Below are 60,948 nucleotides of genomic sequence, written 5' to 3'. Positions count from 1 at the left end.
CATTTAGAATTGTTTGGAAGCATGAGCAGGCCTGGTGTTGGTTGTCTAGACTGATGACAGCTGGTAAATTTCTGGCTCTCACAACAGTAAAACCTCAGAGTTACAAATAAGACGGTTACTCACCTTTGTAACTGTTGTTCTTGGAGATGTGTTGCTCATATGCATTCCAATTAGGTGTGCGCATGCCACGTGCACGTTCGTCGGAAGATTTTCTACCCTAGCAACACCCGGCGGGTCGGCTAGGCGCCCCCTGGTGTGGCACCGCTATAGCACCGAATATATACCCCTGCCGACCCATCCGCTCCTCAGTTCCTTCTTGCTGGCTACTACGACAGTGGGGAAGGAGGGCAGGTTTTGGAATGGATATGAGCAACACATCTTGAAGAACAACAGTTACAAAGGCGAGTAACCGTTTTTTCTTCTTCGAGTGCTTGCTCATATCCATTCCAGTTAGGTGAATCCCAAGCCTTACCTAGGCGATGGGGTCGGAGTGAGAAACTGCAGAATGCAAAACTGCTAAGCTGAAGGCTGCATCGTCTCTGGATTGTTGCACCAGGGCATAATGGGAAGTAAAGGTGTGTACTGAGGACCACGTAGCTGCTCGACATATCTCCTGAATAGGTACGGAGCTAAGAAGGCGGCCGACGAGGCCTGGGCCCTAGTAGAATGTGCGGTAATATGACCCAGAGAGCTATGAGCTAGCTTGTAGCAAGTGCGGATGCAAGCAGTTACCCAGGACGAAATCCTCTGAGAAGAGACGGGCTGACCTTTCATCTGGTCCACCACTGCAACAAAGAGTTGGGGCGTTTTGCGGAAGGGCCTCATATGGTCAATATAGAAGGGGAGCGCCCTATGGATGTCGAGCGAATGTAACTGCTGCTCCCTACGAGATGTATGCGGTTTGGGAAAGAAGACCGGTAGGAATATGTCCTGGTTGAGATGAAAGGTCGAGACTACTTTAGGGAGGAACACCGGATGTGGGCGTAGCTGCACCTTGTCCTTGTGGAACACCGTGTATGGTGGGTCCACCATCAGAGCCCAAAGCTCAGAGACTCTCCTAGCCAATGTAATGGCTACAAGGAAGGCTGTTTTCCATGATAAATATAGGAGTGAGCAGGTTGCCAATGGCTCGAATGGGGGGAACGTAAGTCTCGTCAGAACTAAATTGAGGTCCCAGGAAGGGGCGGGGCGTCGTACTAGGGGGTATAGACGCTCCAGGCCTTTGAGGAACCTCGAGACCATAGGGTGGGAGAAGACAGCGAAAGTACCTTCTCCGGGGTGGAAAGTAGAAATAGCCACCAAGTGCACTCGCAGAGATGAGATAGCGAGGCCTTGTTGTTTTAGATACCAGAGGTAGTCCAAAATAGTAGGGATAGGAACCTCCGTAGGTGCAACATTCTGCATGTGACACCAGCAAGAAAACCGTTTCCACTTGGCTAAGTAAGTAGACCGCGTAGAAGGTTTCCTGCTACCCAGGAGTATCTCTTGCAGCGGGGCAGAGCAGCATAATTCCAATTGGGTTAACCATGCAGGAGCCACGCTGTTAGATAGAGGGATTGCAGGTCTGGGTGGAGAAGCCTGCCGTGGTCCTGCGTTATCAGATCCTGATGAAGGGGTAGGAGGATTGGGTTGGCTATCGAGTGGTCAAGCAACGTGGTGTACCAGTGTTGTCGGGGCCACGCAGGGGCGATCAGGATCAGTCAAGCCCTGTCCCTGCGTGCTTGGTTACAAAAGTGCACGCGGCCATGTGACCGAGAAGACTGAGGCAGGTGCGGGCCAGGGTCGTCGGAAAAGTTTGGAGGCTTTCTATGACCAAAACTAGTGCCCGAAACCAGGGTAGTGGAAGGCAGGCTGTTGCGAGTATGGAGTCTAGAATGGCCCCGATGAATTCTATTCTTTGAGTGGGCACTAGAGTAGACTTCTCTAGATTGATCATCAGGCCCAACCGCTCGAATAGGTCTGTGATGATAGCAACATGCCTGGTGACTTGAGCCTCGGAGGTCCCGCGAATAAACCAGTCATCTAGGTAAGGAAGGATGTGTATATGCCGATGACGGAGGAAGGCAGCCACTACAACCATGCACTTTGTAAACACGCGCGGGGCGGTAGAGAGGCCAAACGGAAGGACCGCAAATTGAAAATGTTGATTGCGCACCATAAACCGTAGGTACTATCTATGTGGAGGGTAAATAGCGATGTGAAAGTATGCGTCCTTCATGTCGAGAGCAGCGTACCAGTCTCCGGGATCCAAGGATGGGATGATGGTCCCCAGGGACACCATGCGGAACTTCAACTTCTTCAGAAAGACGTTGAGACTGCATAGGTCCAGGATGGGTCGGAGACCCCCTTTCGCCTTGGGGATTAGGAAATATCGGGAGTAAAATCCCTTGCCTCTAAACTCCTCCGGCACCTCCTCTATAGCTCCGATGGAGCGTACGAACCTCTTGCCAGAGGAATTGCTCGTGAGAGGGGTCCCTGAAGAGGGACAAGGAGGGTGGGAGGGAGGGGGTGAAATAAATTGGAGGTGGTATCCAAATTCCACCGTGCGTAGGACCTAACGATCTGAGGGGAGGAAGGAGGTTAAGGCGGTTGGAAAACTGAAGAGGATCCTGGGGAAGGACTGGTGCTCTGCTCTCGGGCGCATCTTCAAAAGTTCGGTTTTGGTCCCGCTGATGGTTTGGCGGGACCGTTATTCTGGCCCACTTGGGAGCCTGATTGTCGTCTGCGGTTCCCGCGACCACGCCTCCTGCTAAAGTCTTGTCGTGGCCTGGGCGGGGGGTGAGGACGTTGAGGCTGGGTACGGAAGGACCTCCATTGGGTTTGCGGAGTATGCATCCCGAGGGAACGCATGATGACGCGATTGTCTTTGAGACTCTGGAGTCTAGGGTCCGTTTTCTGAGAGAAAAGGCCCTGTCCATCAAACAGAAGGTCTTGAATAGTGTGTTGCAGTTCAGGAGGTAGGCCTGATACTTGCAACCATGATATTCTCCGCATTGTAATCCCCGAGGCCATGGTTCTGGCCGCTGAATCAGCAGCGTCAAGTGAGGCCTGCAGAGAAGTCCGTGCCACTTTCTTCCCTTCCTCCAGAAGGGCCTGGAATTCCTGGTGGGAGTCCTGTGGGACCAGTTCAGCGAACTTACCCACTGATTGCCAGGTATTATAATTATACCTGCTGAGCAGGGACTGTTTGTTAGCCACCTGCAGCTGGAGGCCTCCGGCGGAGTAAACTTTACGCCCCAATAGATCCATCCGTCTAGCCTCCCACTATTTCGGGGCTGGGGCTTGCTGGCCATGGCGCTCTCTCTCATTCACAGATTGAATGACCAGAGAGCATGGAGGAGGATGGGTATATAAGTATTTATACCCTTTAGAGGGTACCATGTATTTCCTTTCGACACCTCTGGCCATGGGAGGGATAGATGCCAGCGATTGCCAAATGGTGTCCGATTTGGCCTGGATGGAACGGATGAATGGCAGAGCCACGCGAGTTGGGGCATCCGCCGACAGTATGTCTATGACTGGGTCTTCCACCTCCGGGACATCCTCCACCTGAAGGTTGATATTTAAGGCGACTCGCCGGAGAAGGTTCTGGTGGGCTCGGAGGTCGATCGGAGATGGGCCCGATGTAGAAGTACTGGCTATTGCCTCGTCTGGTGAAGAGGAGGACGACAGACCCGGCACGGTTGGCTCATTTAGTGACTCCTGTTCTGGAGGAGCATCAGGGTCCGGGAACACCTGAGGATCCGGCGCCAGAGCCGTTGTCTGTACCTGCTGGAGGAGGGCGGCTAACAGTGGCCTCTGGTGCCCGATGTTCCGACAGGGCAGAACGAGATGGAACCGTGGGTTTGCCTGAGGCCTGGTGATATGCCCAAGGCATCCAGAAGGACAACTGAGGTGCTTGTTCCGTGCCCTGAGCCTCCTGGAGGACACGGCTCTGTGTTTCTGAATCTCCATATGTGGCGCTATCAGCGTGCGAAGACTCAGATGGGTGCCGTGATGGCCATGGTGGAGCAGAGTGCATGCGAGGAGGAGCCCTGTGTGCAGGGTACCGTACGTCGTGCCTCACCGGAGAGCAGTACCGGGAGTCGTACCGGTGCCGAGAGGTTGACCGGGACCTGCGACTGGCGCAGTGCCGGAAGGTCGACTGGGATCGTGAAGCTCTATGGTGGGAGTGGCTGTGGCATGAACAGTGCCAGGAGCTGGACCACTGTCTGGAGTATCGGTCCGGAGAGCGGGATCTTGAGCGGTGCCGCGAGTACAACCAGTACCGAGAAGGAGATCAGTACCGGGACTGCGATCGGCGTCGAGATCGGGACCGGTGGCGAGATCGGGAGTGCTGGCGAGACCTCGATCTCGAGTGGTGCCTGCCTGCGGCATCGATGGAAGGTGGCCTGACTAAGGCAGGCTTCCCTGTTGATGCAATAACCCGCACCGGCGGTGCTGGGGGTTGGGGCAGGGTGGGCTCCGTTAGGGCAATGAGTTCCCTTGCCATTGAAAAGGTCTCTGGCGTGGTGGGAACAATAAGTTCGACCGCGGCGTGTGCCAGGGAGCTGTCATGCACCGGACTCGATGGCTCTTGCATGGCCGGAATCAACAGTGCCGAGACTGACAGTGCCGTGGCAGTTGTTGGTGCCAGGTGACTCGGTTTTGGCTGCTGCTCAGACTGCGGTGTAGATATTGGAGCCGCAGGAGCTCTGACCTTTTTGGCACGCGGGGAGAAGAAGCAGTGCCGGGCTGGTTTCTGGGCAGGTGACGGCTGGTGCCGGGGCATCTTGGCGATGCCGGCGCTCTCTGGTGCCGACGAGGCACTTCTCCCCAGCGCGGACTGTGCCGCACTCAGTGCCAAAGACGGAAGAGTGAGGGCTGCCTCCATTAGGAGCTGCTTAACACGAAAGTCCTGCTCCTTTTTTGTCCGCAGCTTAAAGGACTTGCAAATCCGGCACTTATCTGTAAGATGGGACTCCCCCAGGCACTTTAGGCAGGAGTCGTGGGGGTCTCCTGTTGGCATCGGCCGCCGGCAGGCCGAGCACAGTTTGAAGCCCGGTGAACCAGGCATGGGCCAGAGCACTGGGAGAGGTGAAGGGGCTAATCCCCAACCCTCTGAACAATATACACTAACTAGGTTTACAAAAGGTTATTAAAAGCGTTAACTACAACTATAAAACTATATACACAATAGTACTAGAATGAGTGAATAGCTAGGGAAGTGGAGATCAGCTAAGACACGCTCCACTTTTCCAACGACCGACACGGGTGGTCAGAAGAAACTGAGGAGCAGATGGGTTGGCAGGGGTATATATTCGGTGCCATAGCGGCGCCACGCCAGGGGGCACCCAGCTGATCCACTGGGTGTTGCTAGGGTAGAAAATCTTCCGACAAACGTGCACGCGGCGCGCGCACACCTAAATGGAATGGATATGAACAAGCACTCGAAGAAGAAACCACAGTTACAAAATGACCGGTCAACCACACACCTCATCTGGGACTGGAAATATACAATCAGGCAGCAGTAGAGATGAAAAAAAAAAAAAAGCAACTACGGTACAGTACTGTGTTAAACAAACTACTGAAAAAAGGGGATAGTTAAAAAAAAGATTTGACAAGGTAAGGAAACCGTTTCTGTGCTTATTTCATTTACATTAAGATGGTTAAAAGCAGCGTTTTTATTCTGCGTTGTAAAGTTTCAAAAGTGTATTAAGTCAATGTACATTTGTAAACTTTTGAAAGAACATGTTTTGTTCAGAGTTACGAGCATTTCAGAGGTGTTCGTAAGTCTCAGGTTCTACTGTGCTTTCTATATGTACACATCTATGTTTTCATTCTAGTAATGTGTTGTTTCCCACCACCACCATGTTCTGGGCTGCTTTTTATCAAGCCTCCAACTAGTACCAGAGCCAACTGTGGAAAGTCTGACCTGAAGCTATAAAACTAGCCCAAACGAAAAGTAAAGAAAACGGAATCTGCGGTGACCTGTGCTGCCTGGAGTCCTAAATGCCTACAGTTTGCAATTTGATGTTTGTAGGATTATTTTGATCTAGACAACTATTTGGCTTTACGTACTTACATGGTACTTATATTATTTTCATCTAGACAACTTATTTGGCTTTAGGTGCTTATATCGCGGCAGTATCTGAGCTCTTGAAAAACGGAGAACTTTCTATACAAGCACCATAAATTAAACTTTTTTTTTTAAATAAACCTCTTCCAAAGCTTGGTTGCCACTGCCCTCTTCTCACTATCTAATGAAATCCTTATTCATCTGTTCATCACACTTCTTACCCACTGCAACCATCTTCTCTATGATCCTTCCTGACTCCTAGCTTTCCATATCCCAGCAAGTGCAGACTGCTGCTGCCTCTTTCTCACATTTATTACACATCATAGCCTTATCACCCCATCTTCAGACAACTCCTTTAGCTCCCTATTGATTTCAGGGTTAATCTCAAGATCATCTCCCTCTAGGCTTTCCCCTCCTGCCTACCTCAGTCTGTTTTTCATCTGTTTGGTAATGACTGCTAGCGTTTTCCTTCCTCCAGGAGCTTTCTTAGGAGCCCGGCTAGGTCTCTTGCAGTTCACTTGTGTACTAGCAATGCCATCACTTTATTAAATAGAAATCAGGGTGCTTCGGGTGGGTTTCTCACGTACAAATTGATTTTTGAAGAGTATTAACATTCAGGCATGAGTTCAACCTGCTAGAATGCATCACTTTGCACATGCCAGAAGCTCTTTTATGACTAGCGTTTGCCTGTCTTCTTTCTACCATGACCACTACACACGTCACTGGAGGTTCGTCCCCCTTTTTTCTTGCTGGTTCTAACGCATGCAGTGCAAAGTGTGGATTTGTCCCCTCCTATGGCTTGGCTTTCTCTCTCTGGTATGACACATCATCCTCAGTCCAAGGCTCTAAATTAACTGGCCACTAGCTCTTCTCTCTGGGTTTTCTCATGCTCTTCCAGGCATAGCCTACAGCAGTGTTTCTCAAAGCCGGTCCGCCGCTTGTTCAGGGAAAGCCCCTGGCTGGCTAGGCCGGTTTGTTTACCTGCTGTATCCGCAGGTAAACTGGCCGCAGTTCGCTGCTCCAGGCCGATGGGGGCTGCGGGAAGCGGTGCAGGCTGAGGGATGTGCTGGCTGCCCTTCCTGCAGCCCCCATTGGCTCTGGAGCGGCGAACCGCGGCAGTGGGAGCCACGATTGGCTGAATCTGCTGATGCGGCAGGTAAACAAACCAGCCCGGCCCGCCAGGGACTTTCCCTGGACAAGCGGCGGACCGGCTTTGAGAACCCCCGGCCTAAAGCGATGTAAATTGAAATTCTGATGAGAACCTTGGCTTGCAGTGCTCTTGTGTTACTGGGGAGGAGACATGGGAAAACTGTATGAAACAAAATGGATTTCATTAAAACAAGGCTCCACTGGAATTTTTTTTCCAGTATACAGTACCTCTATTCTCTCCCTTGACATGCTTAAGTCTATAACTATAGGACAGTTTTTAGACATTACTGAGTACAGTAAACAGTTGAATGTGATGAAGCAAGATGATACTAACAAAACGGTATCCTGAATTATTTGCAGATACTAACAGCTTTTTCTGATAAAAGCAAAGATTTCCCCATTTTTTCCAGGAATGAAGAGATCTTTGAAAAGTGAGGCAACAGAACTGACTGGATGCTTAATATCTGTGGTATCAAATGACTTCTTAGGTCCAGCCACAAGACTTTTGCCACCTAGAAATGAATTATTAATCTGAATTGGGTTTTTGACGGTAGTTGCAGTTCTTAATTTTCTATGAGAATATGGGCTTCTGGAATTTTTAATCTGCCTTTACTTTGAAAAATGCTTCACAGCTGGCCTTAAATAGAACACTTTCAAATGGAAAAGAGTGGTTTATTTTTAAGGACAGTCGTTTTTCATCACTCCTTGGCACAATGTCTGACCTGGACAGGCAAAGGGGGTAATGAGCCATTACTGACACTACAGTTTCAGTATTTAGGCCACTGTCCAACACCTCTATTATAATATTTGGCTGTTGTGCAAAGCGAAGGAATTTGCATGTTGTACATAAGCCATTTTACCCATTTTAAGAGAATATTTTCCAGGTTTTGCAAGCTTACTTGTTCCTTTTTACTGATTTTAATCTAAATTATGGACAACCTGATTACAGGAAAACACTAATTATTTTGTGATAGGAGGTTGCCGAGCGGGGGAAGGTGGGATGGGTGGCTTGACCAACATGCGCAGAAGAGAGGGGTACCACGGTTGTCTGGGCCACGCTGGGGTTATGAGAATGGTGTTGGCTCTGTCTGTTTTTATCTTCTGAATTACTCTGTTCAATAGAGGCATTGGTGAGAATGCATACGTGAGAGTTTCGGTCCATGGGAGCATAAACACATCTCCTCGTAAGTGTTTCCCCAGTCCTGCTCTGGAGCAGAATGTCGGACATTTCTTCTTCGAGTGATTGCTCATGTGTATTCCACAACAGGTGTGCATGCTTGCCACGTGCACCGGTGCCAGAAGTTTTTCCCCCAGCAGTACCCATAGAGGAGCGCCCATAGCGACTCCTGGAGTGGTGCCTCCACGGTGCGGTATAAGGGGCGCTGCGCTCTCCCCTCGACCCTCAGTTCCTTCTTGCCACCAGCAGAGGTTCGTCAGAATTGCTCTGCTCCAGCTTTGCTGTAGCTCATCCCCAGAACTGCTTGTTTGTTCAGTGTTGGTACCTGTAGTTAGTTAGTTAGTTAGTTAGTTAGTTTAGTTTAGCTAGAGCACTAAGGCCGGGACATGCCCTGTGCCCTGGGTTTTAAGTCGTGCAACACTTGTAGGCAATCTATGCCGGGGAGTGATCCGCACGCACACTATTTACGCTGTTTGGGAGAAACCCATCTCAGCAATCACTGCAAGATTTGCAAGTTGTTTAAGCCTCGGACCAAGAGAGAAAGGGACATCAGGCTCCTGGCTATTCTGATGGAGTCAGCGCTGACCCTGTCTCCAGCGCCCACTCTGAGTTGGCCCTGGGCACCATGGCATCGGTGCACGGCGACCCTTCAGTGCCATCAACTAGTTGGCACAGCTCCCCATCCCTGGGGCACACCATGCAGGCTAGGAAGGGGCCTTCTTCGTTGTGGTACTGGAGTAAACCCAGGACAGAAGCTAGACCCATGTTGGGCAGTCCTCAATTCCCACTGGCCTCTAAGCCTCTGACTCAAGTTGAGCGGAGTAGCCCAGTCCATTTGGAGCAGGCCTCCCTGGATGTCCAGATGCCCTCCACACCAGAGGCCCTGCAGGCGGCCCGAGATGTTATGTCCATGTCGGTACCAGGAGCACCGCCAAAGTGGGCCCCACGCTCCAGAGGCAAGCCATCGCTGGGATCTCCAGTCGCTCCCGGCTCGGTACTGGTCTTGGTTGAGGGAATGTTCCCAATGCCATTCGCCGCCGATTGATCGTTCAGGGCACAGTCCACGTGGATCGCTCTCAACGATTGTATTTCAAAATCAAAATTCTGGAGAGCTAACCTCCACCGAAGAAATTTTTTGTTATTTTCCTTGACAGTATAAAGCCACTTCAGCGCATCATGGTCAGTTTGCAGGTGGAAACGCTGTCCCCAAAAGTATGGGAGTAGCTTCTCCAGAGCATACACAATGGTGTAACATTCCTTTTCGGTGATTGACCAGTTGCTTTCCCTGTCAGATCTTTTGCTGAGAAATACGACAGGATGGAATTATTGATCCAGTCCTTCCTGCATTAAAATTGTTCCCACACCACGCTTGGACGCATCTGTGGTTACTAGCAAAGGTTTGTCAAAGTCTGGGGCCCCTAGCACAGGGTCAGACATGAGTGTTGCTTTAAGCTGGTTAAAGGTCTTTTGACACTCTTCAGTCCACTGACCTGCATTTGGTTGTTTCTTTTTGGTCAGGTCTGTCAGTGGGGCCGCGATTTGGCTGTAGTGCAGTACAAATTGCCTGTAATGTCTGGCCAAACCTAAGAAAGATTGGACCTCTTTCTTTGACTTTGGGACAGGGCACTTTTGGATAGCATCCACCTTGGCCTGTAGAGGGTTGATAGTTCCTTGACCCATCTCGTGTCTAAGGTAAGTCACTCTGTTTAGGCCTGTTTGACACTTTTTAGCCTTAACAGTTAGTCCTGCCTCCCTTATGCACTCAAAGTCTTTCTGTAAATGCTCCGGGTGTTCTACCCATAAATCAGAAAATATGCCCATATCTTTAAGATAGGCGACTGCAGATTCTCCCAATCCTGCTAGAATACAATCTACAAGTTCCTGGAAGGTGGCAGATGCACTTTGCAGCCTGAAAGGGAGCACGTTAAATTCATACAGCCCTATATGGGTGATGAAGGCTGAACTTTCCTTGGTGGATTTATCTAGCGGTACTTGCCAGTACCCCTTGGTTAAGTCTAAGGTAGAGATGAACTGGGCACGTCCTAGTTTCTCCAATAGCTCATCTGTGCATGGCATTGGATAGTTGTCTGGGTGAGTCTCAGCAGTTAGCTTACGGTAGTCCACATAAAAGTGTATTTCCCCATCCAGTTTGGGAACTAGAACCACTGGAGATGCCCATGCACTGTTAAAAGGGGTGGATTATACCCACATGTAGCATGTCCTGGATCTCCTGTTCTATAGCAGTTTTGGCTTGAGGAGCCACCCAGTAAGGTTGGGCTCTAATTGTATGAGCATTACCTGTGTCAATGGAGTGGTATGCCCGTTCAGTCCATTCTGCGATGGCTGAGAACATTGGCACAAAGCTAGTGCACAGCTCCTTGATCTGCTGTTGCTGCATACGTTCAAAGGTCATTGAGAGGTTTACCTCTTCCACACCACCATCACTTTTTCCTTCATAGTAGACACCTTCAGGCCACTCAGCGTCATCTCCTCCCTGGGCTGTAAACTGACAACCTTTAATTTGCTGGAATAAAAGGGCTTTACAGAATTAACATGGTACACTTTAGGCTTTAGGTTTGAGGTGGGGGATGCTATGAGATAGTTAAGTGCTCCTAGGCGCTCTTTGACCGTAAACGGCCCTTCCCATGATGCTTCCATCTTATGGGCCTGGAGCGCCTTCAAGACCATAACCTGGTCCCCTACTTTGAAGGAACGCTCTCTGGTATGTTTATCATACCAGGCCTTTTGCTCTTCCTGAGCATCTTTTAGGTTTTCTCTAGCAAGGGCTAAAGAGTTTAAGAGCATGTTTTGTAGGTTGTTTACAAAGTCTAGACTGTTAGTTCCTGTAGAAGTCATAAACCCCTCCCATTGCTGCTTCACCAACTGTAATGGGCCCCTTAACCTCGCAGCCATACACAAGTTCAAATGGTGAAAACCCTAAACTGAGATGTGGTACAGCCCTGTAGGGAAAAAGCATCTGCTGCAACACTAGGTTCCAATCATTGGAGTGCTCATTTACGAATTTACGTATCATAGCCCCCAAAGTTCCATTAAACTTCTCCACCAGGCCATTTGTTTGATGGTGGTAAGGGGTGGCAACCAAGTGGTTCACCCCATGAGCTTCCCAAAGGCTTTCCATGGTCTCTGCCAGGAAATTAGTTCCTGAATCTGTAAGGATGTTGGCGGACCAACCTACCCTGGCAAAAATGTCTGTTAATTCCTGGCATACACTTTTAGCCCTGGTGTTGCTTAGAGCTACTGCTTCCAGCCATCGGGTGGCAAAATCCATCAAAGTCCATATGTACTTGTAGCACAGTGCTGCTGCAAGGGCACCTAATTAGCCCCTGCTCAGCCAGCCCCAATCAGGGGAAATAGATTGGGGCTGGGGAGAAGTCTGGTGCCTGGCCTCTGAAACTGGCTGCACCTGTGGGCCTGCAGGTTGAAGGGCCATAAAGGCAGGTTAACAGCCAGAGAAAGGGGGGAATGGCCAGAGAAAGAGCAGTCTCCAGGCTGGGGTAGACTCCCTGTAAAAGAGGAGACAGTAAGACCTGTAAAGCTCTGTAAATAGTATCACTGATGGTGGGAACTTTGTGTGAATAAAAGCCACGGGTGCTGCATCAAGAAGAGGCTCGTAGTGCTTTATTGGAACAGCGAAGAGCTTCAGCAAAGGGGGGCTGAAGGGAGGACCCAGTTACAGTACTGTTCTCCTCTGGGGGTCTTTTTCAGAAAATGACCCAGAATATCCACAGCTGCTCGCTGAAATAGGACCTCAATTATGGGGAGTGGCTGGAGAGGGGCTTTGACCTGGTCTCGGGGTTTTCCCACTCTTTGTCACACCTCACAAGACCGGACACAAGTAGAACATCCTTGCCCATTCCCTCTCGGTGGAAGGACTTCCCCAAATGGTCTCTGATCCTGTTCACCTCAGCATGGCCACCAGGATGATCATGGGCTAAGCTCAAGAGCTTTACCCAGTCTTAGTTGAAACTACCAACTGTCTTTGAGGATGCCAGTCTTCCCGGTGCTCATCAGAAAGAGTTTGCTTGTATAAAAGTCCTCTTTCTACAGCAAACCAGAATAGATTAGAAGAGCTGAGAGGTGGTGGGCTGCTCCGTGCCACTGTCCAAACTCCCTGGAGGCTTTCATCTGTTTCCTGCTCAGCTTGGGACTGTTCCCTTGATGCTGGAGATATCAGTTTCTCACTGGATTGTGGACTTGGGCTTGGTCCCTCTGGAAGCGATGCAGGTGATGGGGATGTTTCCGTTCACTGTGAACTGCTCTCCGCTGGTGCACTATGTGTATGTCAGGCTCCAGCTGAGCCTCTTGTGTAGGTTTATCTGCTGCTGCCAGGGAAGGCTCGGTGGTGCCCTCTGGCATTGGAGTTGTAGACGGAGTTGCAAGAGCTGGATTCGGTGCTGGCAATGGTTTTGGTTGCTCTGCCAGTTCCGGTTCCGGGACTGGTTCTGGCTGGGTCTCTGCAAACGGATCCCCTACTGCTGTTGCAGAGGTTGGCATGGGGTCCGGTTCCACCACCTCAGTCTGAGTCTCTGATAATGCAGATGGGGCCCTTGTAGAAAGCTCAGGAACAGGGATGGGTGTGAAGGCTTGCTTAGCCTGGCTGTGGGTAATCATTCCCACCCTCTTGGCTATCTTCACATCAGGGTTTTGGAGCTGTGCTCCGGCTCTGCTGCAGCACCAGGCAAAAACCTTCTGCTCCACTGCTCCAGAGCTGCTCCGCACACCGGCTCCAGGTTCCGCTCCAAAGCCCTGCTTCACATGTTTGGCCAAGTCTTCCCCCAGCAGCATGGGAATGGGATAATAATCATAGACTGGGAAAGTCCACATTCTGATCAGCCCTTGTACTGGACAGGAAACTTGGCTGTAGGCAAGTCAAAAGAGTTTGACTTGAAGGGTTGAATTGTCACTTGGGCCTCTGGGTTGATGAATTTGGGGTCCACTAAGGATTGGTGGATAGCTGACACCTGTGCTCCAGTGTCTCTCCATGCTGTAACCTTCTTCCCACCCACACTCACAGTTTCCCTTCGCTCTGAGGGTATCTGGGAGGCATCTGGGCCTGAGGACCTTTGATATGACCCCGTGCAAAGAACTGTAATCAGTTGGGGTTCTTGGGGCAGTTAGCCTTTACATGCCCAGCTCATTACGTTTAAAACATCACTCAGCTTGGTCATTGGAGAGAGGTGGGTTGCTGGACAATGATGTGGTGGGATGATAAGGTGTCTGGGGTTTTCCTTGGGGTGTAGGTGGGGCCTTGGGCTACCCCCGGTGGTATGGTGTGGCCTCGGGGTGTTCCTTCTGGTATCCACCCAAACTGCGACCAGGGTTGTTCCTTTCTGCTACCTCCACCCGCTTTGTTTCAATTTGCCCTGCCTCTCTGATGGTCTGGGACTGCTCATATTGATCAGCATAAGAAGCAAGACTTTCTGCTGAGTCCATTTTCTTATCCCATAAACACTGTTTTACATCATCATTGGTCATAGTCAGGAACTGCTCCTGTACAATCAAATCACATATTCCTTCAAAGCTAGTTACACCCCTTCCTTTGACCCATTTGTCTAACAGATCCTTCATCTGGTTTACATAAGCCAAATTACTTAGTCCAGCCCCTCTTAAGGGCTCTAAATTTTACTCTGTAAATTTCAGGTGTAATTTGAAATTGTTTCAAAACCAAATCCTTAAATTTACCATAGTCAGAAGCATCCTCAATAAGCATCTTGTTGAATATGTCCAGAGTTCTTCCAGTCAATTTTGCTACCAATGTGGTCATCTTCTAATCTTCAGGAATTGCATGGAGGGTGCACAGTCTCTCAAAGGTGATGAAATATTCATCAATATCGCCGGATTCATCATACTGTGGACATAGTTGCTCTCATTTGTGGATTTTTGGGGAAGTGGAGCCAGCAGTTGGAGGCTTTTGTCTCTTCAACTCCATAACAGCCAGTTCATGCTTCTGGGTCTCAATCTGGGCCTGTATTTCTCTGTCTTTTAACTCCAGGACTCTTTTATGGGCAGCCTCCTCCCTGGCCGCCTTTGCCTCCAAGCGTTTTGCTTCCTTCCTCTCCTCCGAGTCCAACTCCAAACGCTTTAAGGCCATTTGTCTTTCATGTTCTTTCTGTCTCTCTTCAGCTTCCAATCTGGCTAATCCTAGTTTCTTTTGGACCTCACTTTCCATCATCCTAGCCTTCCTGCACTTACCCTAGCCTAACCCAATGGCTAGAAAGAAAAAAAAAAAAGCTTGTGAATTCTCTTGCAGGAATTTAATTACTCTGTCCTCAGGCAGAGACAAAATCCTCCAACTGCTCTCAGCTTAAAAAAATAAAAAAAAATAAAAAGGTGTACTTAAAAAAAAACCTCCCTGTTTTTCAAGAAGCCAAAAGGAACAAAATGTGTCTTTTTTAAATCCTGAGGTCTCTACTTCTAGTTCCAAATGATCCCACCATGCTGCTACCATGTCAGGGTTCCAACTCAGCCTCTTCCTGCAGGAATTTCACACAAGCCAAAGGGGAAGAAAAAGACTGATTCATTTTGTTTGTCTTGCCCAATGTCTACTGTACATTGCTGTCACTCATACAATGATTATTTTGGACCTAGCTAGTTTAGAGTAGTTCATAATTAGTGCTAGTGAGAATTCTAAGTATTCCAGTAAAATGAAGAAAACATCTTCTATATCTGTGAAGAGATCAAGCTTTAACGCAGCCTTCCAAATGGCATACTGACAAGATGGATTAAGTTGTATTTAGCTGCAGAATGTGGCTTTTAGATCAGGAAGAGGTCAGCAGCACAAAAGCTCAAAACTCAAGCAGCTACTCAAGAAATTAGGCAAATCCTTTGCACACAACTCACATTTCTCATTGAAAGCCTTCAGCTATCATATGACACGGAGAACAAATTGGAATCCTGTTCTTCAACAGACAGAAGGTTCTTTAACACAGAGGCAAATGGCATTCTGGTCAACAACTGTGTCTGCAGAACCAGACATTACACTGGCTGAGTGTGGCTTCTACTGATAAATTTAAAGATTATTTTATTTCTCCCTTTGTGGCATTTAACGAAGAAAGGGCTAAACTGGAAAGTGAATTCCATGAGTACTTGGCAATGTCTTCTCCAAGCAACAGCAACATTGCTCCCTTGAATTTTGGAAAATCTACCGCACAGACTTCCCACATTTGAGCCATGCTGTTTCTTGTATCCTCAGTGTCCCACCTGGATCAGCTGATGTGGAGAGAATATTTTCTAAATTCGGCAACACCCAAGAGTGCAGGGGAACAAGCCTTGGATAAGACATTTAAAAAAATGCTGTGAGCCTATGCTATCCTGGAATTTACTCTGAAACCCCTTATAGCAAACATGAGTCACCAACTGTTATAAACAGATAACTAAGGGTTAATGTCTCTTTCCCCTGAAAAAAAAAATAACCTGAAGCATCTGACCTGAGGACCAATCAGGAAACAGGATTTTTTCAACTCTGGGTGGAGGGAAGTTTGTGTCTGAGTTTTTTGTTTTCTGTCTGCCTGAATTTCTTTCAGCTATGAGAAGGATTTTTTTATTTTCTGCTTTCTAATCTTCTGTTTCCAAGTTGTGAGTACAAAGTCGGTTTTTGTTTTGTATTTACATGTCTATAGTTGCTGGAGTGCTTTGAATTGTATTTTTTTTTAATAAGGCTGTTTATTTAATATTCTTTTAAGCAATTGACCCTGTATTTGTTACCTTAATACAGAGAGACCATTTTTATGTATTTTTCTTTCTTTTTATATAAAGCTTTTTTTTTAAGACCTGTTGGAGTTTTTCTTTACTGGGGAACTCCAGGGAATTGAGTCTGTACTCACCAGGGAATTGGTGGGAGGAAGAGGTCAGGGGGAAACCTGTGTGTGTTAGATGTACTAGCCTGACTTTGCATTCCCTCTGGGTAAGGGGGGAAGAGAGATTGACTCTCGGTAATTCTGTTCTTCAGGCTGGGAATGGGGAGGGTGCAATCCCTCTGTTTAGATTCACGGAGGTTGCTTCTGTGTATCTCTCCAGGAACACCTGGAGGGGGGGGAAGGGAAAAGGTTTATTTCCCTTTGTTGTGAGACTCAAGGGATTTGGGTCTGGGGGTCCCTAGGGAAGGTTTTTGGGGGGACCAGAGTGCCCCAAAACACTCTAATTTTTTGGGTGGTGGCAGCAGTGCCAGGTCCAAGCTGGTAACTAAGCTTCGAGGTTTTCATGCTAACTCCCATATTTTGGACGCTAAAGTCCAAATCTGGGACTAGGTTATTGACATGAGTGGCAGTGGTGAGATAGAATCCAGAAGCCAGTAGGAATATTATATTTTTCTTTTCTCTGCTAGGGACTTTAAGCAGAGGGGAACAGTTTGGTTTTAAAAGGAACCAGAGAGAATTTTTTTTTCTGCTCTCTCTGGCAGCTGTGGCTTGCATATTAAGCAAGCAACCATTAAGAGACTGTTAAGGGTCTTTTGTCACACAATAGCACTCCCATTAGGAGGCAAATACCAGCACTATATACATGCAAATAAAGTGTTTTTTCTGGTTTACTTTACATTGAAAAAATTAGCTAGGAAGAAAGGGAAAAGGCACTGTTGCTAGGCAGACCCCAGGAGGCAACAGAGCCTGCAGTTCAGAAGATAAACACTAGAGGGCACCCCAACACAAGAAAACAGGAACCATGCCTACCAAGACAAAAATGAGGGCCGAAGAACAAATCAAAGAAGCTGAACACAGGCGAGAACTGGAAAAAAGACTACAAGAGATGGAGCTGAGAGAAAGAGAAAGAGAAAGAGAAAGAGAAAGAGAAAGAGAGGCAGCCTACAAAAGAAAGCAAGCAGCCAAAGATGCAGACCACCAAAAACAGCTGGAACTCCAGAGGGAAGCCCACCAACAGGCCATGGAATTAGAAAAGGCTAAGCAAAACACAGCCAACCCTAACAACCCTGCGCCAATGATTGTTCCACAGCACAGGAAATTTCCCACCTACAAGGCAGGTGATGACACCGAGGCCTTCTTGGAAAATTTTGAAAGAGCCTGTCTTGGGTACAGCATCCCTGAAGACCAGTACATGGTAGAATTGAGGCCACAGTTCTGTGGACCTTTAGCAGAGGTGGCAGCTGAAATGCCTAAGGAGAACATGAACGACTATAAACTTTTTCAAACCAAGGCCAGATACAGAATGGGGATCACCCCGGATCATGCCCGTCGGCGTTTCAGAACCCAAAAGTGGAAACCAGATGTGTCATTTCCCAAACATGCCTACTACGTTGGGAAAAATTATGAGGCCTGGATATCAGGACACAATGTTAAATCCTTGGACAAACTGCACCTCCTCATACAAATGGAGCAGTTCTTGGATGGTGTTCCTGAGGACATCACACGGTACATACAAGATGGAAAACCCAAAAATCTCACCGAGGCGGGGGAGATTGAAGCCAGATGAATGAAAGTGGCAAAAAGCAAAAAAGCTACTGTCAAGGGGAACGAATACTCCAGGGGGCACACCGACCATAAACCCTACAACCAAGGGCAGCCAAAAACCCCACCTACAACCCAAGTAAAGCCACAGACACAGTATTCTTCCACCTCACCAGTCTCCAGTAACTCACCTCGGCCCAGTAACCCATCAGATGGAAGATGCTTTAAGTGTAATGAACTGGAACATATCAAGGCCAACTGTCCAAAAAACGCCATCCAAGTGCAATTCATTACACCACCATCACACAAAAGATCCCCAGGCCCAGATGCCTCTCAAATACCCTTGAAGCGAATGGAAAATTTGAAAGTGGGTGGAAAGAAGGTTACTGCGTGGAAAGACACGGGGGCACAAGTGTCAGCTATCCACCAATCCTTCGTAGACCCCAAATTCATCAACCCAAAGGCCCAAGTGAAAATTTACCCCTTCATGTCACAAGCTGTAAACTTGCCTACAGCTGAACTGCCTGTCCAGTACAAAGGCTGGTCAGGAATATGGACTTTTGCAGTCTATGACAATTATCCTATCCCCATGCTACTGGGGGAAGACTTGGCCAACCAGGTGAAGCGGGCCAATAGACTGGGAATGGTTACACGTAGCCAAACCAGGCAAGCTTCCAGACCCATTCCTGTTCCTGAGCCATCCACAGACGCCCCGTCTGTGTTACCAGAGACCCAGACAGAGGTAGTGGACCCGGATTCCATGCCAACCACTGAAACAGCCACAGCAACTCCAGTCCCAGGCCCGGAACTGGAATAGCAACCAGCACCAGCAAGTGCAACCACATCTTCAAACTCAACGCCAGAGGGCGACAGCGAACCAGAACTGGCAGAAGCAACAGACAGCCATACCCAAAAGGCTCAGCCAGCGCCTGAAATACCCTCAGGTGCACCAGCGGAGAGCGGTTCACCAGCAACGGAAACAACCCCATCACCTATGTTTGGGGACGGCGGTTCCAGCTACAAACTGACCATGCTGCACTAAAGTGGCTTCATACTGCCAAGGGGAACAACAAGAAACTTCTTCGTTGAAGTTTAGCTCTCCAAGATTTTGATTTTGAAATTCAGCACATCTCAGGAGCTTCTAACAAAGTAGCTGATGCACTCTCCCATGAGAGTTTCCCAGAATCTAGTAGTTAAAAAAGTGTTCTTAAAATGTACAAGTCTGTTAGTTATATACTTAGTGGTATATGTAAAGCTGCATGTATTGTAGTAATCTGTTTATTTTAAAGTTCTAGAAGAAAATCGCCGCCAGTGAGCTTCCCCACTGTCTGCAATTTGGGGGGCGTATCATAAACAGATAGCTAAGGGTTAATGTCTCTTTCACCTGAAAAAAAAAATAACCTGAAGCACCTGACCAGAGGACCAATCAGGAAACAGGATTTTTTTAACTCTGGGTGGAGGGAAGTTTGTGTCTGAGCTTTTTGTCTTCTGTCTGCCTGAATCTCTCTCAGCTATGAGAAGGATTTTTCTATTTCCTGCTTTCTAATCTTCTGTTTCCAAGTTGTGAGTACAAAGTGGGTTTTTGTTTTGTATTTACATGTCTATAGTTGCTGGAGTGCTTTGAATTGTATTCTTTTGAATAAGGCTGTTTATTCAATATTCTTTTAAGCAATTGACCCTGTATTTGTCACCTTAATACAGAGAGACCATTTTTATGTATTTTTCTTTCTTTTTATATAAAGCTTGGAGGTTTTCATGCTAACCCCCATATTTTGGACGCTAAAGTCCAAATCTGGGACTAGGTTATTGACACCAACAGTAAACTGTTTATTAAAAAGAAAAGTTAAAATTTTACTGGGGTATTAAAGATAACGAGTTCCTAAATTCAGTCGTGACATATAGCGTTTGTGTTCAATTTAAGTTTCACAATGAACCACATTAAATTTTGTTTGGTACAGTATTTCAGGGCTCAGATAGATTCAGGCATCATGTAGTGGTACTACATATTATGCACCTAAATACAGTTCATGAAATAAACCACAGCATGTAAGTGCTTTTATTTTCAAGACTTTGGCTTTTCTCTATTTGTTGCTTTTTCCTGTCTTCCCATCCCCCAGTAATAACCCTGATATCTACCAAGAAAACTGTGAAGGCATTTTTGCACCGATTTTCATCCAATTAGTTTTGTGACAAACACTGATAAATTTGGTTAAATTTTAACCAAATAAAAACCGAAACTGAAGAGCCCAATTATACAACATCTTTCAGCAGGTACATTGATAACAGGTGCAGACTAAACCAGGAGCTAGAAAATGTAGCCTCTTTGCAGTGGCAGAAGACTTGTAATAAACAAATCCTGAGGAGATGAAGGATATATGTAATGTATGTAATGTTCCCTTCTTTATATTGTAGTTATGGAGTAATTGGACTGAATACAAAACAACCTTGGCATTCAGCATTAAAGAGGGAATTAGTGCATTTGTCACTTGCACAGAAGCCACAAGTGGAGAGAAATGAGAATATTGTTGTAGAGTGACACATTAAAAGTCATACCATCTCTCTGGTAATGATACTGGTATATTTTCCATGAGATAGAAACCGTATTACAGCTGTAAATTATTTCTGCTTCAGTAGGTGAGAGGGAGAATGGGAAGAGGAAAAGGAAAATATTTCATAATCACACAGTAACTTCCCTTACCGAATCTGCAATAGAAGCTTTAAGCATATATAATATGTAGCCTGCTACCAACTATCAAGCTTGGAACTTGGTGAAAGTGCATTTATTTCTCACCTAAAATATGAAAGCAGCAAGGTATCTTTTAATGCCACCCAATGAATCAGTCTCATTTGTTAGAAGATGAGAATCATGATTTACCACAGTTGCATCCTGTTTATTGCTAAATCGAGTTTACACTCATGTTGGAAGAAAGTCAGATTTCTAGCTGTATGTTGGCTGCACTAATTAACCTGCTTGGGAATCTCAGACCAACATAACTGAAACACTATAGGCATTTTTGTACTAATTGTCTTTTTAGCAAGCGCAGTACTTGCTTAGATTCTGATCCATCCCCACTCATACTATTCCCTAACAGTAAGTTTTGTTGAATCAAGAAAAAAGCTGCTATAAAAGCAGTTATAATCCACTGATTGTGGAGAGAGGAGAGAAGGTGAAATTATTAATACTTGTTTGTGAAACACTTTCTTCTTCAAGTGATGGTCCCTATTGTAGACTGCTCAGGGTTACGCATGCACATCAGGCTCCCAGAGTCAGAGAATTTTGAACATAGTGTCTGTTGGTCCGTGCATACGCCCTGACTTGCCTCATGCTTCTGAGTCAACAATAGGTGGGGTGGAAGAATGGCGTCGCCAGTTCCTTCTCACTGCTGCATGGGCCGGGTTGGAACTTTCAGTGAACTCGTCTCTGATGAACTTCAAAAAAGATCAAAGTTGTGATTAGTTTTACCACTTTTTATCTGTAGCTTTACTAGTTTACATTTTTCCTAGTTTTAGTAGTTTTAATGTTAGTTTATAATAGTGTCAGAGCTTTATGCCCTATCCCCCCCCATCCAAAAGGTTCTGGACTATGCCCAGGACTCCAGGCTTCAAACTCTGCGCCTCCTGCCCATGATACTTCTCGGTCAGCAATGACCATCAACACTACCTCTACCCTGGGAGAGAAGCTCAAACCACAGCTAGGTGCAGTATTCGCCAATCCTTTTCCAGCCGAACCTGAGAAGGCAGAGCTCTTTGTCTCCGCAAGTATCTCTTGGAGATTGCCATAAGACTGCACTCAGACTCAGGCCAGGGATCATCTTTCCCCCCAAGAGATACAGACATTGTCCTGATTCAGCAAGGGGTGCATCTCCCACTACTACGTCCAATGCTGGTGCCAGTACAACCACCCCAACTGAGCCCATGGCAAGACCTAGTCAGGAGGTTTGAAAGCACCCCACAGGCATGGGGCTAAGTCTTCCTCTAAATCCAAGAAAAAGGACATTCCTTCTGCTAGCTTGGCCAAAGGGAACGGAGCACATTCAAAGTCCCACAGGCTCAAGAAGATGACCCAGAAATAATAGGATCCAAAGGTCTTAGGTGCTGAAGTGTCAGTACTGCCATCACCAGCACCCCACAAGGCACAAGACCTGCCTATACCAGGGAAGTCCTCAGTGCCAGTACCAATAACTGGGACGGGGGGAGTGCGCCTCACACCAGGAAGATCTGGATCTGTGACAGATCCCAAGAGGTCTTCAGCTGACTGGATCCAGAGTCTCCTCCTCCATAAGGCACCTCCACATCCAGGGAGATCATATCCCCTCCATGGGATAAGCCTAAGATTCGGGGTCTCTTGCTATCTTCGAAGATACTATACTCGGTTCCATAAGCTCTGATGGTACCACTACTAGAATCGGAGCCCACCTTCTCCTCTTCTGAAGGATCGGAACTGTGAGAAGAATTGCCTCTTCCATACACCATCACAGAGACATGCACATTCGTGAGAATAACTACCTCTCACCATTCTTGGAGTCACTGATACCTTCAATTAATCCAGCTTACTGGCCATATTGGAGACCTTGAGCAGTATCTTCCCTTGGTACCCAACCGATCCACAAGAGAATCACCACCTGCTTCCATGCCAAGAGACCCATCAAGCAGGTTCACGGATCTGAGAGTGGAGGAAGAATCTTACACCTCAGTCTCAGTGGTTCTGCTAGAGCTGGCTAGGTTCCCATTCTTCTCACCAAATGAAGCAGTAACTGCATCATTTCCCTCCTCACCAGATTACTTCAGATAGTTTCGGGAGCTTCTAAAGAGAGTTGTGGGAGAACTCCAGATCCCACTGGAGGAGATTCAAGACTCACAGCATATGCTCTGGGATATCCTACACACCTCAATGCTGGTAAGAATAGCACTCCCAATTAACGATGCCATATTGGAGCCTGCAAGAGTTGTATGGCATACCTGTCAAATGTTCCACCACTCCCAAAGGATAGGACAAACAATACTATATCCCTACCAAGGGAAGAGAATTCTTTTTCTCCTACCCTGCTCTGAACCTGGTGGTGGTTCAGGCTGCTGCAGAGAGGACCAAGCAGCAACACCCTGGATCCCTCCTGGGAACAAGGAAGGGAAGAGTCTTAATGTTCTGTGGAGGAAAGTCTTCTCTTCCTCCAATTTGCCATTCAAGATAGTCAATTATCAAGCACTATTGGCTAGGTATGACTTCCTAAATATTTGAGGAATTCACTGATGCCCTATCACAACAAGATTGTGCCTGCTTCCAGTTTTGAACAATGTCAAAATAAACTGTTTCAGAAATGTGATTTTGAATCCACATTCAAAACATTCCATTCAACACTCAAATGAGCTTTTGGAGAGGATCGTTTCATTGAGAGAAAACAAAAAAAATCAGTTTTGATTCTAAACTAAATTATTTTTTCTTTTAGGTTTGGCCTATGAATCACAAAATCATTCATTAATCACGGCTGCAATCATATCACTTAGCTGAGTCGGAGCTAGCTCAGGTGTCCTACGCAGAGGTCTTCTCTTCAGCAGCAAACTGAGTAATCAGTTACAAAATGACGGGAGGAACCCACACAGATCAGAGCCAGATGGTGAACACAGAGGCGTTAAAAGCAGCAGCAGTGATTAGGAGTAATGCAATCTATACAGGTGGCACAGGTGGAATTATTAGTCTAAAAGAATGGTAGAGGAGAGCCCACTTTGGAAATACCAGGGTAACAGCAATCTGTGATACATATTTAAAATGCCCAAGCTAAAGGTGTGCAGTCTTTGCAGATTGCATTTGGTCCTGTTGGTAATGCTCCTTCAACGAGGACTCAGCCAGAGTTCTTTTTTGGTGACACCAGTAAGGGCAGTAAGTGGCAAATGCAGTCAGTTTGTAAGTGTCTAGAGCGGTGTTTGGTCATCCTCATGTATGGAGTTCATGAAGGGGAATAGAGAAAAATTAAATGTTAAGGAAATTGTTAACAATAAATTTGCATTAGGTGGAAGGAGGTGGAAAGGTAAGCAGGAAGAGGAGAGAAGGCTTGGGAAGGAAGCAGTGGGAATAGTCTATTCCATTATTAAGGGGGAAAGGACTTTGGGAAGGGCCCAGAGTATGGAACTCCAGAGAAGTTTTCATACATCCTCTGTAAAACAGCCACTATAGAGGACCCTCTGAATTCCATGTACCAGGACAGCTTTGAGCAACTGAGGGATTGAAATTCTGCATGATGCATACGGCGAACCTCACAGCCACCTGCTTTCAATCTCTTTTCCTTATCTCACATCCAATCGCTCCTACCTAATTCACATCCCCACATGTTCCTAAGACAGTTTCCTGTCACATATCATAGAATCATAGACTATCACAGGGTCTGAAGGGACCTCTAGTTCAACCTCCTGCTCAAAGCAGAACCAATCCCCAACTAAATCATCCCAGCCAGGGCTTTGTCAAGCCTCACCTTAAAAACCTCTAACTTATCACAACTTATGTAAGAATACCAAGAGCAGACCAACATTTCTATCAAGGAATATAGCACACAAATAACCAACATTAGGAACATTAACATTTCCAACATACAGTGCACACATCTTAAGCTTCTCTTTCACACTTCATCCTAGTAATTAAAGGTGAATGGCTGAGTTCCTGTGGATCTGAAGTTTATAACGCTGCTGAGATTTAATTGTTCATTGTATGATTATGCTAGGACTCCTAGAAAAGATGAGAAAGCAAGCATTTAACTATGTTCCAGTGTGAATTAGTTCCAATGCTGTTAATGCACGTGTACAAAAACTTGCCATAGTGCAACAATACTGTTAAATGATGAGAACTGCATTTACTAACTATGCATAATCAAAATAAAAACCATACTTATTTTAGCAAAGATTGCAATGTTCCTTTAGCTCCAACCTTCCCAAGTAGTCTCCATTAAAAATTGTCTCTACAGTCTAGTAATCCTGGAACATTTTGTTCAGGATTCCCAACAGCTGCTGATTCTTAATGAGTTTCAAAAATTACTAAATACCACTCGCTCTGAAAAAAGTAACCTCTTCCTGAATCGCAGGAGACAATGATTCTTTTATTGCATTATGTAGTAGCTTTGTGTCAATATTTCTGTTTGTGGCAGATTAGCTTTAATGTATCATGATTACTACTGATGTACAGTAGAATTAATTTAAGAATTAATAAGAATTGTAAAAGCCCTGTATTTTTAAAGCAGAATGAGCCAGCTTCAAGTTGACACTGCCAGCCAAATTAAGATATCAAAGCAAGGTGTCTTGCTGGTTAGGCCAACACAATTAGCAAGTGTTAAAAGGGGCAGTGTTTTTTTGGGTGCAAAGATAGACAGAGACAGTTACTATGTGAACACAGCACCTTTATAAACACCTGCATTTGGACAAGTGCCAGGTACATCCACATCACCAAGGCAGTGGCTGCATTACAGCATTTCCAGTACATCAGCCCAGTCAGGTGTATTAAATGCACAAAGGAAATACTACAGCTAGGGCAACTGTTTGAGCTCCATAAAGAGACAGCTTCCTCCATCTTCTGAAGAAAAGTGAGACGCACAGAATTCATCCAAACCAGGTGACACCTTTCCTTGGAAAATTTTCCTTGCAATGCTGTAAAGAATGACCCCTTGGTAGAAGTGTCTCCTGTGGATGGGAAGTCACCAAGGTATTCAGGTAAGTCACCAAGGTATTCCCACAGCCACCCATTCATTATCATAAAGGAGTGCAAGATAGACAACTGGCTTCATATATAGAAACCGCATATACCATATTGAATTAAGTACAGGGTTAGATTGTAACACTAAGGGTATGTCTGCACTAAGAAATTAGGTCAACTTTATAGAAGTCGATCGTTAGAAAGCAATTTTATACAGTCGATTGTGTATGTCCCCACTAAGCGCATTAAGTCGGCGGAGTGCATCCTCACTACCGTGGCTAGCATCAACTCACAGAATGGTGCACTGTGGGTAGCTATCCCACAGCCCCGCAGTCTCCGCTGCCTATTGGAATTCTGGGTTAAGCTCCCAATGCCTGATGGGGCAAAAACATTGTCACGGGTGGTTTTGGATACATGTGGTCAGTCTCCCCTCCCTTCTTCCCTCCTTACCTCCATGAAAGCAACTGCAGACGCCATAGCACGGCAAGCATGGAGCCTGATCAGCTCACCGCTGCTCTTGCGAACATTGTAAACACCTTGCGCATTATCCTGCAGTATGTGCAGAGCCTGGCTAAGAGCCACCAGCACGAGGATGACAGTGAGGAGGAAGTGGACACAGACGTTCCTGAAAGCATGGGATGTGGCAATTTGGACATCATGGCGGCAGGGGGCTGGTTGATACAGTGGAACGCCCAGTGGGCCCAGAAAACAAGCACAGACTGGTGGGACTGCATAGTGTTGCAGATATGAAACTATTCCCAGTGATTGCGAAACTTTCGCGTGCATAAGGCACTTTCCTGGAACTTTGTGACTTGCTTTCCCCTGCCCTTAAGCGAAGGGAATATCAAGATGAGAGCTGCCCTGACAATTAGGAAGCAAGTGGCGATAGCCCTGTGGAAGCTTGCAATGCCTGACTGCTACCGATCAGTCAGGAATCAATTTGGAGTGGGCAAATCTACTGTGGTGGCTGCTGTGATCCAAGTAGCCAACGCAATCAAAGAGCTGATGATATCAAGGGTAGTGACTCTGGGAAATGTGCAGGTCATAGTGGATGGCTTTGCTGCAACGAGGTTCCCTAACTTTGGGGGGGCGATAGATGGAATGCATATCCCTATCTTGGCACCGGACCACCTTGCCAACCAGTACATAAACCGCAAGGGATACTTCTCAATGGTGCTGCAAGCACTGGTGGATCACAAGGGACATTTCACCGACATCAATGTGGGATGGCCAGGAAAGGTGCATCATGCTTGCATCTATCGGAACTCTAGGCTGTTCGAGCAGCTGCAAGAAGTGACTTACTTCTCAGACCAGAAATTTACTGCTGGGGATGTTGAAATGCCAATAGTTATCCTTGGGGACGCAGCCTACCCCTTGCTCCCATGGCTCATGAAGCCATACACAGGCAGCCCAGACAGTAGTAAGGAGCAGTTCAACTATAGGATGAGCAAAAACAGAATGGTGCCTTTGGATATATAAAAGCTCGCTGGCACTGTTTGCTGACTAGATTAGACCTCAGAGCAACCAATATTTCCATTGTTATTGCTGCTTCCTGTATGCTCCATAACAGCTGTGAGAATAAGGGGGAGACATTTATGGAGGGGCGAGGTTGAGGCAGATCGCCTGGCGTCCGATTTTGAGCAGCCAGACACTAGAGCAATTAGAAGAGCATAGCTGGGTGTGCTGTGCATCAGAGAGGCTTTGAAAACCAGCTTCATGGCTGTCCAGGCTATGGTGTGACAGTTGTGTGTTTCTCATTGATGCAAACCTGCCCCCTTTGTTGATTTTAATTCCCTGTAAGCCAACCACCCTCCCCCCTTCAATCACAGCTGGCAAAGGAAATAAAGTCTCTATTGTTTTGAAACCATGCATTCATTCTTCATTAATTAAAAAAAAAGTGAGATAACTGACAAGGTAGCCTGGGTGGGTGGGGAAGGAGGGAAGGACAAGGCCACATTGCTTATTATAGCCACACTATAAATCAAAACTGTTTGAATGACAGCCTTCTGTTGCTTGGGCCATCCTCTGGAGTGGAGTGGCTGGGTGACCGGAGCCTCCTGCCCCTGCGTTCTTGGTAGTCTGGGTGAGGAGGATATGGAACCTGGGGAGGAGGGCAGGCAGTTGTACAGTGGATGCAGGAGCGGTCTGTGCTCTTGTTGCCTTTCCTGTAGCTCCACCAAGTGCCTGAGCATGTCCATTTGCTCCCCCATTAGCCTTAACATCACCTTCTGTCTCTTCTCATCGCACTCACTTAATGCTTTCTTGGACTCTGTCACTGTATGCCTCTATGCATTCAGCTGTGCCCTATCAGTGCAGGAGGACTGCATGAGCTCGGAAAATATGTCATCGCAAGTGCGTTTTTTTTCGCTTTCTAATCTGCGATAATCTCTGGGACGGAGATGATAGGTGAAACACAGAAACATTTGCACCTGCAGGGGAATAAAAAAAGGAGAGTAGAATTTAAGACGATACATTTCTGAGAAAGGGAGACTCAGTGAATGAAACAATTCACAGCAGACAGCATACGTGCTTTAGGTACAAGGTTGCATTTTGCCTTTTACATGGAGCGCCTGCTAGTATGGTGACACATCAGACATGGCTGGGCAACAAAATTCGGTTTCCAGGCAGCCATGGTAAGCCAAAGGGTACGCGGGGTACTTCCGCCTTCATAACACGTGGGAATGCTTTCAAACTGCAGCAGCCCCCTTTCCCATAGCAAGCAATGCCGGCTGGGTTTGCCATTTAAAAAGGGAGGCTGTGGTTTTCAGGTAGATGTGTAGCACACACCTCCCTCCACCCCACCCTGTGGCTATTCTCTGGGATGATCGTTTCACATCTCCCCCCACTGCCTGACTATTCTCATGGATGATCCCTTTTAGCCAAGCGCAAACAGCCCAGCATGAACGGGGGCCTTTTACCGTTCCCTTACAAAAACTCCCCTCTTTCAACCAGGTGAACATGAATGATATCACCCTCCTTAGGCTAAAACAGAAAGATATAAACCAAATGTTGCTTGAATGTGACCAAAACCTAGGACCATTCACTGCCATGCTTTGTGCTGCAGTGATTCCAGACTACTTGCTACTGGCTTGGTGTGATAAAGTGTCCTACCATGGAGGACCGAACTAAGGCAGCCCTCCCCAGAAACCTTCTGCAAAGGCTTACAGAGTACCTCCAGGAGAGCCTCATGGAGATGTCCCTGGAGGAGTCCCGCTCCATCCCCAGACACATTGACAGACGTTTCCAGTAGCTGTACTGGCCGCAAATGCATCCAGTCTTCAGGGTAAATCAGACATTAAACACTATTGCTTTTAAACCCTGTACTGTAGTCACAAACATGCACTCACCAGAGGTGCCTTCTCTGGCTTCAGGGTCCTGGAACCCACCTTGGGAGGGTACTGGCTCCAGGGTGGTGAAGAGGTCCTGACTGCCAGGGAGAAATGATTCTTCACTAGCCTGCTGCGCATTCTCTTCCTCCTCCACAAAATCCTCCTCTGTGTTGCGTGAGACTCCTCCCTTGCAGGTGTCCATGGACAGTGGTAGGGTCCCCCCCTAGAATGCCATGCAGCTGATCATAGGAGCAGCACGTATGGGGCTCTGACCCAGAGTGACCGTTTGCCTCGTTTGTCTTTTGGTAGGCTTGCCTGAGCTCCTTAACTTTCATGTGGCACTGCTGTGTATCCCTGCTGTAGCCTCTCTCCACTATGCCCTGTGCGATTTTGGCATACATATTAGCATTTCTTCTTTTTTATCAGAGTTTGGCCTACACAGACTCTTCTCCCCGTACAGCAATCAGATCCAGTGTCTCCCATTCAGTCCATGCTGGCGCTCATTTGCGATTCTGGGACTGCATGGTCACCTGTGCTGCTGAGCTCGTTATGCTGACCAAACAGGAAATGAAATTAAAAATTTCCCAGGACTTTTCCAGTGTACCTGGCTAGGGCATTGGAGCTAAAATTGCTGTACAGAGCAGTCACATTGGAGCACTCTGGGATAGCTCCCAGAGGCCAATATCGTCGAATTGTGTCTGCACTACCCGAAATTCAACCAAGCAAGGTCGATTTTAGCGCTATTCCCCTCACTGGGGAGGAGTACAGCAGTCAAGTTTAAGAGCCCTTTAGGTCGATGGAACGGGGTTGGTTGTGTAGACACATTGCTTAGAAAATCGACCTAACATGGCTAAATTTGACCTAACCTCGTAATGTAGACCAGGGCTAAGACTAAAAGTGTTTGTGTATGCGGGATGTTTATATGAATGTTACATTGAAACCACTGTATTCTCTGTATGTGTTAGATATTTTCTGCAGTTTGTGTCTTTTATTTTGCTACGCCGTTTTATTGTATAGTTCTTAAATCTAATTCTATTGTATTTCTTTAAATCCTATGTATCTTTTCTTGCCTTATTAAACTCTGTATATTTTATTAGTTCTGTTAAATAATAATTATTTTGTTTTCAAAGAATTTCTGCTTGTGTTTTGTCAGTCCTTGAGCAGAAGGCTGTATCTGTGTCCTTTCAGGGGTTAGCAAGACTAGCTTGCTCTGGGGAGCCCTTTGGAGGTTGGAGACAAGCCCCTGCTAACACCCTGGCAATTCCTTTGGGGCAGGCCACAACCTTGTTACCCTTTTGCTAAATCAGAAGCGCTATCGTAGGCTAATTTAATTGGCTTCTAAAATTTAGAGTAACAGGAACAAGAAACATAAAGCTGTTATTAACCTTGCAAAACATAGGAAATACGAAACAACTATTTCAATTTTGGTTTTATTTGTTCTGGAAGCGGAGATATATCTCAACCACAGTGTGTAATTTGTGCACAAGTACTGTCCAATGAATGTTTGAAACCTTCCAAATTACAGGGACATTTAATTACAAAGCATGAAATCTATAAAGACAATTAATAATCATTTTTTGAGCAAAAGGCCAAGGAACTGCTTGGTACTTAAGCAACAGTGAAATCCACAACTATTATGGATAAAAAGCTTGTAAGGTCACCCTACATAGTGGTGTGGAAAATTGCTTAAGCAAAAAAATAGCTTATGATTGCTGTGCGTTTGACAATGCCGTGTGCTACTGAAATCACAAAGGAAAAATTTGGAGAGAAGAAGGCAAAAATACCAAAGTCAAATGCACTATCAAATGACGGATCACTTGTATATCAGAAGACATAATTTTGCAGTGTATTGATTGGCTACACGAGCATAACAATTAGATGAATCCACCGACATTACAAAAATGCCCCATTTACTTGCCTATTTTCGGTATGTGTGGAATAAGGAAATAAAGGAAGACTTTTTGTTTTGCAAAGACCTCAAGATGACAACAAAGTTAGATGACATTTTCAAACTGTTAAATAATTTCAGTAGAAATCAGCTGGACTAATTGCATCAGGGTCTGCACTGATGGAGCAGCAGCAATGACCAGAAAACAGTCTGGCATAGTGCAAAAATAAAAGTTGTTGTACGTCATGCTATTTGGACACACTGCTTTTTACACCATGAGGTGCTTGCTGTGAAAAATACTGAAACAGGTCTTCACTGTGTTCTGAACACAGTGAAGAAAACACTTCTTAATTTTATTAAATCCAGGGAAACAAACTCCAGGTGTTTTGCTGCACTTTGTGAGAAGTGGGTGCAGAGCACCATTCCTTGCTCATGGATGCAGAGGTGAGATGGTTATCTGGAGGCAGAATGCTTACCTGTATATTTAATTTCAAGGAAGAGTTATGTACTTCCTTAGCTAAGAAGCCTGAACTTGCCAAAGTGCTAGAAGATGATGTGACTGGCAAAACTGGGTTACTGTGCAGATGTATTTAGTGAAATGAATAAACTGAATAAAACTATACAAGGTGAGATCATTTTATTTCCCAGCATGAAAGAATTGAGGCATTCAACAGAAAACTACAACTCTGGACAGTTCTTGTTTGTTGGGGAACTACTGATATGTTTGAGCTCTTACATTCAGGAACAAAACATTGACTTTGACATAATTAAATCTCAGCTAGCAGCACATCTGTCTGGTCTGCTTAACAAATTTAATGCTTATTTTCCTGCACTCACAACAGAACAAGCCATACATGCCCATGGACTGCAAACCCAGTTAGTGAGATTATAGCTAAACTTCCATCCACTTTCCCATCAAAACTGTTAGAAGAGTTCATTAACATTTCATCACACAGCTCCCTCAGAACCAGGTTCAATGAAATACAGCTGGATACATTTTGGTGTGAGTGTTACAATAAATACATCACTGTTTCTTCTGCAGTGCTGAAAGTCTTGATTCCATTTATTACCACCTACCTATGTGAAGCTGGATTTTTCAGCCATTACATCAATGAAAAGAAAGGATCAACATTGACCATGATATGCACACGTGCTTGTCGAAGATATCCTCACATTTTCACAGAACTGTTGATCAGCACTGGCAACAAATTTCACACTAAGTGAAACAAAAATAATACTGTTTTTTTATTTTTGTACCTACATTATCCTTTTTTTTGTATATTATATATGTGTGGGTGTTTAACTGTATAATTATCAGTTTAATACAACTTTTAATCTACTGCATATTCAGAAAAAAAATTGTAGTGGCACAGGTGGGCCATAGAGTTTTTATAACATGTTGGGGGGGCCTCGGAAAGAAAAAGTTTGAGAACCCCTACACTAGTGCCTAGTTTATGTACCCAGGAGCTCCTGAAGGAGGGCAAATTATGGGCACGAGTTCCATCAATACCCCACCAAAGTTAGGATCCCCATACTATCAAAGCCATCAATTACCTCTGGAATATCTTTAATATCTGCTGTAGTTAGTCGTTGGCTGTATGTATGTGTTTCTGGTGTATGCTGTCCCAGCTCTGCACAGACCAGACACGGCAGAACTCGTTGCGAACTGTCCAGTAAGACCTCAAGACTTGGTTTAGTAGCAAAGGCACCTGGCCAAGTTTATTGACGTCGAAGAATGGTGCTTATGCCCTGGCTCAATGGTTACAGGTACACTAACACATGTATGCCTGTGACAATGGACCAGCTCAGTGAATGGTGGGACTTTCCATTCCCCCCTTGGCTGGCCAAAGACACTCCCTAGGAGGCGCCTTATTATACTCCGATACAAATAAGTTATGTTTTGCTTCTCTGACATGGTTATTTATCACCCTTTCCCTTGTACATGTTGGTTCAATCAAAACATCTCTATCCATCACAATGTCGTCTGACCTTATCTTCAACAAGGGATCAGTGTGTCCTTGTATCATCTTCGGGGATTGTGTTTGTACCATACTATCGGGGTGGTCTGGTATCACCCTCCTGGAATGTGCTTGCACGAGTGCCCTGTGCTTTCTACTCTTCAGGAATCTGTGTGGTTCTTCTCTGAGTGCTGTCCCTGTGGGTGCTCCACGGTAGGTGACGGTGCATCCCGGCGCCGTTGATTGGAGATTTTCGGTAGCAGTGCCTGGTTGGGATGCATGCACTCAGTTAGTTATCTCCCATCTTGTTGGAATCTTCTTGAGCGCGTGCGTCCTGCACCCTACTCAGTTCCTTCTGAACCGTCCTCAGCCGAAGATGGGACTCGGAGCAGCACTGATCCTCGTCCCTGGTTTTGGAAGGAAACAATTACATAGAAATAGTTAGTTAGTAATATCCCAGTTGTTTCCCTTCCTTTAGAATAGTTAGTTTAAAAAAAATTCCCCTCAAGTTTATCTTCCACTGAGACACTCTCCCCTGACATTACTGGGGCAGTAATGCTGGGGGCTACAAGATTCAAGGAATGAGCTTTCTGTCAGGACTTTATACCAATGTCCGATGGACACTCACACTGTGTCAAGTGCCTTGACGAGACACACGTCCCTGCCAAGTGTTTCCACTGCACAAGACTCAAAACCAGGGCTCATCCTGACAGAAACCTGCGGCTGAAACTGCTTCTCATGCAGAAATCCCTGCAGCTGCCTCTGGAGACAGGCAATGGCAAACCCTCCCCCTCACGCTCCCCGGCCAGGTCTGAACTGCCCGGGAATATGGCTACACCCTCTCTGGAGCAGAGGCAAGAAGCTCTGCAGCTGCCTATGGAGCAAGGCAGTAAATCCTGCTCCCTTGCCAGGTCAGAACTGGCCAGGAGCCCGGCTTCACCCTCCCACGTGAAGAGGCAGGAAGCCCTAATGTCTCCTCTCAGAGACACTCAAGAGGGTGAATGATCTCTGCAGGGTCTTTACCCTTGGTGCTGTCAGCCCGGAGAGCAGGCAACTCTGACCACCCCTGCACTTTACAAGCAACTCTCACGGGGCTCTAAAGCAGAGACCCGACTTCCTGCAGCGGGAAGCTCTCCTCGGCACCAGCTTCTCCGGCACCGACGATGGACCCGATGCCAACAACAAGTTCCACACCTGGCACTGAGCCTGCCTGCTACCCCCAGCAGATTCAGACCCCTTGCGGGGCTCTCACAAATGGCTCTCGGCTCCTGCCAAAGTGAAAATAAAATCACTCTGGGCTGCTGCTCAGACTTCACACTCTGCAGCACACCAGCCTAGGGAGCAGCAACAATTCCTGCATTAGCATGATATCTCTGTGGTTCCTAAGCCTGATTCTCCGCTCCAGGACAGGGAGCACTCATTGTTTGAACAGCAGTTCTCCCCATGTGACCTGGATACTTTCACTGACAGTGAGAACGGCACACAGCAGCAGGCAGAGTTCTCCCTGCCTGAATCTTCCCCCCCACTGGAACCATACATATCCCAAGACATGGGGCATCATAAGAATCAGCCTCAGTTTCCCTACTTTGTCTCCCAGTAGCCAGGACCCATTTTTTTCCTACCCGGTGCCCTGGCCTCAGTGGTACCCATGGTCGGCTCTTGCCACCGCTCCTCCTTGCGCCTCTTCTAGCAGACCGCAAGCTCGTCCTATGCCTATATCCCCAGCAATATCAACATCTACAGCTCCTGAACCCCCTCCTGAAGACGTGGGCTATGAATCCTTCCCGGTTTTACTGGCTCCTGCCTCGCCATCAACCGCAGAAATCACCCTTATGCCTCCACCTCCAGAAAATGTCGACGACTTTATGCAATTCCACAAACTTTTTAAGAGAATGGCACTCTGCCAGGACATCCCTTTGGAGGAAGTCCAGGAAACACAACCCAGGCTTCTCAAAATCTTCCAACCCTCTGCACCTTCAAAGATAGCACTACCCATAGAGAAAGCTCTCCTAGAACCAGCTGGTACTCTCTCGCAGACCCCTGCCTCCATTCCACCAACATGCAAGAAAGCTCAATATAAATACTACATGCCTGCGAGGGACATCAATTTCTTATTTTCCCACCCACAACCCAATTCTGTTGTGGTTGATGCAGTGACACAGAGAACAAAGCAACCAAACTACTGGCCCACTCTGCAGGACAAGGACCTCAAACGTCTTGAGCTCCTGGACCACAAGGTTTATACTCTTCTACTTTGCAATATAGAATTGCAAATTTATTCTACTCTCCTTGCAAGCTATGACCATGACAACTACAACAAGCTCTTTGATTTGATTCCCATATACCAGAGGACAGGAGAGCGGACTTCCAGTTAGTCCTCGTCGAAGGTCAATTGGTGTCTATCATGGCACTGCAAGCATCCATGGACATGACTGATCCAGCAGCCTGCACCACTGCAGTGGTGATGCGCTGGTCTTTTTGGCTCTCGGCATCCGGTATCCCCAAAGATTTGCAGTCCGAAGTGGAGAGTCTCCCCTTTGACAAAGATAACGTCTCCCCTGCCAAAATAAATGAAATCTTTCACACTATGAAAGACTCTAGAGCGAGTTTGCTCATATTGGGCACATACTCATCCCTCCCCAGGAGACAAGGGTATCAACCTTACCAAAGGCCCAGTGCACAACAATATCACCGACCCCAGCCCAGACTGTATGACACCAGGAAAAACCGCAACAGACCTCTTAGACACAGGCAAAACCAGGCGCAACCAACTACTTCCCACCATTGGGTAACAAAAAAATTTGAAGTGCTCCTTGGGGGTATATGCAACCACCCCTTGACTCCGCCACCTATTTGCCCATTTGGCTACTGCCTCCAGACTTTCTAAGATGTCTGGCAACAGATCACTCAGGACTGCTGGGTCCTGGAAATAGCTCAGTCAGGTTACTCCATTCCTTTCCTATTTTCCTTGCCCACCCTTTCTCCTTCCCTGTCCCTCTTAGGGACCCCTCTCATGAGCATCTTCTGCATGCAGGTGGTTCATCTTCTCCACCTAGATGCAATCGAACATGTGCTGATGCAACATCAGGGAAAAGGATTCTACTATCAAAAAAAAGGCAGGGGGTGGAGACCTATATTGGATCTACGCTGCAGACCCTGAGCATTCTCAGTAAGAATTTAGGATTTCTTTAAAAAAAAAAAGTGTGCTGGCAAAGAGCCAAGTGGATGTGGGTGTGGCTTGGCAGAATCCCAGCTCTGTAGTAAAGGACATCATTGAGCATGTGCAAAAACATGCCAAGGCAAAGACCAGACATGCCCAGGCCAAGACCCGACAGACAATAGTATAGTACTAGTGAGCATGTGGAGTAAAGGATGGAGTGACAGAGAGGCCAAAAAGGACTTTGAAGAACAGCTAGCCAAAAACTCCAAAGATAATAACAGAATGTTTTTTAAGGGCATGAGAAGCAGGAAGCCTGCTAAACAACCACTTAGGCCCCTAGATGATCGAGACACAAAAGGAGCGCTTAAAGACGATCAAGTCATTGAGGAGAAACTAGATAAATTCTTTGCTTCAGTCTTCACGGCTGAGGATGTTAGGGAGATTCCCAAACCTGAGCCGTCCTTTGTAGGTGACAAATCTGAAGAATTGTCACAGACTGAAGTGTCATTAGAGGAGGTTTTGGAATTAATTGATAAACTTAACAGTAACAAGTCACTGGGACCCAATGGCATTCACCCAAGAGTTCTGAAAGAACTTAAATGTGAAATAGCGGAACAATTGCCGGACAACAAGGGAAGGGCTTGAAGGTCACCAGTACTGGGCAAAGGCAAGTGCTCAGGCCGAGGCTGGCTCTTACCTATGACAGTCCTGATGATGGCATTGTTCATGTGGAAACAGAGCAGCACCATCAAGTCCCAGTCCCTTGGGGCCAATACTCCAGGGGGCCTGACAGACTGGGATCATTGGGTACAGTAGCTCAGAGCAGGAATGGTCACGAACCCTCCAGCCTCCTCCAGATGCCTTTGATCCCACCACTCAGGGCCAGCCCCTTCTCCTCATTCTACCCAGCATCCAGAAGCTCTCCTTTTCTTTCTGCTGCCTGCTTGGGGCACTAGGCTCCTCTGGCCTTGGGTAGAGGCCATCACTGCTCACTGTTCCACCAACATACAGAGTTTTGGGGGGCAACGTTCCCCCACGCTCTGCCCATGGCAGACCACCCAGTATGGTGTCACAGCCGACCTTTGGAGTGTGGCCCAGTTTGGGAACACCTGCACTAGAGGACAGCTTTGGGTAAAAGTCCATCCTGATTAGAAGAAGTGAAGCAGCAATTGGAAATAAAAAGACAATATATAACAAGCAGAAGGGGAAAAAACATCAAGACAAAGTAGACAATATGAAGTACAGAAAACTAATATGGGAAGCTAAAGACATCTGGTGAAAATCCTTGGCCTGCAGGGCTAAGGACAGGGCCGGTGCTGCTATTAAGGAAAACTAGGCGACTGCCTAGGGCGCCAAGATTTGGGGGAGCCAAAAAGCGGTGCCCCCAATTTTTTTTACATCGTTCCTGGGCTGGGCTGCAGGCGGTGCGCTGACACGTGCGGCTCAGACTCCCTCTCCCAGCGTAGCAGCTGCTCCATGCAATTATTGTCATTACCAGCGGGGGCGCCAGCGGCTGCGCAGAGCTCCACTTAGCGCTCACGTGGCATGAGCCTGGTGATGGGCACGACAGCAGGGCTTCATGAGGAAACGGCTCAGCCTCCACAGTCAGCCCCAGCGGGGGGCACAGAGAACAAAAGAGCCTCGGGTGGCGATGTGGTGAAGAAAAAGGACCCAACGCCCGTGCGTTGGGCAAGGTAAGCGCTTCCCCACAGCTCGGCCTTGGGTGCCTGTCCTCCTGCTCCCCTTGTGCATAGGTGGCTGGAGAGGACGGCAGCCTGCAGAGCTGAGCTGCCCCTCTCCCTGCCCCAGCCTCTGTCATGCCCGGTATCTGGGTTTTAAGCCCTGCTGCTGTGTTATGCCTGCAACAAGGAGGCCTAAGCCTGTCAGAGACCCCCATAGCAGCTGCCTGAAGAAGTGCTTGGGGGAATCACGCAGGAGCATGATATTTGTTTGAGTTCCCTCCTCATGGAGGCTGCGCTCCACTTGGTGCAGGACTGCAGTCTCAGCAGGACTCTAGGCCCAGCAGCTCGCCTCGGTTTGTAGACTTGTAGTGCTCCCCATCACCGGGCTCAGTCTGGCCCCACTACCCTTCACCAGTGCCCAAGAAGCAGTCAAAAAGTTGGATGGACTAGTTAGGTTAGGTTAGGTTAGTTGTCATGCTGTTGCTTGGCCAGTGTAGAGACCACTTGTCATAAACAGATAGCTAAGGGTTAATGTCTCTTTCACCTGAAGCACCTGACCAGAGGACCAATCAGGAAACCGGATTTTTTCAACTTTGGGTGGAGGGAATTTGGTGTCTGGGTCTTTGTTTTCTGGCTGCCTGCTTTCTCTGAGCTTTGGAGAAGTAGTTTCTGTTTTCTAATCTTCTGTTTCTAAGTGTAAGGACAAAGAGATCAGATAGTAAGTTATATGGTTTCTTTTCTTTGGTATTTGCATGAATATAAGTGCTGGAGTGCTTTGATTTGTATTCTTTTTGAATAAGGCTGTTTATTCAATATTTTTTTAAGCAATTGACCCTGTATTTCGTCACCTTAATACAGAGAGACCATTTGTATGTATTTTTCTTTCTTTTTATATAAAGCTTTCTTTTAAGACCTGTTGGAGTTTTTCTTTACTTCAGGGAAATTGAGTCTGTACTCACCAGGGAATTGGTGGGAGGAAGAAATCAGGGGGGGAGATCTGTGTGTGTTGGATTTGCTAGCCTGATTTTGCATTCCCTCTGGGTGAAGAGGAAAGTACTTTTTGTTTCCAGGACTGGGAACAGAGAGGGGGAGTCACTCTGTGTAGTTTCACAGAGCTTGTGTCTGTGTATCTCTCCAGGAGCACCTGGAGGGGGGAAGGGAAAAAGGATTATTTCCCTTTGTTGTGAGACTCAAGGGATTTGGGTCTTGGGGTCCCCAGGGAAGGTTTTTCAGGGGGACCAGAGTGCCCCAAAACACTCTAATTTTTTGGGTGGTGGCAGCAAGTACCAGGTCCAAGCTGGTAGCTAAGCTTGGAGGTTTTCATGCTAACCCCCATATTTTGGACGCTAAGGTCCAAATTTGGGACTAAGGTTATGATACCACTGAATGCATAATATTCCTCTATGATCTGTCCTGAGCAAAACTGGCAGTTATGAGGTAGTGCCTATGAGGGACAGGTGTCTGTTTATGTCATCCAGCTATCATGTCTTAGGTCCTGGGAGGGGGAGGGGGCTTTTCCATCCTGCTTTCATTGGATCAAAGTCAAAGATTATTCTCATAGGGAAGTCAGTAGGCATTTAGAGCAGATGAGCATACCACCACAGAGAGCACTTGGCAATCATTTGGAGGTGCATGGCTGGTTGGACAGAATGGGTTCTGCAGCACTCCCAGTCAGATTTTTACATGAAGGAAGTATACGTGATTAAAAAGGGTGTATTTCTGATTACAATCAACATTGCTTAATTTTAAGGAAAAGTCATCTTGATCTCTTAATCAATATTTACGTCAAACAGTTGATGAAATTCAAATAGTGACTTATAGTAAGTGATGTATTCTCTATCCTTTACTTTTAATAGCGAACAAGAAAAAGAACTGATAGGAATACAATTTCATTTTTTTTTCGTTTTCAGTTGATGCAGCCTCATGGCAGATAAAAAAAATTGTCTGGGGCACAATTTCGTAAGCGGAAGGATGATAAGCAGAAAGAAAGAAAAGAAAGAAAGAAAGAAAGAAGGTTCATTTCTGAAACATCTCCATCCACTGGCCAGAGACGAAGGTAGTTCAATGCAAAAGGATCAAGCAGAGATGGAGGTGGGGACGAGAATTTCAGAAGTTGAAGAAGAGTTTGAAGAACATAATCTGAATATTGAAGACGAATCAAATGAGACACACGAGGATCAAAACTTGGAAGACCATGAAAGCGAAAATGTCACTCGTTTGAATTTGAGCTTTAGTGATCCTGCTACTTGGGCCAAATGCGATGATCAAGTCCGATAAATTCTGGGGGAACATGGGCCGGAACAAGTTCAGCAGTTCAATTTTCCCAAAGATAGTAAGCAAAGAAAATTCTCGACAATTCATTACAAACGTAGACTTGTTAATGGAGAAGAAATGCACTGTCAGTGGCTGCAGTATTCCACATCAAGTGATTCTATCTTGCTTCTGCTGCAAGTTGTTTGGCAGTAATACTATTTGCACATCATCTCTTTCTGAAAAAGGCTCAAGGGATTGGAAAAACATGTCTGCAATTCTTTCACGGCACGAGAAAAGCAGTGAACATTTGACGAATGTTCAGACATGGAAAGAACCTTAACTGCGATTGAAATACAAGAGAACAAATGATGAAGAACATTTGCACTTGATTAAGCAAGAAGAAAAGTATTGGCAGCAAATACTAAAATGTCTGATTGCTTTGGTCAGAGTTCTTGGTATGCAAAAAAGATGGTTACTCACCTTTGTAACTGTTGTTCTTCGAGATGTGTTGCTCATATCCATTCCAGTTAGGTGTGCGCGCCGTGCGTGCACGTTCGTCGGAAGATTTTTATCCTAGCAACTCTGGTGGGCCGGCAGGTCGCCCCCGAGAGTGGCGCTGGCATGGCGCCTGATATATACCCCTGCCGGCCCGCCCACTCCTCAGTTCCTTCTTGCCGGCTACTCCGACAGTGGGGAAGGAGGGCGGGTGTGGAATGGATATGAGCAACACATCTCGAAGAACAACAGTTACAAAGGTGAGTAACTGTCTTTTCTTCTTCGAGTGATTGCTCATATCCATTCCAGTTAGGTGAATCCCAAGCCTTACCTAGGCGGTGGGGTCGGAGTGAGAAGTCGCGGCGTGGAGCACTGCGGAGCCGAAGGCCGCGTCATCTCTGGACTGCTGGACCAAGGCATAATGGGAAGCGAAAGTATGAACGGAGGACCAGGTCGCTGCCCTACAGATCTCCTGGAAGTTGGCGAGGAAAGCTGTCGATGAGGCTTTAGCCCTGGTAGAGTGCGCAGTCATGTGCCCCGGAGGGGTATGAGCCAAGTCATAACAGGCTCAGATACAGGACGTTACCCACAAGGAGATTCTTTGAGAGGAAACGGGTAACCCTTTGACACATTCTGCTACCGCCACAAAGAGTTGGGGGGATTTGCGGAATGGTTTGGTTCTCTCTATATAAAAGGCGAGCACGAGACGGACGTCCAGTGAGTGAAGCTGCTGCTCCCTGCGGGACGAGTGGGGTTTCGGGAAAAAGACAAGGAGAAAGATCTCCTGGTTGACGTGTAAGGCCGAGACCACCTTGGGGAGAAAGGCTGGGTGCAGTCTCAGGTGCACCTTGTCCCTGTGGAACAGAGTATATGGGGGATCTACCGTGAGTGCCCGGAGCTCCGACACCTATCTGGCTGAGGTGATGGCCACCAGGAAGGTAGTCTTCCAGGAGAGATAGAGCAGGGAGCAAGTCGCTAATGGCTCAAACGGAGGAGAAATGAGCCGGGTCAGAACTAGGTTCAGGTCCCAGGTAGGGGTAGGGCATCGAATCTGGGGGTAAAGACGCTCCAAGCCTTTAAGGAATCTAGTCACCACAGGGTGAGAGAACACAGAGTGGCCATCCCCCCCCACCCCGGGTGAAAGGTGGAGATGGCCGCCAGGTGAACCCGGAGAGATGATATCTCCAGGCCCTGTTGCTTTAGAGACCAGATGTAGTCTAGGATATTGGCAATGGAGATCTCGGTGGGAAGGAAACCCCGTTCCGTGCACCAACAGGTGAAGTGCTTCCATTTGGCTGAATACGTCGCTCTAGTGTAAGGCTTCCTGCTGCCCAGGAGCACCTGCCGCACTGGGGTAGAGCAGTGGGGTTCAGACCGGTTCAACCACTCAGGAACCACGCCGTGAGGTGCAGTGATTGCAGGTCTGGGTGACGTAGCCTGCCGTGGTCCTGGGTGATCAGGTCCAGGTGAAGAGGCAGGGGGACAGGGTCGGCCCGAGACAGGTCCAGCAACATGTTGCCTGGGCCATGCTGGAGCTATCAAGATCAAGCGGGCCCTGTCCCTGCGCACCTTCAGAAGGACCTTGTGGACGAGCGGGAACAGAGGGAATGCATAGAACAGATGCGTCGTCCATGGAATAAGGAAGGCGTCTGCTACCGAACTGGATTCCCGGCCTTGAAAGGAGCAGAACATCTGGCACTTCCTGTTCCCTCGAGACGCGAAGAGGTCCATCCGGGGACATCCCCACCTCTGGAAGAGCGAAAGGGCGACGTCCAGGCGAAGGGACCACTCGTGGGAAAGGAAGGATCTGCTCAGATGATCCGCCAGCGTGTTCCGAACCCCGGGGAGGAAGGATGCGATGAGGTGAATGGAGTGGGCTATGCAGAAGTCCCAGAGTCTCACGATCTCCTGACACAGGGCAGAAGACCTCGTGCCACCCTGCTTGTTGACATAATACATGGTTGTTGTGTTGTCGGTGAATACCGAGACACAGCGACCCTGAAGTTGATGACGGAATGTTTGGCAAGCAAGGCGGACTGCCCTCAATTCCTGTACGTTGATGTGGAGGGCCAGTTTGTGGGGTTACCACTGGCCTTGGGTCCGCAGGGTTCCGAGATGGGCCCCCCAACCTAGATCTGAGGCATCCGTTGTCAGGGACACTGAGGGCTGGGGCGAATGCAACGGTAGCCCCACGCACACCACGGACTGGTCCAGCCACCACTGCAGGGAATCTATTATGTCCTGAGGAACGGTAACAATCACGTCCAGAAGGTGCCTGGTCGGACGGTACTGACTGATGAGCCAGGACTGGAGGGGCCTCATGCGCAGCCGCGCATACCACGTGACAAACGTGCAGACCGCCATGTGGCCCAATAGAGTCAGGCACGTGCGCATGGAGGTCAAGGGTGCTGCCTGCAGTCGTCGTATGATGGCTGTCAAGGTCTGGAACCTTGATAGAGGAAGAATACTCTGGCCAGAGTAGAGTCCAGAAGGGCTCCTATAAACTCTATCCGCTGAGTGGGGATTAGCGTTGACTTCTCTATATTGAGGATTAGACCCAAGCTCGCGAAAAGACTGCTGACCATGTGGATGTGGCTGAGGACTTGAGCCTCTGATGATCCCCATATCAGCCAGTCGTCGAGGTACGGAAATACATGTGTATGACTGTGACGAAGGTGGGTGACAACTACAGCCATACATTTGGTGAACACCCTTGGGGCCATGGAGAGGCCGAACGGGAGGACCGCAAATTGATAGTGGCAGCAGTTGACCACGAACCGAAGGAACCGTCTGTGTGGTGGGAAGATGGCTATATGAAAGTATGCGTCTTGCATGTCGAGGGCGACATACCAGTCTCCAGGATCCAAGGATGGGATAATGGTCCCCAAGGATACCATACGGAACTTCAACTTCACCACGTACCTGTTGAGTTCCCGCAGGTCAAGGCCTAAGGCCTCCCTTGGCTTTGGGGATCAGAAAGTAATGGGAATAAAACCCTTTACCCCGTTCGGTTTCTGGAATCTCCTCTATGGCTCCTTTGTCGAGGAGCGTTCGCACGTCCTGAAGGAGGAGTTGGATGTGATAGCGGATGGATTTCTTCATCAAGTAGTTGAAGTACCTACGAGAGGGGATGCCATTTTAGATTTGGTTTTGGTGAGCAGTGAGGACCTCGTAGAAGATATGGTGGTAGGGGATAACCTTGGTTCGAGTGATCATGAGCTGATTCAGTTCAAACTAGATGGGAGGATAAACAAATGTAGATCTCAGATTAGGGTTTTCGATTTCTCGAGGGCTAATTTTAAAGAGTTAAGGAAATTAGTTAAGGAAGTGGATTGGATGGAGGAACTAGCAGATTTAAATGCGGAGGAGGCCTGGAATTACTTTAAGTCGCAGCTGCGGAAATTGTCGGAAGCCTGCATCCCAAGAAAGGGGAAAAAAACCATGGGCAGGAGTTGCAGGCCAAACTGGATGAGCAAGCAACTCAGAGAGGGGATTAGGAGAAAGCAGAAAGCTTACAGGGAGTGGAAGAAAGGTGGGATTAGCAAGGGAAGCTACCTTGGTGAGGTCAGAACATGTAGGGATAAAGTGAGGAAGGCTAAAAGCCACATTGAACTGGACCTTGCAAAGGGAATCAGAACCAATAGTAAAAGGTTCTACAGCCACATAAATAAGAAGAAAACAAAGAAAGAAGAAGTGGGGCCGCTATACACTGAGAATGGAATGGAGGTTAAGGATAACCTAGGCATGGCCCAATATCTAAATAAGTACTTTGCCTCAGTTTTTAATAAGACGAGTGAGGAGTTTAGCGATGATGGAGGGATGATAAACGGGAATGTGGATGTGGAGGTGGATATTACCGCATCTGAGGTAGAGGCCAAACTTGTACAGCTTGATGGGACAAAATCGGAGGGCCTGGACAATCTCCATCCGAGGATATTAAAGGAACTGGAGCGTAAAATTGCAAGCCCGTTAGCGAGAATTTTTAAGCAATCGATAAACTCGGGGGTTGTGCCGAACGACTGGAGGATTGCTAACGTAGTCCCTATTTTTAAGAAAGGGAAGAAAAGTGATCCGGATAATTATAGGCCTGTTAGCTTGACGTCTGTAGTGTGTAAGGTCTTGGAAAAAATTGTAAGGGAGAAAGTAGTCAAGGACATAGAGGTCAATGGTAATTGGGACGAACTGCAACATAGATTTACTAAAGGTAGATCGTGCCAAACCAATCTGATCTCCTTCTTTGAGAAGGTGACGGATTACTTAGATAAAGGAAATGCGGTAGATCTAATTTACCTCGATTTCAGTAAGGCGTTTGACACGGTTCCGCATGGGGAACTGTTAGTTAAATTGGAAAAGATGGGGATGAATATGAAAGTTGTAAGGTGGATAAGGAACTGGTTAAAGGGGAGACTCCAGCGGTTCGTCTTGAAGGGTGAACTGTCAGGCTGGAAGGAGGTTACTAGTGGAGTCCCTCAAGGATCGGTTTTGGGACCGATCTTATTTAACCTTTTTATTACAGACCTTGGCACAAAGAGCGGGAATGTGCTAATAAAGTTTGCGGATGACACGAAGTTGGGGGGTATTGCTAACACGGAGAAGGATAGGGATACTATTCAGGAAGATCTGGACCACCTTGTGAACTGGAGTAAGAGTAATAGGATGAAATACAATAGTGAAAAGTGCAAGGTCATGCACTTAGGGATTAATAATAGGAATTTTAGATATACGTTGGGGACGCATCAGTTGGAAGCGACGGAGGAGGAGAAGGACCTTGGGGTATTGGTCGATAGCAGGATGAATATGAGCCGCCAATGTGATATGGCTGTTAAAAAAGCAAATGCGATTTTAGGATGCATTAGGCGAGGTATTTCCAGCAAGGATAAGGAGGTGTTAGTACCGTTATATAAGGCGCTGGTGAGACCCCATCTGGAATATTGTGTGCAGTTCTGGTGTCCCATGTTCAAGAAGGATGAATTCAAACTGGAACAGGTCCAGAGACGGGCTACTAGGATGATCCAGGGAATGGAAAACCTGCCTTATGAAAGGAGACTCAAAGAGCTTGGCTTGTTTAGCCTGGCCAAAAGAAGGCTGCGGGGGGATATGCTTGCTCTATATAAATATATCAGGGGGGTTAACGTTAGGGAGGGAGAGGAATTATTTAAGTTTAGTACTAATGTAGGCACGAGGACGAATGGGTACAAATGGATATTAGGAAGTTTAGACTTGAAATTAGACAAAGGTTTCTAACCATTAGGGGAGTGAAGTTTTGGAACAGCCTTCCGAGGGAAGTAGTGGGGGCAAAAGACTTATCTGGCTTCAAGACTAAACTTGATAAGTATATGGAGGTGATGTTATGATGGGATAGTTTAATTTGGGCAATTGAGCTTGGATTATCACCTGATAAGTCTGCTCAGTGGTTTGCGGGGAGATGTTGGATGGGATGGGAACTGAGTTACTGCAGAGAATTCCTTCTTGGGTGCTGGTGGGTGAGTCTTGCCCACATGCTCAGGGTTTAGCTGATCGCCATATTTGGGGTTGGGAAGGAATTTTCCTCCAGGGCGGATTGGCAGGGGCCCTGGAGGTTTTTCGCCTTCGTCTGCAGCGTGGGGCATGGGTCGCTTGCTGGTGGATTCTCGGCAGTTTGAGGTCTTCAAACCAGTTTTGAGGATTTCAATAACTCAGTCCTGGGTTAGGGGTTGTTATAAAAGTGGATGGGTAGGGTTCTGTGGCCTGCCTTGTGCAGGAGGTCAGACTAGATGATCATATTGGTCCCTTCTGACCTATGAGTCTATGAGTTGCTCGTGAGAGGGGTCCCTGAAGAGGGACGAGGGGGGCGAGAAGGAGGGTGTGAAACAAACTGCAGATGGTATCCAGCTTGCAATGTGCATAAGACCCATCGGTCGGATGTTAGTCGGGACCACGCCGAGAGGAAAAACGAAAGACGGTTGGAAAAGGGAGGGGACAGATCCGGGAAGGAAACTGGTGCAGCGCCCTCGGGTGCACCTTCAAAATGAAGGTTTCGGGCCAGAGGGAGCCTTGGAGGAGCTCTGGTTTTGCCCTCCTTGGTTGCCCGATTGTCTACACCGGCCGTTCCTACTTTGACGTCTGGCGAAGTCCTGCCTCTGGCGGGTTTGGGGGTAGGGCCGGCATTCTTGTTGAGGCCGGAAGGGTCTGTGCTGGGTGACTGGTGTGTGCATCCCCAGGGAGCACATAATGACCCTATTGTCTTTAAGGCTTTGTAGCCTGGGGTCCGTCTTGTCCGAGAACAGGCCCTGGCCCAAACGGGAGATCCTGTATGGTGTTCTGGAGTTCCGGAGGAAGGCCAGAGATCTGTAGCCAGGAAATTCGGCGCATGGTAACGCCAGAAGCTAGAGTCCTGGCGGCCGAATCTGCGGCGTCCAAAGATGCTTGCAGGGAAGTTCTTGCTACTTTCTTGCCCTCGTCAAGGATGGCCGCGAATTCCTGACGTGCATCTTGTGGAAGCAACTCCTTGAATTTGTCCGCTGCCGCCCAGGTGTTGTAAGTGTAGCGACTAAGGAGAGCTTGTTGATTGGACACCCGAAGCTGGAGGGTGCCCGCAGAATAGACCTTTCGGCCGAGCAGGTCCATGCCCCTCGCTTCCTTAGACTTTGGTGCCGGGGCCTGTTGGCCGTGACGCTCCCTCTCGTTCACAGATTGTACGACGAGGGAGCACGGAGGCGGGTGAACATAGAGATACTCATACCCTTTTGAGGGCACCATGTATTTGCATTCCATGCCGCATGCTGCGGGGGGAACGGATGCTGGTGACTGCCAGATGGTAGTGGCATTGGCCTGAATGGTCCGGATAAAGGGAAGGGCGACCCGAGTGGGTGCATCTGCTGATAATATGCTCACCACCGGATCCTCAATTTCAGAGACCTCCTCAGCCTGTAAGTTCATGTTCTGCGCCACGCGCCTGAGGAGGTCCTGATGCGCCCTGAGGTCGAGCGGAGGAGGGCTGGTGGAGGTTGTATCAGCCACTGCCTCATCCGGGGAGGATGAGGAGGAGACACCTGGCAGGAGTGGATCTGCAGGAGGCTCCGTCTGGAGCAGTGTCTCCGGCTCTGGAGGGAGATCAGCATCCCGATGGTGAGACAACCCCTCCTCTGCAGGGGAAGGAGAAGGACGAGACAATGTGGCCTCCGGAGCCCTGTGTTCAGATGACGTTGAACGCGGGGGAACCTGCTGAGGCCCTTGGGCTTGATGATATGCCCAGGTAGTCCAGAAGCCCCACTGCTGCGATCCATGCTCCTGAGGGGGGGGATCATGGTAGAGAGCAGCAGGCCTGTCAGTGTCCATAGCGTATGCGCTGTCTGTTTGAGAGGAGACAGACGGCTGTTGGGACGGCCAGGGCGGAGCTGAATGGGAGTGATATGGGTCCCTCGGTCTAGACAGCGGAGACCTCCTCGGTGCCGGGGACCGGTGCCGGGAGTCATATCGGTGCCGGGATTGAGACCGGGACCTGCCACCAGCGCAGTGCTGGGAGGTCGACCGGGATGTAGAACGCCGACAATGGGAGCGGCTTCTCGAATCTCGGCGCCGGTAGCGGTGGCTTGAGCCAGAGCGGTGCCGGGAGTATCGGGACCGTCGTGAAGAGGACCGGTGCCGCGAGTACGATCGGTACCGCCACGGAGAGCGGTGCCAGGACTGCGAGCGATACCCTGATCGAGATCGTCCACGGTGCCGGGACCGTGATGGGGATCGGTGCCGGCTCGGTGAAACTGGAGACGGTGCTCGCACGGCCACAGGCTTGTCTTTTGATTGTAGAACCCACACCGGAGGCACCGGGGGTTGAGGCAGCGTAGGCTCAGTCAATGCGATCAGGTCCCGAGCCGAAACAGATGTCTCCGGCGTCGAGGGGACCATTAGCTCAACCCCAGATCTTATGGAGGAGCTGTGAGGGACCAGACTCGACGGACCTCCCGGGCCCGGAGTCGACGGAATCCCTGTCATCGGTGCCGCAGCAGCAGTTGGTGCCGGGCACTCCGTTCGAGTCTGCTTGGCTGGAGTGGGAGACGTCAAAGGCCTTGTGTCGGGGCCCGGTGCCTGGGAGGGCCGGTGCCGAGGCGTTTTCCTGGAGCCGGCGTGGTCCGGTGCCGGAGCGGAGCCGGCGCTTGGCCTCGAGGCTGGAGGGTTAAGCACTGCTTCCATTAGGAGGGTCTTTAAGCGCTGATCCTTCTCCTTTGTTCTTGGCTTAAATGCCTTACAAATGCGGCACTTTTCGGAGATATGCAATTCCCCAAGGCACTTCAAGCAGGCGTCGTGGGGATCGCTCATTGGCATCGGCTTCTTGCAGGATGAGCACTGTTTGAACCCTGGCGAACTGGGCATGAGCCCGGCGTGGGGGAGGGCTAGAGCCCAAGCCCGCTAAGTATATACAACAAGTAATACACTATCAACTAATGTTATAAACTCTAACTACAACTATAACTATATACAACTAGTAGAACAACGAGACAATGGAGAGCTAGGGACGTGGAGGACAGCTATGCCGCGCTCCACAGTTCCAACGACCGACACGGCGGTAAGAAGGAACTGAAGAGAGGGCATGCCGGCAGGGGTATATATCAGGCGCCATGCCGGCACCACTCTAGGGGGCGACCTGCAGGCCCACCGGAGTTGCTAGGGTAAAAATCTTCCGATGAACGTGCACGCACGGTGCGCACACCTAACTGGAATGGATATGAGCAATCACTCGAAGAAGAATCTGGCCTTTCGGGGAACACATGAAAAAGTGCACACTTCTGGTAATGGGAACTTCCTCAAGTTTGTCGAATATCTAGCTTTGTTTGACGCGCTTATGAATGAGCATCTTCGCAGGATTAAGGACCAGGATATGCATGTACATTACCTAGGGAAAGACATACAGAATGAGCTTATTCAGCTTCTATCCAATGCCATCAAACAAAAAATCCTAGCATCTGCTCGTGCTGCAAAATACTTTATGATCATTCTAGATTGCACACCAGATGCAAGCCATGTTGAACAAATGACCATGATCATTTGGTTTATGGATAGGCCTACTTCAGAGACCGAGAATGAGACTGAATCAGTATGGACATAGGAATATTTCTTGGGATTTGTGTCGCTTATGGAGACAACTGGAGCTGGTATGACAGAAACTATTCTTCACCAGTTAGAAGAGATGTCACTGCCTATAGAAAACTTACATGGTCAAGGCTATGACAATGGGAGCAATAGGAAAGGGAAAGAAAATGGTGTTCAGCGAAGAATTTTGGATATTAATCCATGAGCCTTTTTCATTCCTTGCAGTGCACATTCATTGAATTTGGTTGTTAATGATGCTGCAAAGTGTTGCTTGGAGGCAACTGCCTTTTTTGATTTAGTTCAACATGTTTATGTTTATTTCTCGGCTTCTACACATCGCTGGGAAATTCTAACATGCCATGTAACTAATCTCACAGTTAAACCACTGAGTGAAACAAGATGGGAAAGTCGAATCGATGCCTTGAAATCTCTTTGGTATCAGCTTGGTGATATCTATGATACTCTGATAGACGTCTATGAAGACACTACTCTAACAGAATCATCGGCAATACATCACGAGTTGATGCAAAGGCTCTTACAAAAGACAATTCTAGTTTCAAGTTTCTTGTTGCTCTTCTTTTGTGGTATGACATATCGTTTGAGATGAACATGACTAGCAAAGAACTTCAGGCAAAAGGATTTGACATATGTGATCCCATTAATCAACTTGGAGAAACCAAGAAGTTTCCTGTGGGTCGCAGAAGTGACACAGCCTTTGAGAAAACATTGGTAGATGCAGATGAACTTGCGGAGGAATTGGATGTACCGGCACTTTTTGAAACAGATCCACTCTGTATTAGAAAGAAGAGGAAGCAGTTCACATATGAAGCAGATGACGAACCTATTTATAATCTGAAAGAAAAATTCAAAGTGAACTTTTACTTTGCAGTCATTGACACAGCAATATATTCGGTTGAAGAAAGATTCATGTTGATGCAGCAAATTAGTTCAGTATTTGGCTTCATATATGATGTTTACAGTTTGCAAAATAAAACACCAAAGCAAAGTATGGAACATTGCTTGAATCTGGAGCAAGCTTTGCCACATGGTGAATCCAAAGATATTGATGCCTTTGACTTGTGCAGTGAATTGCAAGCTATTGCAAGACCAGTCCAAAGGACTTCATCACTGCAAGATGTATTGAATTTCATATGGGAAAATAAGCTGACAGATAGTGTCCCTAACACAGTTATTTCTCTTCGCATCCTCTTGACTCTCCCAGTTTCTGTGGCCAGTGGTGAGCGAAGCTTCTCGAAGCTCAAGTTGATTAAAACATACACGCGAACATCAATGTTGCAACAAAAACTTGTTGGGCTATCTATCTTGTCAATAGAACATGACATCGCTCACAGCATTGACTTGGAGGAACTTGTTTCTAAATTTGCTAAACTTAAAACGTGGAAACAAATTCTAAATTATAACATGTTACTTTGTGACAGTGTACTGTGTATAATATATGTGATTTTTTTTGGAGGGGGGAGGGAGAGGCGGGGCGCAAGGTATAAGTTTCGCCTAGGGCGCAAAATATCCTTGCACTGGCCCTGGCTAAGAACAATAGGAGTTTTGCTCTCTGCCACAGAGGACTGGAGACTCCTCTTTTGTTTCTCAGACCCAGAGAGATCTGACTGCCGGCAGCAGCCAGCAGGCCTTCTCTCTACCAGAGACTCTGCAGCCTAAAGGGAGAGAAGACGGTTACTCACCTTTGTAACTGTTGTTCTTCGAGATGTGTTGCTCACATCCATTCCAGTTAGGTGTGCGCGCCGCGCGTGCACGTTCGTCGGAAACTTTTTTACCCTAGCAACTCCAGTGGGTCGGCAGGTCGCCCCCTAGAGTGGCGCCGCCATGGCGCTCCATATATACCCCTGCTGGCCCGCCCGCTCCTCAGTTCCTTCTTGCCGGCTACTCCGACAGTGGGGAAGGAGGGCGGGTGTGGAATGGATGTGAGCAACACATCTCGAAGAACAACAGTTACAAAGGTGAGTAACCGTCTTTTCTTCTTCGAGTGATTGCTCACATCCATTCCAGTTAGGTGAATCCCAAGCCATACCTAGGCGGTGGGGTCGGAGTGAGAAGTCGCGGCATGGAGCACTGCAGATCCGAAGGCCGCATCCTCTCTTGACTGCTGGACCAGGGCGTAGTGGGAAGCAAAGGTGTGGACCGATGACCAGGTCGCTGCCCGACAGATTTCCTGGATGGGCACACGGACGAGGAAAGCCAGCGACGACGCCTGCGCCCTGGTAGAATGCGCAGTCACACGGCCCGTAGGGACGTGGGCCAAGTCATAGCAGGTCCTGATACAGGACGTTACCCATGAGGATAACCTCTGGGAGGAGATAGGAAGCCCCTTCATGCGGTCTGCTACCGCCACGAAAAGCTGGGGGGATTTGCGGAAGGGCCTGGTCCTCTCCACGTAGAACGCGAGAGCCCTACGGACATCAAGCGAGTGGAGCTGCTGCTCCCTGCCTGAGGAGTGAGGTTTCGGGAAAAAAACTGGAAGGAATATCTCTTGGCTGATGTGGAAGGACGAGACTACCTTGGGCAGAAAGGCAGGGTGTGGCCTCAGCTGCACCTTATCTTTGTGGAAGACTGTATACGGGAGGTCTACCACAAGAGCCCGGAGTTCCGACACCCGCCTAGCTGAGGTGATAGCTACTAAAAAGGCAGTCTTCCAAGAGAGGTAAAGCAGGGAGCAAGTAGCTAACGGCTCAAAGGGGGGTCCCATGAGCCGAGACAACACCAAGTTAAGATCCCAGGTTGGAGCAGGGAGTCGGACGTTAAGGTGGAGATAGCTGCCAGGTGGACTCGCAACGACGATATCGCCAGACCCTGCTGTTTGAGGGACCAAACGTAGTCTAAGATATTGGCCACCGAAACTTCCATAGGGCGGAGATTTCTCTCCACGCACCAACAGGAGAAACGCTTCCACTTGGCCGAATATGTCGCTCTCGTGGAAGGCTTCCTGCTGCCCAAAAGCACCTCCCTCACCGGTGTGGAGCAGCGCAGCTCAGAGCCGGTCAGCCATGCAGGAACCACGCCGCTAGGTGCAGCGACTGCAGGTCCGGGTGACAGAGGGTCCCATGCTCCTGGGTAATCAGGTCCGGGTGAAGGGGCAGGGGAACTGGGTCGGCTATGGCCAGGTCCAGCAACATGGGGTACCAATGTTGCCTGGGCCACGCCGGGGCTACCATGATCACGCGAGCCCTGTCCCTGCGCACCTTCAGAAGGACCCTGTGGACCAGTGGGAACGGGGGAAACGCGTAGTACAAGTGGGTCAACCACGGAATAAGGAAGGCATCCGCTATCGACCCGGGCTCTCTGCCCTGAAAGGAGCAGAACGCCTGGCACTTCTTGTTCCCCCCGGACGCGAAGAGGTCCACACGGGGATAACCCCACCTCTGGAAGATGGAGAGGGCGATGTCCGGGCGAAGGGACCACTCGTGCGACAGGAAGGATCTGCTCAAGCGATCCGCCAGCGTGTTCCGTATTCCGGGGAGGAAGGAAGCCGTGAGGTGAATGGAGTGGGCTACACAAAAGTCCCAGAGTCGCATCGCCTCGGGACACAGGGGAGAGGATCTGGTGCCGCCTTGCTTGTTGATATAGTACATGGTCGTCGTGTTGTCGGTAAACACCGCGACACAACGACCTTGAAGCTGATGGCAGAACGTTTGACAAGCAAGGCGGACTGCTCTCAACTCCCGCATGTTGATGTGCAACCCCACCTCCTTCGGGAACCACAGGCCCTGCGTTCTCAGGGTTCCCAGGTGGGCACCCCAGCCTAAATCTGAGGCATCCATTGTCAGGGACACCGAGGGCTGAGGTGGGTGGAAAGGGAGCCCCGCACATAGCACGGACTGGTCCACCCACCAGTCGAGAAAATCTAACACCCCTTGGGGGATCGTGACCAGCATGTCTAGCAGCTGTCTTGCCGGCCGGTAATGATCGATGAGCCACAACTGGAGGGGCCTCATGCGGAGCCGAGCGTAACTGGTCACAAAGGTGCAAGCCGCCATGTGGCCTAACAGGGCTAGACATGTCCGCACTGATGTCAAGGGGGCTGCCCGCAGTCGTTGAACGATCGCCGACAATGCCTGGAACCTCTGCAACGGCAGCAGAGCCCTGGCCACAGTGGCGTCCAGGACGGCCCCGATGAACTCCACCTTCTGCGTGGGGATCAGGGTGGACTTGTCCATGTTTATCAAGAGGCCCAAAGTAGCAAACAGGCCGGTGATCACGCGGACATGGCTGCAAACTTGCCGTTCCGACGTGCCCCGAATTAACCAATCGTCTAGGTAAGGGAACGCGTGGATACGACTGTGTCGAAGATGTGCCACAACAACTGCCATGCATTTTGTAAATACCCTCGGGGCCGTAGAAAGGCCAAATGGGAGGACTGCAAACTGGAAATGAAGGGGGCCCACCATGAAACGAAGGAAACGTCTGTGGTGTGGCCAAATGGCAATGTGAAAATACGTGTCCTGCATGTCGAGGGCGGCGTACCAGTCTCCCGGATCCAGGGATGGGATAATGGTCCCCAGGGATACCATGTGGAACTTCAACTTCACCAGGTACTTGTTGAGCTCTCGCAGGTCGAGGATAGGCCTGAGGCCTCCCTTGGCCTTGGGGATCAGAAAGTAGCGGGAATAAAACCCCTTGCCCTTCTCGTTGTCCGGAACCGCCTCTATAGCTCCTTTGCTGAGGAGCGTCTGTACCTCCTGGCGGAGGAATTGCTCGTGAGAGGGGTCCCTGAAGAGGGACGAGGAAGGGGGGCGGGAAGGAGGAAATGATATAAACTGCAGGCGGTATCCCGTCTGCACCGTGCGTAAGACCCAGCGGTCCGATGTTATTTGGGTCCACGCCGGGAGGAAAAACGAAAGGCGGTTGGAAAACGGGGGGGAAGGATCCGTGGGGGAAACCGTTACTGCGCCCTCGGGCGCACCTTCAAAATGAAGGCTTGGGTCCAGGCGGGGGCTTAGAGGAGCTTTGATTCTGCCCCCCTTGGTTCCCCGAATGCCTACGCCTTCCATTTCTGCCACGGCGCCTATTGAGGTCCTGCCGTTGGCGGAACTGGGGGTATGGCCTGCGCTGCTGTTGCTGCTGTGGCCGGAAGGGTCTGCGTTGCATTCCCGGCGTATGCATCCCTAGGGAGCGCATAATGACCCGATTGTCCTTGAGACTCTTAAGTCTCGGGTCTGTCTTTTCCGAAAACAGGCCCTGGCCTTCAAACGGGAGGTCCTGGATGGTATGTTGGAGCTCCGGTGGAAGGCCAGAGACCTGTAGCCAGGAGATACGGCGCATCATTACCCCCGAGGCGAGGGTGCGTGCAGCCGAGTCTGCGGCGTCCAACGAAGCTTGCAACGATGTTCGTGCAACCTTCTTGCCCTCGTCTAGGATGGCCGCAAATTCCTGACGGGCGTCCTGTGGCAGCAGCTCTTTAAATTTGTCCGCTGCCACCCACGAGTTGAACGCGTACCTGCTGAGCAGGGCTTGTTGGTTCGAAACCCTGAGCTGCAGGGCCCCAGCAGAGTAGACCTTGCGTCCAAGGAGGTCCATAAGCCTGGCCTCCCTGGATTTTGGGGCTGGAGCTTCCTGACCATGACGCTCCCTGTCATTCACCGATTGCACCACCAGGGAACCCGGTGTCGGGTGGACATGGAGGTACTCGTAGCCTTTGGAGGGGGCCATGTACTTCCTCTCGACACCTCTCGCCGTAGGGGGGATGGAGGCCGGTGACTGCCAGATTGTGTTGGCGTTGGCCTGGATCGTCCTAATGAAAGGAAGGGCGACTCTGGTGGGAGCATCCGACGAGAGGATGGTGACAATCGGATCCTCGACCTCAGAGACCTCCTCGGCTTGCAGGCTCAGATTCTGAGCTACTCGCCTAAGGAGGTCTTGGTGCGCCCTGAGATCCAGCGGAGGGGGGCTACTGGAGGAGGTGCCAGCCACCGCTTCATCAGGGGAGGAGGATGAGGAGACCCCCGGCAAGAAAGTGTCCAATGGGGGGGTCCCCTTCAGCCCTCGCCTCTGTCTCAGGAGCCAGAGCGGAGTCTTGCTGCTTGGACCCTTCCTCTCCATCCGGGGAGGGAGGGGGGCGAGACAACGAGGCTTCAGGCACCCTGTGCTCCGCTGTCACAGGCCTGACAGGAAGCTGTTGGGGGCCCTGGGCTTGATGGTATGCCCATGGGGTCCAAAACCCCCACTGCTGCGGCCCTTGGTCCTGTTGCGGCGGGTCTTGGAAAAGCGCCGCCTGGCGGTCGGTGCCCAACGCATACCCGCTGTCCGTCAGCGAAGACACCGACGGCTGCCTAGAAGGCCATGGCGGGGCCGACCCTGGTTGGTAAGGGTCTGCGCGGTTCGGCACCGAAGATCTTCTCGGTGCCGGGGATCGGTGCCGGGAGTCATAGCGGTGCCGGGACCGGGACCGGGACCGTGTTCTGTCTCGGTGCCGGGATCTGGACCGGTACCGGCCGGCGCTTCGGAGCCGGGATCGGGACCAGGACCTGCCACCGACGCGGTGCCGGGAGGTCGACCGGGACCGGGACCTGCTACCAGCTCGGTGTCGGGAGGTCGACCGGTGCAGTGCGTGACGGCGGGACTGGCTCCTGGAGTCACGGTGCCGGTATCGGCGGCTGGAGTCCGACCGCGACCGTCTGGAGGTCGATCGGTGCCGCGAGTGCGACCGGTACCGCCGAGGGGAGCGGTGCCGGGACTGCGAGCGGCAGCGAGATCTTGATCTGCCGTGGCGTCGGGACCAGGATCGCGAGCGCGAGTCCCGAGACGGTGCCGACATCATTGGCTTGCCTCTAGATGCGACCCGCACCGGAGGTACCGGGGGTGGCGGCTGAGTAGGCTCCGTTAGGGCAATAAGGTCCCGTGCCGAGGCGAAGGTCTCCGGCGTGGATGGGACCACTAGCTCAACCCCAGATCTTATGGGGGAGCTCGGCGGCACCGGACTCGACGGACCCGCCGGGCCCGGAGTCGACGGTGCCGGCGGCGCCGCGGCCGATGTCGAGGCCGGGCACTCCAGACGGGTCTGCCTGGCTGGAGTAGCAGACGCTGACTGTCTCGGCTCTACACCCGGTGCTGGAGAAGGTCGGTGCCGGGGAGTCTTCCCGGTGCCGGTGCAATCCGGTGCCGGCGCCGGGATCACGGCCTGCGAAGCCGCTGGGTCAAGTGCCGCCTCCATAAGGAGAGTTTTGAGTCTTTGATCTCTCTCCTTTTTTGTCCTGGGCTTGAAAGCCTTGCAGATGCGGCACTTGTCCAATCTGTGCGATTCCCCCAGGCACTTCAGGCACGTGTCGTGGGGGTCGCTGCTAGGCATAGGCTTCCTACAGGCCGCACACTGCTTGAAGCCCGGCGCACCAGGCATGAGCCCGGTGCTGGGTGCCGGAGAGGGCTACAGCCCCCGGCGAATAACTATCTACAAGACTATTTACACTTAATTACTCACTAACTACACTTAACAATCTAACTAACAACTAGAACAATAATGAAGTTAACAAGGAGAGCTAGGGACGTGGAGGACAGCTATGCCGCGCTCCACAGTTCCAACGACCGACACGGCGGTAAGAAGGAACTGAGGAGCGGGCGGGCCGGCAGGGGTATATATGGAGCGCCATGGCGGCGCCACTCTAGGGGGCGACCTGCCGGCCCACTGGAGTTGCTAGGGTAAAAAAGTTTCCGACGAACGTGCACGCACGGCGCGCACACCTAACTGGAATGGATGTGAGCAATCACTCGAAGAAGAAACATTTTTATACACAGGTACAAACAAGTTACACATCGCTCCTGACGTATTGAGGTGCAGCCCCTCTACGCAGCAAGGTACAACCCCTCTACGTAGTAAGGTGCCGCCTCTCACCTTGTACATGTTGGCTCGATCAAAACAACTCTGTCCATCATTTTACCCTTTTGCCCCTGTCATTGGGATGGGTCAGTCTGTTCCTTGTTATCTGTGTGGAATGTGCAAGTATGTGAATATTCTGATCTCTAGTGTTCAGTACCTGTTAGGTACGTATCTTCTTGCATCAGCCCTTTCCTTGCCAGCTTCTGTGAGCAGGGCCTGCCTCTGGCTCACAGCTTGACTTTGCTTTCTAGCTAAGTCTTGACATCACTTTAGTTCAGGCCTCAGGCCTCATACAGGGCCTTTATGAGGGCCTTCACTTACTACAGCAAAGTGGTGTTGATCAACAACACCATGACCATATTTTATATAAATAAACAAGGCAGAGCCCGCTCGTCTCCCCTCTTGTCAGGAAGCCCTCCTACTGTGGGAATTTTGCCTAGCCCACTCCATTCTCCTCCAGGCTTCATACCTCCTGGGTGTTCAGAATGTGCTGTCGGACACACTGAGCAGACGTTTCCTCTCACACAAGTGGTTGATTTGCCCAGACATTATCCACTCCATCTTTTGCAGTTAGAGGTTTCCCCAAATGGACCTGTTCACCACACAGGCCAACAGGAAGTGCTCAACCTTTTGCTCCTTCATGAGCCACAGTCCAGGCTCGGTTGCGGATGAGTTCATGATCTCATGTACTGGGCAGCTGCTACGTGCCTTCCCGCCATTTCCACTGATCCACAAAGTGCTCCTCAAAGTCTGCAGGAACAAGGTGGACAGAGGAGTAGCGAGCGCCCTCCGTACCCTCCAACCGGAGGGCGCCCCGCAAGGAAGGGGGCCCCTAAAAGTGGCAAAAAACATGTAAGGCATAACTAGGTAAGTGACATTTATTGACGCTATTGCACAATCCATGTTGGTTTTACTGACAAAACCGTGAAGTTATTATGATACATCATAATGCTATTGGCTACATCAGTTGTCTGTCTGTCAGTTTCGAATTTTAGTTGGACCCATTCAAAAAAATGTGTATTTGCGTTCATAATGGTGGTCGGCGGATGTTATTAATTTAGTTGTTTAGTTTTTTATCGTTTCCAATGCAGAAGCGTGCTTTGTGATGTCTAAGAGAATGTATAAGAGCGGAGCTAGTAAACGAAAGGCAGCAAAAGATGCTGAGAAGGAACTTGAGAAAATTCCAAAGTTGTCAATGTATTTTCGCTGCAATCCAACGTACAGGTACAGGCACATGAAACGGACAGCGCTAGCAGCGACGAATCATATCCAGAAGTATCCAGAAGTGCTTCAAGTGAGGTTGAAGGTGAAGCCAGTTGTTCTACCAAACAAACTGTGACAGATATTCCAGCTGCTGCCGGGAAAGAAGTATCTGAATCTGAACCACTGACTGATGATCCAGGAGATTGGCCATCTATAATATCGAACAGGCTAGTGTGTGACATTGTTGCATGTGGCCCACCGCAGCAGAATGAAAGTTACGAATTTCCATTTAATGAGGAAGGAGAGGTTCACAAGTACTCATTTCTATCGAACCATGGCAAATGGCGAGAAAATAAGACGTTCATGGTTAATGTACTCAGTTCAGAAAGATGCCATTTTTTGTTTTTGTTGTAAATTATTTGGCACTGGCGACATACCGCTACGTCTTGGAACATCTGCTTGGAAAGCACTGTCAAAAAGACTTCAGCAGCATGAAACAGGCAAAGGTCATCAAGACTGTATGGTGAAATGGTTTGACCTTCCAGGCATAGTAAACCGTACATCTATTGACCAACTCGAATTGCAGGCTTTTCTGAAAGGAAGAGATTTCTGGAGAAATGTTGTCAAATGCATGGTTGATGTCGTTATTTTCTTGTCTGAAAGAAACTTGGCGATTCGAGGAAGTAATGAAAAGCTCGGCGATCCTTTGAATAGCAACTTTTTGGGACTGTTTGAATTGCTTGCAAAGTATGATACTGTCCTCAGCGAACTTTTACAGAGGATTAAGAAGGCAGAGACACATGTTCAGTACCTCAGTCCACAGATCCAAAACGAGCTGATTCAACTTGTTGCCAGTAATATTCAAGAGGCCAACATAGCACAGCTTAAAAAGCAAAATATTATTCAGTTATTTTGGACTGTACTCCCGATGTGTCACATGAAGAACAGATGTCTGTAGTGTTACACTTTGTTGAATGAAACGATGAAGATGGTGTCAATATTCGTGAAGCGTTTGTTGGTTTTCTTAATGTTCATGATACAACTGGCGAGGGCTTATTGGAAGCGTTTCTTGAAAAGGCAAACAACTTAGGAATAGACATTGCTGATATGAGAGGCCAAGCTTATGATAACAGCGCAAATATGAGAGGAAAGAATAAAGGGGTTCAAGCCCACATGCTAGAAATAAATGACCGTGCCTTGTATGTACCATGTGGAGCTCACGCTTGGAATCAGACGCGGCAGTCATCGAACTATGCCGTTGACTTTTTCGGTCTGATTAACAAAATATACGTTATCTTTTCTTCTTCACCTTCACGTTGGGATATACTTCAAGAACATATGCCAATATCTGTTAAAGGGTTATCGAACACTCGTTGGGAGTCGAGAATTGATGCTGTGAAGCCATTGCATTATCACCTTGAAGAATAGTGCAATGCTTTGTCATCTTTGCGAGAATATGCGCTCGAAAAGAAAGATGGCAATACAGCAATAGAAGCCAGTGCGCTTTTAGATCATGTTACTATGTGGCCTTTGTTCTGACTGTGTACACGTGGTACGATATACTATTTCACGTCAATAAAACCAGCAAATTAATTCAGTCACCAGATGTGTCAATTGACATACTACAGGCAGAAGTCGGTGCTACAATGAAGTTTTTGGAAGACTATTGAAATACAGGATATAACTCTGTGGTCACAAATGCACGTGAAATAGCACAGCATATGGGTATTGAGCAGGTGTTTCCAGAAACCAGGGTGCGATGTAAGAAGAGAATGTTTGATTACGAATGTGCTGATGATTCAAGTCGTCTTTCTGCCAAAGAAAAATTCAAATCGCAGTTCTTTCTTGTTCTCACTGATCAGGCCATATCTTCTGTTTCGTCACGATTTGACCAACTCGTGGAGTGGTATAAGTTGTTTGGATTTCTGTACAATGCTAACAGCCTGAAGCAGTGTCACAAAGAAAATGAACTGGAGAATCACAGCAAAAATTTTGAAAGAAAAATGGGAGACATTGATGCCAACGAACTCATAATGGAATTGAATCATTTTATTTATGTCATCGAGAAAGAGAGAGAGGACTTGTCACGGCAAACAATTTTTTAACGTACATATACAAGAACAGCCTTCAGGAGATATAGCCGAATCTTTGCATTTGCATCAGAATTCTTCTGACCACACCAGTTACTGTCGCTGGTGCTGAAAGGAGCTTCAGCAGAATGAAACTGATCAAGAATATCCTGCGCTCAACCATGACAGATGACAGGCTTTCTGCGCTTGCAGTTATCTCAATCGAAAACAAGATTGCCAGATCTCTGGACTATGACGCATTGATTAACCAATTTGCGGAGAACAAGGCTCAAAAGAAGCGCTTTGCGTAAATACGGAATACACGTACACTGTAGGCCTATGTATACATAATATGAACCCTGTATATTGTATAAAATAAATACCGCATTCCAATTTCTGCATTGTAAGGGGCCCCGGACATATGTTTGGAGGGGGCCACGTTCTTTGTTGCTACGGTCCTGAAGGTGAACATCATTTTGGTGGCCCCAGCTTGGCCTCGCCAGTACTGGTACCCCATCCTCATGGAC

The 60,948-nt window shown here is 48.5% G+C and overlaps 1 long non-coding RNA gene across 1 annotated transcript; it reads left to right on the top strand.

Moving 5' to 3' along the window:
• The first annotated feature begins 22,034 nt into the window (after positions 1 to 22,034).
• Positions 22,035 to 41,357, top strand: LOC115645381. The gene is made up of 3 exons (XR_003998725.1): positions 22,035 to 22,046; positions 26,143 to 26,149; positions 41,282 to 41,357. It is a non-coding gene; the product is annotated as an uncharacterized LOC115645381 (long non-coding RNA).
• The last annotated feature ends 19,591 nt before the right edge of the window (positions 41,358 to 60,948 follow it).

The sequence above is a fragment of the Gopherus evgoodei genome, chromosome 2 (assembly GCF_007399415.2).
Source record: "Gopherus evgoodei ecotype Sinaloan lineage chromosome 2, rGopEvg1_v1.p, whole genome shotgun sequence".
In the NCBI taxonomy this organism is placed as follows: domain Eukaryota; kingdom Metazoa; phylum Chordata; order Testudines; family Testudinidae; genus Gopherus; species Gopherus evgoodei.
The sequence above is the reverse complement of the archived record's forward strand: the minus strand, read 5'-3'. Positions and strand labels throughout refer to the sequence as shown.